This window comes from Callorhinchus milii, unplaced genomic scaffold (genome assembly GCF_018977255.1).
Source record: "Callorhinchus milii isolate IMCB2004 unplaced genomic scaffold, IMCB_Cmil_1.0 Scaffold4, whole genome shotgun sequence".
Classification (NCBI taxonomy): domain Eukaryota; kingdom Metazoa; phylum Chordata; class Chondrichthyes; order Chimaeriformes; family Callorhinchidae; genus Callorhinchus; species Callorhinchus milii.
In genome coordinates, this window is record NW_024704745.1 from 78,380,487 (window position 1) to 78,431,586 (window position 51,100).

Genomic DNA, 51,100 nt, shown 5'->3' on the forward strand with positions numbered 1-51,100 from the left:
CTTTTAGTGGTCACTTTCTTACTGGAGGTAAATTTCTTCACCCCTGTACACTATACATAGACACAATAGAATCAATATTGATTCCAATGGGAAGTATGCTGACCCTCTACACAACTCTGTATTAATTCTGTAAGGTCAGCATGAGTTGCCCGTTGTTGTAATTCGTGAACCAAACGGCGGACCCAACTCACTGAGCCAATTAACACTATGGTTACTATCATTTGGACAATAATGATAATGGGCATCCAACTGCTGTTCGTTGGGACTGGGTAACATTGATCCCGTGAACCTTAGGACATGGAGTGGGTGTTGGTGCAGCACATGTCACGATGATCCAGATTGCTAATGAGTACGACGCTTGCATCCTTGGTTCTACTTCTGTAAAGGAACAAGCATATTACATGTTACTTATACAGCTTTAACTGATTAATGTGGTGCCATCGGGCATTCTTTTTCCCTTTGGCGGTGTAATGTATCAGGTACACCGATGGGCTGGCTTTGTCCACAATAAAAAAGAGGCCTTTTTACTTCGGGCAAAAGTGGTGATCCTTTTTTCCCGAAGTCCAGGACCATCACCATGCTGCCCACATGATACTCCTCTGCTTTGACCTTTTTATCAAACCATTTCTTCATTGCTTTCCTTGGCTTCCCGATATTAGTCGCGACATACTGATTAGTTCGCTGGATACACTCTTTGATTTTCCGCGCCCAATTTTCCGCGAGGGCCCCCAATTGGATTGGTGTCAGATTAGGTAATATTACCTGCCCTGGGGTAACCATTCCCCTCTAGGCGGGGGGTTGCGCTGTAAACACACCAAGCATCGACTAGTGCGGACAACAATATCCTCCCCCATTCTTGGCCGCCTGGTTGTGTAAAATGAGTTGCAAAGTTAGATCAGCCGAGATGTTGCCCAGAGGCAGGGTGAGCATGGAACACGGCAAAAATTTCATCCGCCAGTGATGGGGGTGCGCAGACCACCGGTACTTTGTCGGGTGGTATATACATTAGGACAACTGGTGCGTTAGTGAGGACCGAAATACTGCGGTTTGGTGAGCCCAAGGGATGGGTTGAGGCAGAGGCTGTCCTGCTTTATGCCACTCCAATATGGTGGGGTATGGGACATGAGCAGTCTGTAACGCCACCAAATCGATAGCTGCGCACTGTTGTCACCTCGACGGCTGATCCCGTCAGGGTTGGTGGCTTCCATAAGTCTGCCAGTCGCACCTCTCATTTGGCCGCTCTGTCGGCTGCCTGGTTACCCATGGCGTGTGGGTCTGATGTTTTTGCCTGTTCCTTTACTTTACCCGAAAACAGTGGGGTGAAGCGTTCGGGTAACAGTTGCCACGGATGCCGTGTAAATCCTCACGTAGTAGGGTTTCGCCATCTGGTGTTTTAAAATTATTGGCATAATAAAAGGGAAGCATAGTGACGGTGCTCACCACGTACAGACCAAATGTTCGCCGGTTGATCCCGAGTCTGTGTGACTGCCTCGTAGAGTGCAGCCAGTTCCACATATTGCGCAGAGTGTGGGTGGCACTGGAACAACACCACCGGTTCAGAGTCCTTGATCACCACGAGCCCAGTATATGGTTTACCCTGGATATGGAAAGAGGATGCTTTGATGTATACGTCGAGTCCGTCGGGAAGCAGTTGGGGCTTCAGAGCCATTACCCACTCGACAGTTGGGTGCGTGGCAAGGGATACCGACCGGTGGGGCGGTCCGCATAGTTCAAAATGTGGGGCAGGAGCCTGGTGTGGTTTGACGCACAAGACGGCATTACATTGTTCAATTGCCGGTAGTTGATGGTCAAATGCCAACTGCCATCGCACTTTCGGACTGGCCATATCGGGGAATTTACTGTGAAGGACCCCTTTCCAAATCACTCCTTGTTCTAGGAGTGATTCAATGGTGGCGGCAACATACGGGTGGCTGCCTCGGGCAATTGGGTATTGCCTGCACTGTCGATGTGGTGGCCGTTAACGATTTCGGGAGTGGTCGATTTCCCGCAATCGTACTTATGTACGTCGAGGACCCAGGGCACTTGTTGAAAATTGCCTTGACCTGGTCATCTGGAAATATTACCAGGGGGTACTGCTCAAACCTCTTTATGGCATTTACCGCATGAGAAGCCCCGATAGTCACCGGGTATTCCTCTCCCCAGGGGGTACCCCATCCATAAACACTGATTTGCGTAGTCGACAGTGATTGAATAGGTTAGCAGTACATCAGATCCCAGGATACCCCGTCCGGTGGGCAGCTTCATGGCGACGTAACGGACAAGGGATCCTGTGGAAATGTCAGATCACAGTCGGTTAGATCTACTGCTTGTTGGGAGGTTCTGCTGAACCCGCTCAAAGAGCGACCTCTATTCACGGCATGCCGGAATTTAGTTGGGTCTTTAGGGCGTAGGATAGTAATTTCAGACCGTGTCAACCAGCATAAGTTGTGGGGGGCCTCTGTTCACCACTGGTTTGACAAAGGATCGATTACTAGCTACTGGCTCAAAAGGGATGGATTGTTGAGTTATCGGGGGGGGGCCGTGGTACGTCCCCTCCGACCATCTCACATTGTCCTTAGACGGCTGGGAGACTCGTGCTGCAGGGAGGGGTGGTGCTGAAGCTCTCGCTGCACTCAACATACTGTTCGAGCTCCCGTTATTCCCCGTTCTTCTGCCGATCATACCATCAATTTTCCCGATTGCAGTGCCCAAAAGATCCTCCAAGCGTGCGAACCTGAGGTGGGGGTTGGACAGTGGTTGTGGTAAGCTACTTTGAGGCGTAAGAGGAGCGATTTCCCCCGAGGCCGAATCCCTGAGGACAGTCCCGAGCCCAGTGACCATCCTGGCCACACACAAAACGACAGCTGCCCCGATTCTGTCAGTGGCCCTGCCTCCTGCGTAGCTAAACCGACAGTTGCCCGAACCTAGGTGTGGGGACCGCCACAAGTTTGGTCTGGGGCGCACACCCTTCCTTCCTAGCATCTGTGTCGGTGTTACCCATTCGACAGTTGTTCCACGCCTGAGTAACTATTCAAATTACATCCTCCCATTCTGCGTCCCCTGATACCGCCATTCCTAAAGTGGACCGAACTTTGGGGTGTAATTTTGTCAGGAATTCTTGCTTATACATTCATAAAGGATGTGGATGGTCTTCCGCTGGGGTGTAAGCCTATGACAAGCTGAATAATTCAAACAGTCATTTGTCAAACACCAAGGGGTGCTCTCTCAGATGTCGCTCTGCCTCATAAAAGTTTGTGTTCTATATTATCGATACCCAGGGCAGTTTCCATTCCATTTTTAAGCTGAGTATAAGAGGCATCGTTTGTGAACAGGTACTCTGGGAGGCATCCCTGTAATTCTGGCTCCAATGCCCCGAGTGCTTTAGATCTTTCTCATCCCGTTCAGGGTGGCGCTGAGCAAACAAGCTAACTTCCCGTCGAAAGGCTAATGGGTGTTTTCCTGATGGAATCCTGCCTAATGATGCTATCATTGCCTGACAGTCGCTTCCCTGTATCGGGGTGAGCTGACGGTGTGATGGATCACGTCCCCAGCTCATCCACAGCCAATAGATAATTGGGCAATAGTATGGTAAGAGATCTTGAACCAATAGATAATAAAAAAAGTAGAATTGTGGGATTGACAGTATTTTCCTTTAATTCCATATAATGTGTTCAGCTTTCATTATTTCCGATGACTTTTTCATTGTTCAACTACATTAGAGAATACAACCTTCATTATAGCTCCTTTTCCATTTACTAAGATCCTAAGCAAGTTAGGCTCCTTTCATCTATATTTAGCTCTAGAGCCTCTCAATTCTGTTCTTCACTTGGCCAATATCTACGAAAAAAGGTGAGGTGATATCCTAAGTAGTACACTCTGAAAATGTATGTAAATAACTCAACTTATTTCAAGCTTCGGTAAAACTGTGTTAACTTTTGTAAACAATTTCTCAATTTCTGATTTCACAGCCTTACAAACTATATTGACTTGATTCAATTGGTCAAACTAAGGAAGCAAAGCTTTGCAGAGTAAAAGTTTCAGATAATGAAGTGTAAAACATAGTTGCTCCTTCCAATAGCCCAGTAAATCCCAGTGTAAAGGTTCTTTTTGAGGAGGCGGAAAGATGGAGAAGCACAGATCCACAAAATTTCGCCTCTGGGCAATTAAGGAAAAGTCAGTCAGTATTTTCCTCAAGGATCGATGGATAGTAATTAGAAGGGAAAATAGCTCATTATGATCATGTAGGTATCTTAGGAAATGTATCAGAAGCATGAATTGGAGAGAACAAAACTATACCAACAAATTCAACATTGTCTCATTGAGACTACAAAATTCTCACTTGGCTGTTGGTATAACAGTAAGTAAATAATGGCTTAAGATGCAATCCAAACATATTATACATCTGCTTTCAATTTGCAATGTTGCTTTCAAACTTAAAATACAGCTGCAACATTCTCCATGGAAACATTTGCTCTATCGCAGAATCATTTGTTATATATAGCAAGAGAAATGTTGGTTTCTACAAATATGTAGAGTTGCTGATTTTTGGCCAATGTTCCTGGCTTTGACAGCTGCTGGCAGCAGATGTTAATACCGGTCACAGCACATTCTGCAATCAATAAAAGGGGTTCCTAGACAGGAGTAATATTCCTTTAGAATTCAATAGATATGCAGTGATTTTGAAATGCATGATTTTGTCCAGTCTTCATGATTGATCCCCTCAACTCTGTTCCATTCCTGCCATTAGAGATGATGCCAGCGACTCCACTGTGAAGTTAGAGGACAACTCTGATTAGTAACTAAAAACACAATTGGCCATTAAATTGAATACTTGATGTATCTAAGAGGAAGAAAAGTTGTCTGAGATTGACTTCAGTTAGAATTAGGGCAGCAAGTTTGTCACAGCGGAAAAATATCATGGATACTGTGACCTTTCTGCTGGACAAAACCCGCTGCCCGTACATTTCCCTCATTAACTCTCTACGACCCCATTGCCCCCACCCCCGCCCAGCTCTCCTGGCTCCCCATCCCTCAGAGGATCAAGTTCAAAATCCTCGTCCTCGCTTTCAAAGCCCTCCACAGCCTTGCCCCTTCCTATCTCTGTGACCTGATAACCCCATATCAACCTGTCGCTCCCTCCACTCAGCAGGTTCAGGCCTCTACCCTCCCTTACCCAACACCCCCACCGCTCAGGTCCAAATCCCTGACTGTCCACAGTGCCTTGGGATGTCCTCCCCAATATTATATAAAATAATTTTGGCAATTAACTTTGAGGGAGGCCAGCGTATACGCTTTAATTCAAGTGGAACATGGAGGAGGCTGGGCTGTGTGCACAGGTGCCAGCCTCTCAACAACACAAAATTACTTTTGTCTAGAGCCTTTCACTTCCCAAGGCACTGGACAATCAGTGTTTCGGACTTGTGCTAGGGGTTGGGATCAAGGGAGGGGACTGCGGGATGGAGTTCCAGAGGGTGGGGGCAGAGCGGCTGAAGGCCCACCCACCAATGGTGGAACGAGCGAGGCGGGGGATGTGAAGCAGGCCGGAGCCCACCAAACGGGAACACAGTTTAAACAGAGATAACAGATCTACGATCTGCTGATCTACGATTGAGGAGCAACCACCAGATATCAGGCAACTTGTTGCCAGCCTCACGTCATTCTGTGGTGCCAACATCCACCAGAGACAAACCATGAGATAGATATCAGTCCTTTCACACTTACCTCAGACTACTCCGGCTAACATCACAATGTATTGTGATATTATATTATTATTGTTGTAGATGAAAAATATAGCAACAATAATCCTTGCATTTGATATGGCACCTTATTAGGTCATCAATCAAGCAAGGTCAACCTGGGACATGCAAACAGTTCTCACAGATACGCACACATCCTAGACATTGATAATAATACTTGCATCTGATATAGCGCCTTATCACGTCATTGATATGTCTCAAAATGCTTCACAGAATGTATTATAAAGTGAATTGACTGTGTATTTTGTGGGCGAAACGCAAAAATTTTGAAACATTAGGAAATATTTGCAGGTATGAAGACCGTATAATTGAATTTCCATATCCGGACTTCTCCCAACATTTCCCCGTAAATCCTGGTCATTCATTAAATTTACCGTGACTGCTCCAAGAGTTGACAAAAATACCGTGACAAATCTGCAGCCCTAAATAATCTACAATTGGTGTGCAGTAGTCCATTTTGCCCATTTGTTAGCCTGACTCAAGTCAGTAGCTTTCTCGTCTCTGAGTCAGAAGGTTGTAGATTCAAGACTTACATCAGGCCTTTGAGCTCATATCTCTAGGTCGACACTCCAAGGCAATATTAGGGGTGCCGTCTATTGGATCAAACCAAGATACCGTCTGTCTGTTCGCATGACACTAAATCTTTCATCGCACGATTCAAAAAGAAGGGAATTTCTCCCAGTTTCCTGATAAACACTTCCTCAGATAAAATTAATTCTTCGCTTTATGGCTATCTGCTGGTTTGCCGACAAAATCAGTCACTACACTTTACAGTGAATCACATTAAGCACTTTGAAACATTGACACGGAAAGGCGCTATATCAAATGCAGGACAGACATTCGATCATTTGGGAGGAAGGGAGGGGCGGGTGGCAAGAAGGCAAAGTTAGATAGGCATTCTGAAATCGTGGTTAATTTACCTTTGGGCTACAACTGCTTTTCCTCAACATATTAAACAAACATTCTGCACCTGTTCCATGCTCTCTTACGTTTTTAGTGAACCCCATTTATTATTGAAAGGCGATATGCAGCCAGCCTTAGGCATTTTATGTTGAATCAAATGAGTATGAAAGTTCACCATCTACCCACATTTATCACAGACGAAAGCCAAACGTGCTGCATTACTCAGATGAGAACTGAAAAAAAAATGTATACTGCAATTTCCTTTTCAAGATTCGCATCAAACCATATCCTCTGGTGTTTCAGTTGCCTCAAATATATGTTGTTGAAGTTGTGGTACTTTCTAGCAGATTAAGTCCAGCGCTGTTATATATCAAATGCAAGGATTATTATTAATATTATAATTATAACACTACATTACAGCAGGAATTTGGTTATAACATGATTTCAGTGGACCAATGCCATTTACTGTGCATGTGGCCAGCCAGCCTGCTTCTTACGCTATAGCCAGCTAGCTTTCATTTTAAAATGGCAGATTTCTTGTTCCTTAGGAAAAAATGTTAGTGGCAATGTATTTTGTTGCACATGCTAGCTGTCCTGGGCAGCGAAACCACTTCATTATCGCACATGCGTTGGGATTTTACAGATCCCAATAACTGTCCCAATTTGTGGAGCCCTGTAGCTCAGTGGTTAGAGCACTCTCTTTGCAAGTGAGAGACCTGAGTTCAATTCCAGGCAGAGGGCGAAACCTTGGGCAAGTTTCCTTACTCCACACAGAGCCTAATAATAATCCCTCCAAAACCAAAAACAATAATAAATTGGTCATTTTCAATCTACGACTGTTTGTGGGACATTGCTGTGCGCAATTGGCTGCCGCGTTCGCCCACAAATATACAGTCAATTCACTTTACATTGTGTTCTGTGAAGTGCTTTGGGACATCCTCCCGACGTGAAAAGCGCTATATCAAATGCAAGGAATATTATTATAACTGCGGTATAACAAGGTTTATTATATATATAAAATTATTATTATTATATATACTATATGCAGCAAATCACTCGTGTGAAAAGCATATGTTCAAAGATAATTGAAAAACCTTCCCCAAACTACACTGAACTTTCAACAGATCTGTAAAGAAAGTTAGGATTTACTCACGATGAGGAAATGATCCTCTACAAACAGCTTTGTTTAGTACTGTTACCAGGAACATGTGGCAGTTTTTGAAGTCGGACTCCATCTTTTCAATGGACTCGATTCTAACAAATAAAAATAAAATTAGTTTAAAAAACTGAACTCTTCATCTGCTTTAAGATCACTCTTTTAGAGCAAAAAGATTCACAAATTATGGAAATTCTTAAATTAAGTTGTAATTTGCCAGTTTTTCTGCAATTCTTAAAAAGAATTTTTAAGTTCCCTTTGTTGGAAAGGGAACAGACATTTTGTAGACCGATGCGGAGGAGACAGTTGGTGGCGGAAGGTGGGGGGGCGAGGGAGAGGACTAACAAGGAGGGTGGGGATGTGGATCAAGGAGGAGAGGTTAGCCCCCATGGTCAGAGACTGCTAAGCCTTGCGGTGAGAATTGGGTATAGGGCAATCAAAGTGGCTGCTGTTGAACGGCTAGCGGTGACTCCCACGGTGGCCCCGAGGAGGATTCGCAGGCTGGAACAGAGGGAGGCAGTGGGTCGGCCTAGCAGGGATAGGAGTCGGGGAGGGCGGTGGGAGAGGAGGACCGGGCGGGAGTAAATGAGGGTAGGTTCAGGGATGGGGGCATTATGGGGAAGCATCTCAGGTCGGTGGCAGCAGGCAAAATGCGCACGTCGAGACTAAAAGCGAGTGGCGGGTGTGGAGGGTCAGCGAGGCATGGTTAGCCCACTGGTGAAGACCTTCCTATTCGAGCTTGCTTACAGCCACCCTCCGCTCCCCCCGGCTCGGCATCTTGCTCCGCCACTGTCAAGCGCTCTGGGACGCTACCCTGCATGAGGGGCGCTATATAAATGCAAGTTGTTGTTATTTCGCCACTGATAAGAATGCCATTGAAAATGTGTTCAACAGCATAATAAATGGATATAATTCACTGAAAGGTCTCCGATTTTTTTTTGTCAGCCTGACACATGCAGAAACCCATCACAAAGCTTCAGAGTATCCAAACCAGACAGTGTATGCAATCTACATATGGAAATTTACCCATGGATGGAATGTGAACTCTCCTGAAAAGGATGTACACTGTTTATCTAATTCCCAGAAGTATTAGGAGCAGACTGGCAAGTGTCTAGGCTTGGGGACTCCAGAGTGTTCTTGGGATAACTGCTGAAGTTTACAACAACTTATATGGCAGCCTTCATGAGGGTAGTGTCTCAGAGCACTTGGGTTTAATCAGCTAAAACCACAGAGTTTGCCACTGTGAGCACTGTCTGGCAAGTTTCTGCTTTGGTCACTTCCTTATAGAGCGAGCTCAGTCCAGATAATTGTCTGAAAAAGTACCAAGCTTTCAGTTTCTATTTTGGAGCACATCCCCCACACCCTGTGTTCCTGAGCTCAGTCATCCTCCCATGAAGAGAAAGACTAACCAGAAGCCAGAATCACCCAGACCACACTCAAACACGACACACCATCTAGAATGATCAGAACAGTGGGTTCACCATGGAGTGCTCCCTTTGACAACAACAACAAAATTACATTTATATAGCGCCTTTCACATTGGGAGGACACCCCAAGTCGCTGGACAGACAGAGTTACGGACCCAAGCTGAGGGTCGGGGTGGGGGAGGGCGGGGGGGGGGGGAAGCAGGGAGTTCGAAAGCACGGTCCAAGCGGAAGGTCTTGAGCTGGATCTTGAAGGTGGCGAGGGAGGGGGTGAGCCGGAGAGACGACAGGAGGAGTTCCAGGCTACTCAGGGAATGCATACATACTCTGGAGCACCTCTATCCCACCGCCTTGCCCTTTCGTATCCCATCTTCAGATCCCACCTGAAAACCTTCCTCTTCGACAGTGCCTACGTTCACCTTCCCATCCCCCCCACTCTGGCTCGGCGTCATGCTCTGCCACTGTCAACACTCTAGGGCACTATTCGGCGTGAAGTACGCTATATAACTGCAAGTTGTTGAGTAAACAAGATTTCCTCAAAAAATTAAATTTGATCATATTACAACAGTAATCAATACAATTTAAGACCAGACAAAAACAAACGTACTTTGAAACACCTAGTCCTGCTTGCCATCGATCCGCAAACATAAGGACCAAATTCAGAACTTTCATAATTGCTTCTTTCACAAAGCTGATCTGGAAAATAAATCGGAACATAAGACAATCGAGTACAACTATTCAAAGCAAAACACGTTGTTCTGAAAGGAGCACCAGAATACTTCTGACCGAAGGTCATTGACCTGTAATGTTAACTCACTTTCCACTCTCCATAGATGCTGCCTGACTTGCTTGAGTATTCCCAGCAACTGCTGTTATTACAGAACATTCTATTGTTCTAAATATTTATATTAATCTGTTCAATGATCACAGAAACGAGCTTCCAAAAATAGTCACACAGTCAAGTTTTCTTGTTGTCAATGTTTTCTCTCCTTATAGATGTGACCAGCAAACACTTCATGGTTTACACTAGAATTCCATTACACAATTAAGCAGAACTTCAAAACACATCGCTCGCTCACCTTTTCTCTGAGTAGACATCGATCATAGATTGTGGACAGATATCTGTAATGAATTTTTATTAATTGGTCCAAATCTTTGGCCTCCTCAATTTGATGCTGAAACTCCAAACCTGTGCTGTGTAATATCTGAAACACAAAAGCTCCAGTGAAATTCAGTTGTCAATTATAGCTATTCACCACCTACATCTTTAATTTAAAACTACAGCCGATATGTTGCTTTGAGCACGGCAGCAGTTCTCAGGTGCACAAAAGCAGTAAGATGCAGGTTCTGAGCCACTATTTCCCATTCAATAAGTTCACTATCTCTCCTATCAAAGGGTGAGAGGAGGGGAGAAGACCAGCTGAAGTGACTTGTGTATTTTGTGGCTGAAACATTTTCTCATGCACAACTGCATTTTTTCTACACCAAGAGTTCAGAGAGGTGTTTCCCTCTAGGACAGAGGTTCTCAAACTGCAGGGCCTCCCTAGGGAGGCACGGGCATGGACCAGGGGAGGTACCAGTTGCAAACAACAACAACTTGGATATATATAGCGCCCTCCACGCTGGATGGCGTTTCAGAGCGCTTTACAGTAACAGATCCCGGGACCGAGCCGGGGGTGGGGGGGGGAGGAAGGTGACCAAAGGCGCGGTCGAAAAGAAAGGTCTTCAGCGGAGGCCTGAAAATGGGAAGGGAGGGAGCAAGACGAAGAGAGTGAGGAAGGCAGTTCCAGAGCCTCGGGGCATAGTGGCTGAAGGCACAGCCGCCGAGGGGGGAGCGGAGACCTTGGGGGACGAGGAAGAGGCCAGATCTGGAGGAACGAAGGCAACGGGTACTGCACTGAGGAGAGAGGAGGTCAGAGAGGTCGGGGGTGCAGAGGAGTGCAGGGACTTGAATACGAGGGTGAGGATCTTGAAATCGATCCTCTCTGGGATAGGCAGCGAGTGCAGTCTGGCCAGGACTGGGGGGATCGGGGAGCGGAGTTTGGTGCAGGTGAGAATGCGGGCGGCAGAGTTTTGAATGATTTGGATTTTATAGATGGTAGTGGATAGGCGGCTGGCGAGGAGGGCATTGTTGTAGTCCAGCCGAGAGGTGACCAAGGCACAGACTAGGGTTTCAGCGGCTCTTGGGGAGAGGTATTGGCGGAGGCGGGCGATGCGTCGGAGGTGGAAGAAAGCGGTGCTGGTGAGGGACCGGATGTGGGGGTGACAGAACATCGGGGACTGGGGGTCGCAAAGAGAGGTGGAAAAATAGAGTTGGGTGTCATCTGCATACACGTGGAAGTGTACCCCATGTCTGCGGATGACATCAGAAAATGGATCCTTGGGATACCACACAGGTGACCGGGTGAGAGCGGGAGGAGAAGTCGTTTCTGCAGATGTAATGCTGACAGTTTGTGAGGTAGAACTCGAACCGGCGAGTGCGGTCCCACTGAGGTGGATGATGGAGGAAAGGCGGTGGAGGAGGATGGCGTGATCGACTGTGTTAAACACGGCAGAGAGGTCCAGGAGGACAAGGAGGCAGAGGGAGCCCTGATAGAGAGGATGTGGTTTGTGACTTTCACAAGCGCAGTCTCTGTACTGTGGGCGGAAACCGGACTGGAGGGGTTCGAAGAGGGAGTGGGAGGAGAGGTGTGCGCAAAGTTGGTTGGCAACAACGCATTCTAGAACTGTTAAGAGGAAGAGTAGGTTAGAAATAGGGTGGTAATGGCTGGGGTTTGAGGGATCCAGGAAGGGGGGTGATGACAGCAGTTCTGAGGGAGGCAGGGACTGATCCGGAGGAGAGGGACTGATTAATAATGTCAGCCAGTAGTGGGCAGAGGAGGGGGAGCTGGGTGACCAGTAAGTTGGTGGGTAGGGGTTCAAGGCAGCAGGTGGTGGATTTCATGGAGGCGATGGTGGGTGAGAGGGAGGAAGGGAGAGATGGGGAGGAAGGAGTGTAGAATGGGGGTGGTGGTAGGAGCAGATGAGGAGGAAGGTGAGGGGGACTTTCGGGTTGTGTTTAGCCTCCAAGATGACGTTGGAGTAAAAGGCCGTTTTTGTGTGCCAAAGAACGGCGGTAGCTGTGGAGATGCTCGACCTGCAGTTGGCGGTGAATTGTCCGGCCAGTTTTCCGCCATCTACGCTCGAGCAGACGGGTTTGGGTTTTTTGGCAGCAGAGATGGTTGTTGTACCAGGGGGGTCGGGTGGGTTTGGAGATGGTCCTGGATTTTAGGGGGAACGAGGGAGTTGAAGATGGAGAAGAGGAGATCATGGAGCAGATGGATGGCTGCTTCAGGATCTCTGCGGGTGGAAGGCCAATAGTCTTAGGTTTCGCGGGTCTGGCCTCAAGCCCCAGAAAAGCCACTTCCCCTACAATTCCCGTGACAATGCTTCTCTCGACAACCAAACCCCGCCACATTTCCTGTGAACCAAACACCGCAACAATGTCTCCCACAACCTACATATGGCATTCATACCCTTATTATATCCATAATGTTTTTCTTCTGAGCGTAGAAAGGCTCACTGTCACAAAGTTAGTCGATTAGATGATCAATTTTCCGAAGTAAAATCCCTTCAAAATAAATAAATAATAATATGGTCACTCAATCCATGACTGTTTGTGGGACACTGCTGTGTGCAATTGTCTGCCACGTTACACCCACAAAATATACACTCAATTGACTTCACAGTGTATTCTGCGGAAAGGATTATTATTATTTGAGGCCCCCAGCTCTACGGTGTAACTTTTTTCACAATGCAGCCAGGTGAGGCGAAGCTGTACAGTTTTCCTCAGCAACAACTGGGAGTGCTTTTAAAAAGAATTTACAAAGACATTCACACCCTAACAGTAAAATCAAGAACAGTTTATCCATCATTTATAAATTCTGTAATTCAACAAGTTTCTTGCAAAACAAGTCTCACCCTTGTCATTATGTAGTTGTGCAGGCTGTTCACAAAGTGCATTAGCTTCACTCGAAGAAGGAACATCCTATGAGTTTCCTGTTTAACAGGCACCTTCAGAGTTTCAAAGGACCAAATGGAATCCTTCTCAAACACAGCATCCGGGCTGGTTTGTGGTCTTTCAGAAGCTTTAACGGGCTCTTTAAGTAATTGTTGTTTTTTAAAAAAATAAAAATAGTAAACATTATGCAAAAATATGGCTATTACATCTAGACACCACACAAACTTTAAAGCAAAGTGCAAGCTGAAATGGCTACAAGATGATGGGCTTGGCAACAGAGTGTTGGAATCGAGTCAAATCGATTCGTAGGGCGAAACCTTGGGCAAGTTTCCTTACTCCACACACAGCCTAATAATAATCCCTCCAAAACCAATAATAAATTGGTCATTTTCAATCCACGGCTGTTTGTGGGACATTGCTGTGCGCAATTGGCTGTCGCGTTCGCCCACAAATATACAGTCAATTCACTTTACAGTGTGTTCTGTGAAGCGCTTTGGGACGTCCTCCCGACGTGAAAAGCGCTATATCAAATGCAAAGATTATTATTAAATCTCTTTGGCAGCCTCAGCAGTCTGGTTACTGAACCAGGCAGTCCACAAGCGAACCAGGACACTGCTGATGACAGACCAGCCAGCCTGATGCGTCAGCAGAATAGAGGGGAGGACCAGTGACTGGAAGCAAGAATTTTTCCCACTTGCAGGGGAGCAAGGCTGAACTGAAGAGTGCTTACATGCAATCTATGACTTTATAGCACTTCCAGTGTACACTCTGAGGCCCCATGCTTTTTTTCTTGCCAACCTGCACCTAATACTCTCCAGAATGTGAAGAGAGCATGCATTCCATTGCAGACACAGAGAAATTCCCGGGTGGCATACATATGTCTCAGTCTGTTTGGACACTCAAAGCATGCTCTGGGTTTCTCAAGTGACAGACTGTACAAAAGAAATTAAGTCCTTGAAATTTATATTTATGCCGTGAACTGAGTAATAAGAACTACGAAACTACTAATAAAACCAATGTTAGCATTATTTTTTAACCTATATCAAAACATGATCTCACCATCAAACCTCAGGACATCAAGACTGTACTTGGCCCATTTAATTTGCAACAGCAATATGAATACTTGGTTGTAAATCTTCTGACATTCTGAGCTGATCACAATATCAACAGGCCAAGGTACCTGGTAACAGGGAAAAAAGAAAAACAGTATAAAAAGTATCCCTGCCTGTAGTCAGTATAATATTTTTCCGTTGTTTTTCAAGTGTTAAAAACGCACCTTATAGCTTAATGTGAGGCCATCTAAAGAATGCACAGGCAGTCTCTTCTTCACCATATCGATATTTTCCAAGTATATGGATAATCTGGATTCAAAGCAAAATCCTTAATCAGAAAACATCCAGCAGCAGTAACTAAAAAAAAAGTCATTTACTGAATCAATGACAATCACATTTTTTAAAAACAGGAATTCAGTTCGCCAACCCGGTTTCTTGTCAATTGTACAAGGGTTATCTTGTTTCTAATGTTGTCAATGATACATCAGCACTTTTTGAACAAGACTTGGCTCACTTTAGTGGATTTAGCAAGGTTGTCAGTAGAGGAAGTACAAAGTCCTACAGGAAGCAAAATGAAGATTAAAAAGCACAACCAGGTCCTGAGCACGATTAGATCAACCATGCGGAAAGCCTAGTCATGCGAAAGATGCCTTATAAAAATAAGTTGTTGATTTGTTGTCTAAAGAAAATTTCTTAAGTCCATTTGTAAATTGCTCAATTTCTGACTAATTTGCATCACTCACTACCATTTCACACAATTTTCTATTGTTCGTCCGAATTTGGAGACGATATCAAATTAGCAGCATTGTCAATCGATGAACAACAGCATCCAGAAGAATAACTAGAATGGGATGACTAGAAATGTGTCAGAAGCAGTTTAATTGTATAGAAATTGTCACATTCAGAGATTTATTAAAGAAAGAGTAGAGTAACGGACAGTGTGATACATGTATTGAATGGAAATGTGCCCTATTGTGACAACCACCTTGAGGTTTCGGTGAGCGGGTTTTGAACACGTATCATCTTACCGCGTGCTGTCGTCAGGATAACGCTGTCCCACTGCCTCCTGTAACCGGACGTTCAGAAAGGACAAGTGCTGCCATGATTCTTTCTCTTTTAATTTGTCGAAGATAGCCACGTAAAAAAAGTACATTGTGTCTCCAGCCTCCAGCAGGAAAAAATTCCTCATGGCCTGAAGATGCTCCACCAGCCTGAGAGAAACATTTCATAAATTAGAATATAATGAGATTTACTATACCTTAGACCAATGTTGGCCAACCGGTAGCCCACAAGAATGCCAAGAAGTGGCCCGTCAAACATTCACTCTAGTTTAGGTGAGGAGTTTAATCAGCTAATACCGCTTAGATTGCCATTGAGAGCACCGTCCAACAAGCTTCCTGCCGAGTGTCTCGCTGAAACCACCCTAGGGAATCAGCGCAGAATGTGCTGGCAAAAGGCTGAGCAAAGTGGGTGGAAGAAGAGGAGTACGGGCAGGTCCGAGAGGTAAAGAGGTATTAGGGCTATGTGAATGTGATTATCTGCATGGTTTTGGTCCATTGACCAATATCTGGCCCACAAGCATGCATTTCACGTCTTCAGTGCTCCCATACCTATAATCAGTTTTCAGGATTTGCATGAGTTTCCCACAACACTCCAGGTAACGTTTCTCAATATGAGGATACAAGCAGGACCGAAGAGTCAGTTCAAATGTCTGGCAGGTCACAGACTCAGAGGACCGGTCCACATTAACATCGCCACTGTTGAATCTCTCGTAGAAGTCACTTTGCTCCATGTACAATCTGTGGGGAAACACAGTAAACCATCAACTCAGCATCAAATCCAGTACGATTACGTTGTTGAGCAATAGCACAGTATAATTACGAGAAAAAAATAACATTTGTTCACAAGTTATGAATTATTATTATTAATTATAATTGATTTTTTTTGTTGCTGTACACAATTGGCTGCTGCGTTTCGCCTACAAAATATACAATAGAAAATTACACATCGGGGAGGACATCCTAAGGCATATACATATACAGTCAATTCACTTTACAATATATCTTGTGAAGCGCTTTGAGACGTCTCAATAACGTGACAAGGCACTATATCAAATGCAAACGTTATTATTACTATTAGAAAAATTGAGGTGAAAATTTGTTCACAAGTGAGGATATGGGGAGACAAAACTTTACAGGGGAACACTGCAGTAAAATCCTCCCTTACATACCAATCACAAGTTTTACAATTTTAACTTGTTTTTCTTCACAATTATGAATTGAATATGCGATGAATACACTCCTTGGGGAAAGGAACATCACTTCTGAGGATTGGAGCATACTCCCACCTCTTGAATTTGCATTTTGTTTCTGAGGAATTACCTTGCAAAATTTATGGCTAACAAAGGGTCATAAACATCGTCGAGCTCAAGGTGTTGAGCCACAATAGACTGCAGCTTTATTAAGCTGTGTTTGGTGGCCTGCTGCTCTGGAACTTGATTTTCGGAGCACAGAGTCTCCTCCTCTCCGTACTGAAGGCGCGATTGGAGAGACTCCAGGAACAGTGTGTACAAGCTCTTTCTATCCGCGTCTGTATTCAGATCAGGGAAAATAAAGCAACAATTAACAAATGGCTCTTTTTTAAAAGAAAACTAATTCAACGTTTTAACACAGCATGACAGGACAATACTCAAGAATCCAAAAGCATTTTTTAATATTTTTTAAACAGAGGTTGGAATGTAGAATTCTCTACCAATAAACTGTTGTTGAGGCAAAATTCAAATATTTTATTAAGAGGAATTAGATGCTTGCAAAAGAGAAGGGTATGAATCAGATAGCGGGATACACTTAAGATCTATTTGTAGAAAACATCATTGTAGACTTGATAGGCAAATGGCCAGATTCTGTGTATTAATGATCCTAAGAATGCTTGCAAGAGATACATTTCAAACTGTGCAGCAAAATAAACCACCTCACCATCTAGTAACGTTCTCTATTGAGCACAGAAGACTGCGGGGTGATATTTGGATAATTTTTGCCCCTTATAAAAATTAAAAGAATTAACTAGCTCACTGACTCACCAATTTGTGCCTTGCCATCTTCGAATGAATAGTGTAAAATAGAATATTAACCTAACTCTACTATCTTATCTAACCCTATTTTCCTGCCCACATCCTCTGCTTTTCCACTCCTCATTCTTTGCTCACTCCATCCCACCATGAATGACTAAGCTATCCACGCTCTCCCCAAAATACTTTTGCCTTGCGTCTTCTCTCATTGCTCTCATAAGCTCAAAAAAAAACACATCTTTGGACGTGCCTTTAGTCAGAACCCTCAAACTCCTTTCCTCCTCCCTCAGTAATCCTCATTATTTATCTTATGTGAAAAGCACTAAATAAGTGAAAGTTGGAATCCCATAGCATAGTGGTTAGAGCCTCGACTCACAACCAAGAGGACCTGTGTTCGATTTCTGGGCGGGGCGCAACCTTAAGCTAGTTTCCTTACTCACACACCTCTGTTTGCCAAGCAGTTAGGTAAGGAACCCGGCTGTTAGTCAATTGGCGAATAGCTTTCTGGGGGTAATAAATCCTTCAAAAAAAACAAAATTGGTCACTCAATCCACGGATATTTGTAGGACACTGCTGTCCCCAATTGGCTGCCGCGTTTCTCCCACAAAATAGTCAACTCATTTTACAATATATCCTATGAGGCGCTTTGAGACTTCTCAAAGTCATGATAAGGCGCTATATCAAATGCAAGGATTATTATTATGTTTTTGTTGCATCTATTCTGATGCATCATATTATAACAATTACAACTTGCATTTGTATAGCGCCCTTCACGCAGGGCAGCATGAGCACTATATAAACCCAATAACCTAATTGCTTTACCTCGGTGGGAGGTTTGCTGGGGGAGACCCAGGTTGTTCTTGCTTTCCAGGTTCTGAAGCAGCTGCATGGACTTGCCGGCCATAATGATCTGCTTCAACACTGGCTTCAGAAAGGAGACCATTGTGTGCTGTTTGTTGGGGTTTGTTTGATCGATATCGGTGGCACTGCCGCTGGCACCATCACCACTGCTCTCATCATTCCCAGTCCTCTCCGACACGCTGTACAGTGTACACGTAGAATTCCAGAAATCCCGGTGGTTCACTGGTACATCCTGGTTTCTAGTTCACAAGACAACAATGTCGAACAGATAGTAACAGTAATAATAATCCTTGCATTTGTTATAGCGCATTATTCTGTCATCGATATGTCGCAAAGCAATTCACAGCATATACTGTAAAGTGGATTGACTGTATTTTGCAGCTATCAAAGTATCAAGATGACTTTTTTTATATACAGTGAAACATTATGCTCTCATTTTAGTTAGACACAAACATTTAGCTGAACCACAATGTGAATTTTACTCATTGTACCTCTTCCTGATGTCAGCTGCTAGCAACGTAAAACAAATTGTTTTTCGGTCCCTATTCCTTGTGATTTCCCTTGTGAAAATACAATCAGCATGTCCTGGAGTACTGAGGACCTCAACTGGCTCAGGAACTGGACTGCCATAGAGGGTGGGCTCAATTTTGACATTGTCAGATCAATTCCAAGTAGACCCTGCTTAACTCCTCGCACCCACCCACCCCCAGGATAGTCCCACCAGGAGAGAAACTTCATTCTCTTTTCAAATAGTGCCATGGAATCTTTAACGTCCACTGAACAGGCAGTTTAATGTCTCACCTGAAGGACAGCACCTCCAATAATGCAACGCACCTCCAGCACTGCATTGGAGTTTCAGGCATGTCTATGATTTTTAAATCCCCATGTGGGGCTTATACCCACAACCTTCTGACTCAAGAGGGAGAGTGCTATCTACTGAGCCAGGCTGACACACGTGCTTTTAATTAACATGCCCTTGTAACTGCTCACTTCCTAGCTTACATTTTTCACACTTTTTTTGTGAACGATAATTATAAATGGACTCTATCATGACAATGATACCTTTGGATAATGAACTCTTTTGCAGGGTCAAACAGGTTTCCGTGAGCGATCCATTCATCCACAATTTCTAAATATGGTCTTACTGTTTCTACCCACAAAGAAAAGAGAAGCGAAACCTGCAAAAAGAGTAAGAAACAAACCATGAAGTTCAAGAAAATACAAGGCTGTTCCATAATCCATATTAGCCCAGGCCTCTCATGGACAGCCTCTGGTGGTGAGAGAAAGAACTTGCATTTCTGCAGCACTTGCATTTCTGAAGGGTGTCGAGGTGAGGGGACCGAGCTGTGCGAGTGGACGCTACACGTTCACATTCTCCGGCCTTTGGATCTCCCTCCAGCCTGACTCCAGTTGTTGACTTCGCTCTAACTAGCCATGATTGGCTGCCGATCGCACACCCCCCCACCCTGGTGACGGGCTGCCGAGCCCCCCCCCCCCACCGGATAAGAATTAATAGGATAAAATGGGCCACAATGTCGAGTTTGTTATTATCGGAGGCATCATAATAACTAGGGGTCGTTAAGCAGAGGTCAGCCTGTACTATTACTTCACTGAGTTTTCTCTTCCTTCCTGCTTCAACTTTGCTTCTCATAGTTGAGATGAAAGAATACTCACTGTGTGCTCTGTGGCTTCTCCAACGCTGTCATACTCAATAATGGCTTTGTACAGTGTATTCAGCAGATGGGACGCCCTGATGACATCTGGAGTATCAGGCGGAACCTCTGCTACTCCTGTGCGAAAAACTCTGTGCAGCAGCTTTAGCTCAGACAGCCGTGGGGACAGTTTATCAAGCACTGCTGACAAGGTCACGGTCTCATCTTAAAAGAAAAAAGTACACATAATAAAGCCAGGATTGCCACGGATTAAATAATAATTCTTGTATTTGATATAGCACCTTTCACACTGGGAGGATGTCTCAAAGCCCTTCAAATTGTCGTGGCTCTATATTTTGTAGACGTACATGGCAGCCAATTTGCGTAAGCCAACAACCATGGCATGAGTGAACAATTTGTGGTGCTGTTGGCCAGTAGAATGGGATAAACTCGCTTCTCTTCACGAATAGCACTTCGAGGCGCCACCACGCGTGAAGAGCGCTATATAAATGTAAGTTGTTCTTGAATAGTAATGGGTATGTTTTACGTCCACTTCAACAGTCAGACAGACATTGATTTAAATCTCATACTATTTATGATGCCCAACAACTTAAAACTTTCCAATTACAACAACTAGGATGTTACGTTACCCTTCACGTAGGATAACATCTCGGAGCACTTTGCGGCCATGATCAGATACGGAGCAAGGGAGGAGGGGAAAGGTGACAATAGGTTTGGTGAAAAGGTAGATTTAAATTACCTTTATTTATCATGCATTTTTCAATGGTGGTTAGTTCTTGTTTGAAGTTGATGAAGTACTTATGCAGGGCCCACACAAACGACTGGTAAGTCCTAAAAGGGGGTTCAGTAAACTTTCTAGAACTGGGTACAGACCCAAACAGACAACTTTCAGAACTGTGGCCAATCTCCTCATCGATGAACTTCTGTAGTCGAAATACCACCTGGCCGTATGCTGCTATTTGCTCTAAGATAGCCTTCAAGCAAGTCTGAAAAAGATGGACCAGGGGAAAAAAATTCAATGTAACCAAGCATAATAAGCCTTGCATTTGATCTAGCGCCTTATCACGTCATTGAGATGTCTGAAACGCTTCACAGAATATATTGTGAAATAAATTGACTGTATTTTGGGGCGAAATAGGGCAGCCAGTTGCGCACAATGGTGAATCGCAAACAGTTGTGGATTGAATTATACATTTTATATATATAAAAAGATATGTACTGTAGTTATATATCTTTCAGTTATACATATTTACTCTGAAGCAAAAATTTTAATAACAGTCATTAGAGAGGTTCTGATAAAGAAGGCACATCGGCCCATTTGATCTCATCCTTCCAGAATACATATACTAATATATCTTCCAATTACAGCATCAAACATTTTTTTAAGCAATCCCTGAATCCTGCCCTCAATCATCCTTTCCTGCTAACCCATTCCAAACTAACACGGAAGTTAATAATTTTTCAAAATTCTCCACAATTTAAAATTTTATGATATGCTTAAGGCTAAGAACTTGAAGAATTGGATCCTCAGGGGTGTTCAAAATGCCTATGGTCACACCCACTCCCGCCGGCTCGGCATCATGCTCAACCACTGTCAAGCACCCTGGGACTCTATCCTGCTTGCGGTTACTATATAAAGGCAAGTTGTTGTTACTCTTAACACTACTTGCATTGATAATTTTCTGATTATTCAAGTACTCAAGATTTATTTCTGTTGGAAAGAAAACTATATTGTCACCAATATAGTAAGGACAGGAACATCCAAAGAGAAAGGAATGTCCAAAGACAGTGTCACATTAACATACACAATTTGTATCTTACCCTTACTTACATGAGTCAGATGAGTTACCATAATATTGTTTCTCACCGACACCTTTCCATCGTGCAACATATAAACGAAAAGCTTATCAACTCCTGAAAGCAACCTGCATAAGGAAAGTTGCTACATTAAAAAAAATCCAATAGTTTCATAAATCAAGTGGGAAACAGATTTTGTGTAACGCTATGCTTTTAGAAATCAGATTAATGATACTGCAAAATCCGCCAAATGTAATAATTAACTGGAACTTACCACAGGGTTTCTCGTATAACCTGGGCTTCAGTTACAAATATGCGATCCTCAGAATAATACAGAGGCTCAGTCTTGTATAGATGCTGCTCCCTGTAAACAGTAAAAAGTGATGGAAGTTTTTTTTAAAATCATCTAAAGTTCCTGTCCTGTTAGATTTTTGGGAAGTTTTCTCTGCAACGTAAAGTAACCTCTTTCTTCAATTTTCTCCCCTGATCCAGCGCAACAAAGCTGAAAGCGCACACATCCCAATGCTCCCAAACATCAATCAAGTTCCCCATCGAGAGTCTTCAATGCATGCCTGCTTCCTAAATTTGCTTTCTCTCTCCACTGCTCACTCACTGAGTAGCTGAAATTATTATAATAATTATAATAACAATAATCATTATATTTAACATTTTTGAAGTCAAGGGGACAACTGAAAGCATTTCACAGGATTTACAATAGAGTGTGATAAGCCTACATTAGATTAGGAACGTGATGTGCAGTAATGCCAGCACATCACCTCATTTAATGAACCATTATTAACCCATGGAATACTGTTGATAATAATAAAATAATAATCCTTGCATTTGATATAGCGCCTTAGCGTGTCTTCCAGACGTCTTAAAGAGTTTCACAGAATATATTGTAAAGTGAATTGACTATATTTTGTGGGCAATTGTGTGGGTGATGTGCATTTTTATGGCATCTGTAATGTTACTAAATACTTCACAGTGTGCAGTGACTGTTCTTCAGGTAAACTTTGTAGTCATTCAACACAGTAAAGTCTCATGAGCAGCCATGTGGATGCAGTATAACAGATAATATCTTCTTACCAGACGGCGGCTAAGTTGGAATGCAGGTGAAAGCTGTGACTAAATTGGGAAGCTTTGTTTGTCCAGTATTGGAGAACCACGTGCTGCTCCAGCCATGCACGTGCTTCTGGCTCACCAACTAAATACAGAAAGAAACTCTTCAATACTGTTCTTAAAGCATCATTTAGATTCCAGTCAGTTTTTAAAAATTCTATTTTAAACATCCAAGCTACAGAAATTCCACAGAAGGCTCCCCACAATAACATAACATGAAGGAGCAGTAGGCTCATTTGACCCTTCGAGCCTGCCCTGCCATTCAATCATGACTGATCTTCTAATCTAACTCCAGCTAATAACCTGACCCTGCCTTATCCCATATCCTTAATCCCTTTTGCAATAAGAAATCTATCTATCTCAGTCTTGAATATGTTCAAGACTAACAGATAAAAGCATCACACTATGCAGATCCAAATCTGTGCTGAGTTAGCTGATCTATATTGGCTCTGGAGGGGATGCAGCTCAAATTCACCAGAATGATACCAGGGCTTAAAGGGTTAAATGGTAAGGACAGGTTGCATAAACTTGGTCTCTATTACTTTTGAGTTTAGAAGGTCGAGGGGTGATCTGATTCAGGTTTTTAAAATAATAAAGGGATTCGATAGTAAGTACAGATAAACTATTTTGTCTGGTTGGGAAATCCAGAACAAGGGACATAATCTTAAAATTAGAGACAGGCCACTTTGGAGTGAAATCAGAGGCAGTTTTTCACCTAAAGGGCAGTGGAAATCTGGAATTTTCTCTCAAAAGGCTATGGATGCTGGATCCATTCACATTTTCAAGAATGAGGTGGATAGATATTTGTTCAGTTAGGGTATCCAGGAATACAGGGATACAATATAGAATAGCAAAACGGGCTTGAGGGGCTGAATGGTCTACTCCTGTTTCTATCTGTACTCTTGAGCGCTATGTTAGACATATTTATGATGTGCATTTCTCCATGAACTCAAGGTAGCTCGGCTTCAAACATAGATCTTTCCAAAAATACAAACCTTTCCAGGATACTTGAGTGACTGCTTTCTTGAGTTGTGCTTGTTCTTCCTGCGGCGTTCGGTCCACCTGGATACCAGAATCTTCTCTACTCAAAGATTCTTGGAGATCCTCTTCACTTTCGTCTTCTGACCATTCCTAAGAATATAGACATATATATATATAGAAAAAATATACATATACAGTGCAATCCTACAAAAAAAACTGTCAGAAACTGGCTTGAAAAAAATACTCAGAAGCTTAACCCGCAAATACTTCATGTTCTTAGCCTTAAGACTATTATCTTGAAATGTAAGATTGTACAGAGGTTTGGAAAATTCTTAAAATCAGTCTTAATTTGCAAAACTGCTTTCTGCAATTTTTTAAAAGAAGAACCAGCTTCCTCAAGTTCCTGCACACCACCCACTTTCAGTTCATCGGGTCACCATTAATGTCACTCCCTGCTTTGTTGTGCCTGTGCAAACAGCAGGAAATGACATTGGTCTCAACCTGATGTTCTGGCAGTTAGTCATTTTAGCTTCCGAGACTAAAAAAAGGCCAATGTCCAGGTCATCGGGACGTCTGTGAAAGCAGGCAAGTTCTCCGCCACATTTTAAAAGTTCCACCTCAGGTTTGGCATTATAGCAAGTGTCAAATGGAAAATAAAGGGAGAGCAAAAGCAAGTTCTCATGCACCCTCTTAGTCTGAGAATGACAATGGGAAAGTCTTGTATGATGTTTTACAGACAACAAAAAATTACATTTCTATATGGCCTTTCACATCAGGAGGACGTCCCAAAGCGCTGAACAACACAACAAACAGCACAACACTAGGTCATACCTCGTGAGCTGCCTGGCCACCTGAGAATAGCGGGGCAGAGACACAGACAAGAAATGAAGAGAGAAGATAACAAAAGGCTACTCACTGGAGTGTCTGGGAAAGGCCCCATGTCAATTTCTTCACCTTCCATCAAGTACTTGCCCCAGTCAAAATCATCTTCTTTTACTGCAGACAGACAGCACAACAGTTGGTCATACCTGTAAGAAATCTATTTACTGAATCAATCCGCTTCCATTATTGATCCCTGGTCTTGTATTTCTCGAGTTATGCTGTGCAGAAATGTTTACATTGGCTGACACATACCACCTGTGCAATAGTGATCATGATCAATCAAACGTGAATGGGAGTAGGTGGAAGAAGTGGGTGCTTAATGTGAACTACAGTACTGGTGTTCATGCTTGAATGTGTCCATCACCCAACAGTCATTAATTCTCCAGTGTCTATCACAGTGAGTTTGAAACCAGTATCCAGACCTAATGAGGACTCCTATACCTGCTGCTTCAGTGAAACCACTCACTCGAGGTTCTCCATCAAGGTTCACACCCAAAGATACTGGAAGCCAATCAGAAAGCACATATATTTCTATAAGCTGTAGATTTATAACTGAAAAAGGACCAGAAAGTTATAGAAAGACCACATTGCAGTAGTGCAGTACTAAGCTACATTGTCAGAGGTGCCATGAGACATTAAAACCAAGGTCTCTCCTCAGTGGTTGTGTAGATGAGAAAATTTCACAATACTATCGGAAAAGAGAAGCATCTCCCAGTCCCACAACAATCTCCAGATAAAACTCACCATGGTTACTCTGTGCAATCTCACTGTGTGAGAAATGGCTGCCCATCATTTCAGTTGATAGAAAATACTGTAAAGCTTTCAGACGTGGTCAATGTATTAAGCTGCTATAAAAACACAAGTTCTTTATGCTAAAATAGAACGTTTTGACCCTTACACCATTTCCATGCACATATAGAGCTTTCAGTAATTTGGCTCTGACACTCAAACATGGCAATGTGTCACACACAGCTGACAGCTGGCGTTGCTGTAATGCCAATGGACGTAATTGTTAGTCACTGGAGTGACAAATTTAACACCGTGGTTCTAATTGTTAGTTCACATGTATAACGTCACCTGGTGGCTCAATGCTGAAATTCAACTATAAGGAAGAAGTCTAAAATACAAAGGGCAAAAGAGAGAAACAAAAAAATCCGAAAGAGTTCAAACACATGAAGTAAAAGCAAGAAAATAGCATTGAAAATAACATGGGGTGGTGAAGAGTCATTATATTGTTAGAAGAAGTTGTAATAAAGAGGAAAAAAATCAGTAACTGACAATGGAGACAATTTCCTTTACAACAAAGAAGTCAATGGTCTCGGTGTATATTTCATCCCTGCTTGCAATCCCAGAGAGAACACCAATAATAAATACTGTACATATTCAAGGATTGGACAGGGGACAGAAAGAAATGTTTTGACGTCAGCCAAGACTCACATTAAAAAAAACTCACTTCCGAGTCATCAGGTCACTGCCGACCACATGTCCTGCGCCCAGGAAACGATGTCAGCAGCGATGAATGTCCTGGAAGTCGGCCATTTTAGTGCGATCCGGCACAGGAAGCGAGCAGGCCAACTGAGTGCAGGAAACGTGATCCACATTCTAACATCCAAATACTCGCTATAAAGCATGTTGTAACAGTACCGCCCAATCCGTTTAACAGGCTTTTATGCTCAGGTGAAACTAAAATAGGAGCCAAATTTCAGTAACAGAACATAAAGAGTAGTAAAACCCTGGTCTGCAAAACTCTATCAAGTATGACTGCAGGAATGACACATGGACTCACCTTCTTCCTTCAGCCTAGGCTTCTCTGTGTACTGAGAGTTGGACGGTGAATCGGAAAGAGCAAGCAAGACGGAAAGTATAGCATAGTGTGCCGTGGTCTGCAAGAAAGAGATCACTTCAATCCTAGTGATACAGGGAACCATCTTCTGAGATCACATTTGATATGTGCACATTATAATAATAATCCATGCATTTGATTATAGCGCCTTATCACGCTCTGAAACGCTACCCTGCGTGGAGAGCGCTATATAAAAGTCCAAGTTGTTGTTATCACGTTATTGAGACGTCTCAAAGTGCTTCACAGAATGTACTATAAAGTGGATTGACTGTATATTTTGGGAGAAATGCGGCAGCCAATTGCAAACAGCAGTGTCCCAAAAACAGTTGTAAAACAGTGAGCAACATTTTTTTTAAGGAATTATTACAACCAGAAAGTAATCCACCAATTGACTAACAACCAGGTTTCTGCTCATTGCTAGGTAAACAGAGGCGAGTGGAGTAAGGAAATTTGCCTACGGTTTCGCCCCGCCCAGGGAAGCAAACCCAGGTCCTCTCTCTTGTGAGGTGAACGCTCTAACCACTACACTATAGGACTCCACTATTCTATTTCAAATAGGCACTTGCCATGTAGTCTACTTAAATAATCCTGAATCCAACAAGAACTTATTCTAAACTTAAACCCTTGGGACATCGTCCCGACGTGAAAGGTGCTATACAAATGTAATCTTGTTGTTGTTCATCATACAATCCAGCACTCAATAGCTAGAATAAAAAATACTATATTCTCATGGTTTGAGAGAATACTGTATTCTCATGGTCTTGTTTAGGTTATAAAGCAAGATATAGCTAAGTGGTGGGTTCTCTTCTGAAATGGAGGTGTTGAAGCACATTGCTGGGCAGTTTTGCATAGAACTGATCAATACTGTCACAGGACATCTGAAATGTGAACGTGCTCATTTCACTAGTAATAACATCCATTGCTTAAGACTGTCATAGGTGTGCCTTAATTACGAGACGAAACATCAGTTAAGAATTCTCACACCATTTTGCTAAGCAGGGTACTTGTGTGGATTCATGCAAGGACAGGATTGGACTTGCTTATGGACGAAAAAAAAGGCACTTCTAACATATTGATGAATTTTGTGCTAGTTGAGGTCATGGATGACAAACAGAAGAGAGACATGGAGCAGGTTCTTAAATGTAATTTTGGTAACAATGTGCTGACAGTCACACCAATTCCCTTGAAGAATACCTCACTAAATATTCTCTGCACTTCAGAAGTATTGTACTTAACATTCAATGCATCCAATTTCTTACTGTCTTCAAATATTATCAAAGCAGCCGAAGTACAATGAGGGTGAGTGTCACATCACATACCTTTGTTCCTTCAACAATCTCTAGAGGTGAATTTAGAAATTCCTCAGTGAGTCTTCTCCAGCTTGCAGCTTTAGGCAGGTCAGAATGAATCGTCAGCTTTTCATGAATGCTGAGAAGTTAAGAGTTGGATCAGGTAACTGAGCGTCACGATAAAAGCAAACAATGTGTAAATGTCTGCATTAAATGAGTAAAAAGCCTCACCCATCGATCGCCCGTCGTATCTTGTGGCTGTCCACATCCAGAAATCGATGGAACCTGTAAATAGGTTCACACAATACATTCAGACACTCAGAGGCACATCAGTCAAACAGGATAGCGAGGCTACAACAAGCTGCAAATGCCAGCAAATGGCAATGAACCTCATTCAGAATCACAGAACCTAAAAGGCTAACCATTTGAGTAAGCCACAGTCCAGGCCAACACTCCAGCACAATACCTGGAAAGAGTTCCATTGACAGAGGGAGGTACTGTCTTTCAGGTGAGAGACTAAACTGGGGTACTGCCTACCAGGCCTCAGGTAAATGTTAAATATGATTTATATAAATATGGGAAGGACGTTTCCTGATGTTTTTGGCCAACAATCAACCAGATAAAATGAATCATTCACTTTGAGACTGGTGTGGATACTTGCTGGTGGCAACAATTTACACTTACATAGCGTCTTTCACAACAACACCTTGCGTTTATACAGCACCCTTTAACTGAGTATCTTCTTTGAGCGCATGAAGTAGGGAAAAAGTCTCAACTGCGTGGGAGCATGAGCTGCAAGAAATAGTGGTAGGACCTGCACTTGCTAAAGGAGCAGTCTACATGCTTGCCAGACTAAGTTTACAATGGTAAATTGCACAGTTTTAGCTGGTTAGTTATCCTAATGCAACATTCTGGGATCCCCCCAAGCCTCAACTCTTGCAAACCTGCACCTAATGCTATACTCTCCAAAGGATAAGAGAACAGGGTACGTCTCCTTTTGGGGGGAGGGGGGAAAGAAAAAAAAAGTGGGTATTCCTTTCTGGATATAGCAAAATCTCAAATGAATATGTGGAACTCTCAGTAATAATCATACAATTCTTGCAGTCTCTCACAAACAACCATGACAAACAAGTGAGACACCTGAGTTCAATTCCACACAGAGCCTAATAATAATCCCTCCAAAACCAAAAACAATAATAAATTGGTCATTTTCAATCTATGACTGTTTGTGGGACATTGCTGTGCGCAATTGGCTGCCGCGTTCGCCCACAAATATACAGTCAATTCACTTTACAGTGTGTTCTGTGAAGCGCTTTGGGATGTCCTCCCGACGTGAAAAGCGCTATATGAAATGCAAGGATTATTATTATTCCTATTTTCAGGTCTCTGCTGAAGACCTTTCTTTTCGACTGCACATCTGGTCACCTTCCTCCCCCTCCCCGCGGCTCGGCCCCGGGATCCGTTACTGTGAAGCGCTCTGAGACGCCGTCGTTGTTGGAGACGAGAGTAAACTCTGTTTACCAAGCAGTAGGAACCCAGTAGTTAGTCGACTGGTGAATCGCTTTTCCGCGGGGGGGGGGGGGGGGAGAATAATCCCTTCAAAAAAATAATTTTTTTGCTTCAGTCCGAGACTGTTGGTGGGGGCACTGACCGGCCCGTGCGCAATGGGCTACACTTTTACAGCGTATGTCGTGAAGCGCTTCGAGGTGTCTCGATGACGTGACTCGAGGCACTGTGTCAAATGCAAAGATTATTATTGTTAGTTGTTATTATCATTTATATGGCACCCCCTCACAGCAGGGATAGCGCCCCAGAGCGCTTGGCCTCACATGGAGACTCCCAAATAGCCAGATGAACGGCGGCCGCTGGTGTCAGGACAACCCCCCCCACAGACAGCACCCCCCCCCCACAACAGCAACCCCCCCCCCCCACACACAGACCCCCACACACAGAGCCCCCCACACACAGACCCCCCCCACAAACAACCCCCCACACACAGACCCCCCCACACACACACAGACCCCCTCCCACAGACCCCCACACACAGACCCCCCCCCCCACACACAGACCCCCCCCACAACACAGACCCCCCCCCACACACACAGACCCCCCCCCCACACACAGACCCCCCCACACACAGACCCCCCCGCACACAGCCCCACCACACACACAGCCCCCACCCCCCGGGTCGGGTACCTGACCTGATGTTGGAGCAGGTGAACTGCAGCGCCATTTGGAAGTTCGCCGCCGCCTCTTCTGCTGCCTCCTCCTCCTCCTCCTCCTCCTTCATCATCATCTTCTTCTTCATCATCATCTCCTCCTCCTCCTCCTCCGCGGGGAACGGACCGACGCAGCGTATCAACCGCTTCAGATCCTTCTCGAATTTATTCCAAGTCGCCATTTTACGTGTGTTGTGTGGGTGAGGGGTGGGGAATGCGCGTGTGTGTCCGTGTCTCTGTGTGTGTGGGGGTGGGGGGTGTGTGTGTCTCTGTGTGTGTGTGGGGGTGTGTGTGTGTGTGTCTCTCCCTCACACACTTCACCTCACGCACCGCGAGGCGGCGGAGACGACGCTCTGGTAACGGACGCCCTGCTGCAGGGCGCGCATGCGCGGGCGGGCGGGAGGGCGGGGCGGTCGCCGGAAGTAAGCAAGCAAGCAAGCGCGTGCGCAGGCGCTTGCTTCCGGCGGCCGTCCGCTCGCTCTTTTGCGCATGCGCGCGCGCTTCCCCCTTTCCCCCACCGCGCGCGTGGTGGTTGGTGCGGGGCGCGGGGTGGGGGGGGCAGGGAAACAGCCCAATTGGGCGGTTTTTAATGTATGCTGTGCGCGTGAAAACGCCCGATTGGGCGGGGCAAACCGCCCAATATACCTACAAACACACAGCAAATCCTGGGAAGCGCTTTAAGACGTGATGACGACGATGGTAATAATAATAATAATAGTAACAATAACCATAATAATAATCCTGGCATTTGACACAGCGCCTGATCACGTCTCCGAGACGTCTCAAAGCGCTTCACAGAATACACTGTAAAGTGTAGTGACTGTGTATTTTGTGGGCGAAACACGGCAGCCAATTGCGCACATCAGCGTCTCACAAACAGCCGTTATAGGAGACAATGTATAATATTGGGCTACTTTTGAGTTTGTGTTGGTGGACTTTGGGCTACAGACAGTGGAGTGACTGTGTGTTTTGTGGGCAAACGCAGTAGCCAATTTGTCCGCGCTTTCACAACAACAACAACAAGATTACACTTGTATAGCCCCTTTCATGTTGGGAGGACGTCCCAAGGCGCTGGACCGTGTACAGCATTTCAGACCCGAGCTGGGGTCAGGGCGGAGAAGGGAGTAACCAATTGCGTGGTCAAAGAGGAGGGTTTTGAGGTGGGACTTGAAGGAGGCTAAGGAGGGGTTGAGGCAGAGTGATTGGGGGATGGAGTTCCAGAGGTTGGGGGCAGAGTGGCTGAAGGCTCTCCCGCCAATGGTGGGGCGGGTGGGTTGGGGGACGTGGAGCAACCAGAGCCGGTTGAGTGGAGGGACCGGGCGGGTTGGTAGGGGTTTAGGAGGTCGCAGAGGTAGGGTGGGGTAAGGCCATGGAGGGCTTTGTAGGTGAGGACCAGGATTTTGATTTGGATCCTCTGAAGGATAGGGAGCCAATGGAGTCGGGCAAGGACGGGGGCGATGGGGTCACAGAGTTTTGTGCGGGAGAGGACACGGGCTGCAGAGTTCTGGATTATCTGCAGCGTGTGGAGGGAGGAGTTGGGAAGGCCGACACGCAGAGAGTTTGCATAGTCGAGCCTGGAGGTGATGAAGGCATGAACCAGAGTTTCAGCGCCTGAGGGGTGAGGTAGTGGCGGAGTCGGGCGATGTTACGGAGGTGAGGGAAGGCAGAGCGGGTCATGGCTTGGATGTGGGGAAGAAATGACAGTTGAGGGTCGAACAAGACCCCCAGGTTCCTGACTGGCTGATGAGTTGAAGTGTGCAACCATGGAGGTTGATATTTCCAGAGCCTGAGGTGCGGAGGCGCTGGCGCGAGCCGATCAGGAGGGATTCAGTCTTTAACATCTCATTTGAAGGACAGCATGTCTGACAGCGCAGTGCTCCGAGCCCACATTGTATCAGGAGCGTCAGCCGAGGAGGCTAAGTGCATTGTCCCCAAAACCCACAACCTAGGAGTGAGCCAGTCTGATGTCTGTGTAGGTTAAACCGTGGAAGGAAAAACAACGACCACTTGCAATTTCGCAGCGCCCATCACATAACCCCACAGAGATGAAATGACCAGTTCTGCCTTCCCTCACCTGGGCAATGTTGCCCGCCTCTGCCATTGCCTCTCCCCTCAGGCCATCAAAACCCTCATCCATGCTTTCATTAAATCCAGGCTTCACTATGCTAACTCCCTGCGCACCAGACTTCCCAACAATTCCCGCCACAAACTACAGATTATTCAGGACTCTGCAGCTCGTGTCATCTCCCGCTCCATGGACTGATCACCCCATCCTCGCCCGGCTTCACTGGCTCCCCATCCCTCAGAGGCTAGAGTTTAACATCCTCATCTTTAAAGCCCTCCACAATCTTTCTCCTCCCTACCTCTGTGACTTACTAACACCTTACTAATCTTCCTTCCCTTCCCTCCCCTCACCCTGACCATTCCCCCCCCCCAATGCTCGGGTCCTGACCCAACTGTACAGCGCCTTGGGACGTCCTCCTGACGTGAGAGGCGCTCTATAAATGGAATCTTGTTGTTGTTCCCGCTCCCTCCACTCGGCAGGCACTGCTTCATGTCCCCTCCCCTGCCTGCTCCACCATCAGCAATCAGTCTTTCTGCCCTCTCCCTCTGGAACTCCATCCTCACCCCCTCCACTGCCTCCTTCAAGGCCCCTCTCAGCACCTTCCTCTTTGACCACGCCTTTGGTCTCCCTCCCGCGTCCCCCCCCCCCACCCACTCCACGCGCCCTCTTGACTTCAAGCCCCAACTCAGGTGCAAACCCTTGACTGTCCAGCGCCTTGGGATGTTCTCCCAACGTGAAATGCACTATATGAATACAATTTGCTGGTGTTGTTGTGGTGGTGGTATCTCAGAGCGCTTGTGCAATGGATGAAATCTTTTCTGTTCAATGTTTGGAGCCTAAAGTCACTGCTCAAACCAGCTTAAGTGCCACCACTAGAGGGAAACACGGAATCAGCAATGATAAACACCAATAAAAGATTTGAAGTTTAAGACATGATTTTGTGGGAAGAAAGTGCAGAATGAGAAATTAGTATTCAATGTGTTCCTTCAACTGACAACAGTATACGGAATCTACTCTATCGTGAGTGATTTTGGCTACCTTCCTACCTTCTCCCCCGCACCCTGTCCTCAGCTCCCCTCACAACGCAGCCTCCCATAAATCGTGTGAAGCACTTTGAGATGTGCTCCCGACATTAAAGGGACTATCTAAAAAGTTGTTGATGTTATATCTGTTCCATTTTATTTCCTGGACTTTTCTGCCCGACCCTTCAAAGGTAACGTGAGAAAAATCCCTTATTATTATTACGTGCTTCAATATCCTCGCTCTTGACTGACTGCATTCGTCAACAAACAAGCCAATGCCAGAATCCCAACAGATCTGGAATTGTGTCCTTTAATTATTGTCTGTTGTGAGTAGAATTGCAACTCCACCTTTCAATTTTCTGTTCTGTTCGCTGCTCATGGCAGACCAGCCATCCTGGCACAGTGCTGAGACTTGGAGGGAAACCAATCGCTGGGTCGGGGTTTTTCCCACTTAGCTCCTGGTAACCCTGCAAGTCAAAGCCCTAATGGATAGGATCGCCCCATCTGACAAGCAGTTGGAATCTGGCACGACAGTGCTTACAGTTGCAAGCTGTGCTTTTTTGGTTGGTTAAACTTGAACACCAACGCTTGGGCCCCAAGCCTTGGCCCTTGCCAACCCTGGGCCTTATTCAAAACTATTGAAAAAGAGAAGGGATTTTCTCTCTCCCGGTGTCCTGGCCAACAATCGCCCCCAAATAAAATTGGGTCACGGCTGTTTGCGGGACACTGCTGCGTGCAATTGGCTGCCGCGTTTCGCCCACAAGATACACAGTCACTTCACGTTATAGTGCATCCTGTGAAGCGCCTTGAGATGTCCCAATGACGAGATAAGGAGCGATATCAAATGCAACAATTATTATTAGTAGTATTGAACCTCTGAAATGAGGTAACTCCTGAGTGAGTGAGTGCATTCCATTTTTTGGCGTGAAGTTCCACTTGCAGGTGGCATACATGTAACTTGGAGTTTGAAGCATGGTGATAGGTTTTCACATGTTTCAGATACCCACTGACCAAAACACATTCTGCTCTCCAACGAAAGCAAGCTCAGCTCTGTGAGATTTTGTACCCTCTGCAACACATAGACGGGCTGTCCCCAAAGAAATATTCTAAATGTGACATCGCCATGTAAAAACAATCTGAAATGATGCATCACAGTGTGTGATCAAGTCAAACCAGTTGAGGAACACAGAAGTACAACTGAAGGAACTTTCAAAATATCCACATTATTCTGTGAAACAACCATAAAATGTTACCCCCGTTTATCCCCCAGATAAAATTGGTCATTCACTTCATATCTGTTTGTGGGACCTTGTGCAATTGACTGCCGCGTTCACCTACACTAAAGTAATAATAAAGTGATAATATTCCTCGTATTTGATATAGCACCTTATCCCGTTTCTGAAACGACTCAAAACGCTTCACAAAATGTACTCTAAAGTGTATACTTTGTGGGTGAAACTCGGCAGCCAATTGCACACAGCAGTGTCCCGCAAACAGTCTTGGATTCAATGACCAAATTATTTATTTTTTTTAGAAGGGATTATTACCCCTGGAAAAGCCATCCGCCAATCGACTAACAACCGGGTTCCTACTTACTGCTCGATGAACAGAGGAGTGTGGAGTAAGGAAACTTGCCCAACGTTTCAACCTGTCCGGGAATCAAACCCAGGTCCTCTCACTTGCGGGGCGAGTGCTCTAACCACTGAGCTACAGGCCTCCTTTGAAGTAAATCAATGTGAAGCATGTGCAAGACAGTAAAGACGGGATAAGGTGGCACATCAGATGTAAACATTATTATTGTTACTATTATTACTTGACATCAATTTTTATGGTGAACTTGAAAATGCAAAACTGTGAAATCGAAAAGTAATTTTTTGGAACAAACAAAATAAAACCCAGGACAAAAATTTATCCTTAAATCTTCAATCCAAGAAACCTCCCGATACCCAACTTAAACAAAAACAATTGCAATTGAAGCAAAAAGAGAGGAAAAATCTGTCAATTGCTCTCCTTGAATAGGAGAGTTGCTGTACAATTGCTGTACAATTGCTGTACAATTGCTGTACAATTGCTGAAATGCTGTATGCTGTCCAGCGCTTTGGGGCATCCTCCCGACGTGAAAGGCACTATACGAATGTAATCTTGTTGTTGTTGTCGTCGTTGAAATCGGAGCCTGGGCTCTGAACTCAAAATACCCTGGAAGTGTGTTCATTTTCAGTGATGCTGCCCAGTGCTGAGAATGGTAATACCTCTCATTGAGCCTAATCCTCTGATTATACAATGCGTAGGAGGGCACTCGAGTTCATACCGAGGCTCCAGGTTACAAATAACCTACGCTCCAAGGCACTTAAAGCCCAAACTGGTTCATTCAAAGCTGCTCGAGAAGCAAAAGCTTTAATTTCAATGCTTCGCTAATAGATAAGTAATAATTCGGTCACTCGCCCACAAAATATACAGTTAATTCACTTTGCAGTATATTCTGCGAAGCGCTTTGGACGTCTCAACAACGTGAGGCGCTATATCAAATGCAAGGATTATTATTATTATTATTATGTACTTTGACCTCAGTGTCTTCATGGATTCTGTACCATACCACCATTGACTTGCTGGGAAGGTCAGTCTGTACACCTCACTCCAGGAATTACTAAATTTGCCTTTTGATTTCGCAGAAAAGGAATTCAACACTTGGAACCTAGAATGAATGAATGAATGAATGGTGTCAGCCTGGCTCAGCTGGATTTACTGTAAAGTGTAGTGACTGTGCAGGCAAACATGGCATTCTCCCTTATAAATGAAATCTGTTGCTGTTGTCGTTGCGTCCTGTCCAACAATTCAGCAGATAAAATTGCCTGTTTGTGGGACGTTTATGTACACAAATTGGCTGCTGCACTCACCTACAAATACACAGTTACTACAGTAACTCCAGCGAAGAGCTTTTTCTTTCAGTCAGCCGGATGTCTGACAAATACAAAAGCTCATCAACATGCTTAAAATATCCAAACCAGATTCTAGAGTTTCACATGTAACATACATACTGGGAACTCTCAGTCTATTACAAATGCACATTTCTTTTCACATTATGAGTTGTGAGAAACTCTGAGACATATGAACGTGATAACACGATGATAAAATTGATCATTTACTTCAAGGTTGGTGTGCGGAGAACATTGCTGCGTACGAATCGACTGCCGTGTTTGACCACAAAATATACAGTCACTACACTTTACAATAAAATGCTGTGAAGTAAATCGTCACTCCGCTGTGTTAATAATAATAATCCTTGCATTTGATATAGCGCCTCATCACGTCTTCGAAACGTCTCAAAGTATTTCACAGAATATACTGTAAAGTGTATTTTGTGGGCGAAACGAGGCAGGCAATCTTTGCATTTGATAGAGTACTTAAAGTAAATGGTCTCTACACCGTGTTGAAGTAAATCATCTCTACACAGTGTTAAAGTGCCATATCAAATGCAATTATTATTATTATCTAATGTTTTTCCATCAGTCCCTTGTTCCAATGGATCATCTTTCGCTTTGACAAGTACTGAACCCGTGTTATTTTAGGCTACAGACCATTTGCAGTATTGGTGCACTTACTATGCTGATAAGTTAACTTACTGTCTATGTTACCCTGACAACAAGTGCTATTGGATCACACGCTCTGGCTTTGCGTGTTGCTTTACTGTGGGTGTGTGTATGTGTATTTTTTTTCTGTCTCTTGCACAAAAACTCTGCAAAAACCACTTCCTTCCAAGCACAGCAGGGTGTCGATACACGATTGGTATTTCCAGACAAGCTTGAGTTTGCAGAGGACATCAGAGGCTTAACAATGTAATATGTGTCTGGGGTTCGCTTTTATACTCAACTTACTGTCGGCAGCTCTGCTGCGTTGTGTTTGTTCGCGTGACAGCCAGCCTTAGGTAAGCGTGTTTGCATTTGTGCACTTAGTAGTTGCTTGGAATCAAAAGAGAAAAGTGTGTGCACACGTGTGTGTGTGTGTGTGCGCGCGTGTGTGTGCGTGTCGGGGGAAGGAAACTGAGATCTTGAGATCTTGAAAACAGGGCGATAAAAAATAACTCATTGGAGAGAAAGAAAGAGTGAGAAAATAACAGATACTACTACAACTACTAATAATAATCCTTGCACTTGATATAGTGCCTTAGATGTCTCAAAGCGCTTCACAGAATACACTGTAATGCATTGACTGTGTACTTTGTGGGTGAAAATCGGTAGCCGATTGCGCACAGCAGTGTCCTGCAAGCAGTTGTGATTGAGTAACCAAATCCTTATTTTTATTTTTTTGAAGGGTTTATTACTCCCAGAAAAGCGATCCGCCAATCGACTAACAACTGGGTTCCTGCTCACTGCTGGGTAAACAGAGGCGTGTGAAGTAAGGAAACTTGCTTTAGGTTTCGTCCCGGCCAGGAATCAAACCCGGGTCCTCTCACTTGCGAGACGAGCGCGTGCTAACCACTGAGCTACAGGATTCCACAGATGAGATGAAGAAATTTCAAAAGAAGTATCTGATGGTCATCCTGATCTACTCAATGTTTTTGTTGATCTATTCTTACCTACTGGATTGTACAAGGAAGCCTGGGACTCTGGAGGAGCAGGTGGTGGGCAGAGATTGCCAAGCTAGTTCAGCGCCCTTGGGCTGGGAGGAGAAGGAAGTTGAGGTCCAGTTGGATAGAGAGGACGACGGGAACCGGTTGCCAAGGAAGCAGCACATTTACCTGCATGCTACCTGGAGAACCGGCTCATCCTTCGTTGGCGAACTCTTCAATCAACATCCCAAGGTCATTAAATCCCTTCATGCACTCGTACCTCCCAACCTATTTGCTCACCCCCAACTCCACCACCCACTGCCTCCGCTCGGCTGGCTCCGGGCTCCTTTCCCATCCGCTCCACCACTGTCAGTCGTGCTTTCAGAGCCCTGAAACTCTCTCCTTAATCCCTCTGCCTTTCCCCCTCACTCCCCACCCTCGAATCCCACTTAAAGACCTGGCTTTTTGATGGTGCTTACAGTCACCTTCCCCTCCCTCTCTGTCTGGCTCGAGGTCAGACTCCGCTACTGTCAAGTGCTCCGGGACACTACCCTGCTTGAAGGGCGGTCTTTATATATATATATATAAGGTGTTGTTGTTGTTGTAGGTCTTCTACCTTTACGAGCCAATGTGGCTGATGTGGCAGGAGCTGTTCCCAGGAAACGCCAAGAGTTTGCAAGGAGCGGTCAGGGACATGCTGCGCTCCCTCTATCTCTGCGACTTCTCAGTACTCAAGCTCTACACCTCCTCCTCCATGGGGGACGTGAAGCTGACCACCCACTCTGTCTTCGGCTGGAAGAACAACAAAGTCATCTGCTCCGCCCCGCTCTGCCACGCCTACACCAAGGATCATGTGGAGTTGGTCAACGGGGAGAAGTGTGGGAAGCAATGCCCGCCCAGGGACATTAAGGAGCTGGAGAGGGAGTGCAGGAAGTATGATGTGATCGTTATCAAGGACGTCAGGGTGTTGGACCTCAAGGTGTTGCTGCCTCTGATGCAAGATCCCTCCTTGAACTTCAAAGTCATCCAGCTCATGCGAGACCCCAGGGCTGTGCACAACTCCAGGATGAAATCCAAACAGTCATTGGTGAAGGAGAGCATCCAAGTATTGAAAAGCAAGAAGAGATCAGAGAAATACAAGAGTCTCTGGGCGCCTGGCAAGTCTCACCGAGTGGACACCTATGTGTCCAGTGCCCTGGAGGTCATCTGCGAGAGTTGGAGCAAGGATTTGGCTTTGGTCAGGGACTCGCCATCCTGGGTTCGGAGCAGATATGTGATGGTCCGCTATGAGGATCTGGTGCTGAAACCACGGGATACCTTGAGGGCATTGTATGGTTTTGCCAACATAACGGTTTCACCGGCCACTGAGATGTACGTGCTGAACATGACCAAAGGCGAAGGATATTCCTCGGAAAAGCCGTTCTTGATCTCTTCCAGAGATGCAAAGGAAGCCATCAGGGCTTGGAGGAACGGGCTGAGCCTTTGGCAGATACAACAGGTGGAACAAAGCTGTCAGGAGGCTATGAAAGTACTGGGTTACCAACCAAACAACATAGACAACACCTAAACATCTGTCAACACCCAATATTCCTTGATTATTGGACCAAGGTAAAAGATATGTGTGTATATTGTGATAATAATTGGAATAATTCCACTGTTCCAATTCAATAACACCAAAATATCTGGTTGTGAATGTTATTAAACTAGCTGGTAACAGATCTAAAAGGGAGTTCAGGAAGACCTTCTTTACAAAAAGGGTGGTGAGAATGTGGAGCTCACTGTCAGAAACTATGGATAAAACAGAAAACATCAATGTATTTAAGAGAAAATGCTGCATCAGAGAAGAGAATTGAGGAGTAGAGGAGAGGGGAGTATAAACTCCAACATGGACTAGTTGGGCCAAGTGGTCTGTTTCTGTATTGTTGCATTATATATGTTTGTATGTGATACTCAACTTAACCACACAGTGATGTCCCTCAGGGCTGATATAGGAAAGAGAGGGCGTACAAGATGAAACTCCTAATTGGTTTCGACAAAGTGCCTTAGCTCCAACCTCAGATACACATACAAGCCACAGTTGTCTGAGACTTGAGCACTCTGAGAAGCTGCATTGCTATATAAATACAAATTGTTGTTGTTGTCGAATGAGACCATGGGGATTTGATAAAAGGTGTGTAGTTTTATGGTTGCTATCTTCTGTTTGCAATTTTCTGCAGCCTACCCTAGGTCGAGCTTAAACCCCATTGAAGTAAAAGCACTGAAACAGCCACATCAGTGGATCATCATTTCCTATATCAATGTATCACTTCATATTCCACATCGTTGTGGCTTCTCTCTTAATGAGATTGCCAACAGACTGTTGTGATGAACAGTAGGTAGGCAGTTTGGTGTCATGGCCTGTGCTCGTTGGGAACTTGCATGCCACAGAGGTTGAATAACACAACAAATTACATTTATATTAGCGCCTTCCATGTTGGGGTACATCCTAAAGCGCTGAGCAATGTGAGGTTAGCACCCAAGCTGTTGGTAAGTGGACCTGATACCTAGATTTGAAGGAGGCGAGGAGAGGGAGTAAGGCAGAGGGATTCAGGGATGGCGTTTCAGAGGGTGGGGGCAGACAAACTGAAGGCACGACCGCCAATGGTGGAACGGGCAAGGCGGGGGACATGGAGCAGGCCAGTGCTGGCTGAGATTCAATACATGCTTGAGCTCACCTTTTTCAAAGTTGCTTTGTTTTTGCTTTAATGCATTATACGTGAGAACGCGCGACTCATATCTGAAATGTTCAGTCCCTGCCAAGCATGTTCGCTCAAATGCCTGTGTCCAAGACTTTGCATCTGATTCTTTTAAGAGTTGGCCTCCTCTACCCAGACAGTCCAACCCACAAACTATTTCAAATAAAAACGGAAATGGCCGGGAACACACAGCAGGTCAGGCTGGAGAAAGGAAAGCGAGGTAACTTTTCAGGCCAATGAACTTTCTTTGAAGTGCTGACTTTCCTCTCCCCATAGATGCTATCTGACCTACTGTGTGTTCTCAGCAACTTCTGGTTTTATTTTAGATTTCCAACAGCGCTGTATTTTGCCACATAACTATTTCTGTTGTTTGACATCAGCGGTTTCAGCGACAGACATTTCCTGTAGGCTCTGTGTATCAGAACCCAGACAGATCAGTTTCAACGCTCGTTTGCTAATACAATAAAGCTCACATAAGTGGTATCTGTTGGGACCACACATTGAATATGACTTGTGCACAGTATGAGTTATGTGAAACATAAATACTGTGATAGGAAATTCAACGGTATTTGGGCAGATGTACGATTTAAGAGATTAAACGATTTATGCAGATCAGACCTCCACGAATTTTACTGTATCGATCACCATTTCTCTTTAATTTTGTGTTTTGCTCTGAACTGGTAGGTTGTAACACACAGAAGCTTAGGACAAATTAGACTGTACAACTTTTGTCAAACCCGCAAGTTCTCAATCAGGAACCGAGCATTGCAGAAGACTTTCCGGAATTAAATACAAGAACGAATCTCATAACATGTTACTCTGGTGCCGTTAAATGATGTGGTTTAAAGAGGCAATGACCTAAATTGGGTTGGGGAAAATTCTTCAATTCGGTCTTAATTTGGAAGCTGGACTTTTTAAGAATTGCCGAATGACGGTTTCCAGATTAAGTGAATTTAAGATTTGTCCACAGTTCTGCACCATCAGTGGAGTCCTGTAGCTTAGTGGTTAAAGCACTCGCCTTGCAAGCGAGAGGACCTGAGTTTGATTCCTGGGCAGGACACAACGTTAGGCAAGTTTCTTCACTCCACACGCCTCTGTTTACCCAGCAGTAAGTAGGAACCCGGTTGTTACACGATTGTCAGATCGCTTTCCAGGTGTGAAATCCTTTGAAAAAAAAATGTTTAAATAATAATTTGGTCACTCAATCTACGGCTGTTTGTGGGACACTGCTGTGAGCAATTGGCTGGCCACACAAAAAAAAGATAGTCAATTCAGTTTACAGTATATTCTGTGAAGTGCTTTGAGACGTCTCAAAGTCGTGATCAGGCGCGACATCAAGTGCAAGGGTTATTATTATCATAATTTTTAAAAAATGGCTTTAACAGGCTGAGACTGAGTAGGGTTTGGAGTCACAAGTGATCTCTTAAATGCATTAAATGTTTTGGGCTCTCAAGACCCTTCTCATCAACCCATTTCAGCTGTTGATGGCTCTATGTGCAAAAGAATTCCTGGTATCTGTTCTTAAAGCGCTCTTCACTTATTATACCGTGAGTGACAACCTTCTCGGTCTTTTTCAGGTCTTTTTTGTCAAGTTCTATTCCATCAGCTGAGCACATATTGTCACGTGATTTTTATGGTTCAGTCATGGTCTCGAGTGCAAGTTAATGCTCTGAGATTAAAACTTTGCAAGAATTCAAAGTTCTTGCAAAGAACTTTGAAGCACACGAAGCACTTCAAAGGTCTTTGAAGAAGCACACAATTAGAGTTTCAACAACATATATTTATTATAATTGTTTTAACGTGTGTATATGAGTGTGTGTTTCTATTCATGTGGCTAATTATAACAATCTTTGCATTTGATACAGCGCCTTATCACGTCTTCAAATCGTCTCAAAGCACTTCACAGAACATAATGTAATGACTTCACAGAACATAATGTAATGACTCTATATATTCGAGTTGGTGGTTGGGATCAGGAGGGGTGGAGGGCAGGGAGGGGAGGGGTAGAAGGGTGACCAAGGCACGGCAAAGAGGAGGGCCTTGAGACGGGTCTTGAAGGAGACTAGAGAGTTGGCGAGACGGAGGGACTATGGGATGGAGTTCCAGAGGGTCGGGGCAGAGAGGCTGAAGGTGGGGCGGACGAGGCAGGGGACGTGAAGCAGGCTGGAGCCCGCTGAGCGGTGGGAGTGGACAGGTTGGTAGAGGGTTAGGAGGTCACAGCAGTAGGAAGGCAGGAGCCAGGTGATGAAGGGCTTTGAAGATGAAGACCAAGATCTTGAACTGTATCCTCTGAGTGATTGGGAGCCAGTGGAACCGGACGAGGATGGGTGTGATAGGGTCATGGAGCCTGGTGAGGGAGCGGACATGGGCTGCAGAGTTCTGATCTGCAGCCTGTGGAGGGAGGAGATGGGGAGGCCGACAAGCAGGGTCCCTATAAATACTAAAAGAAAGGGGAACCTACAAATACTTGGGGTTGGCTTAATTGGTCGTAAAGAAAATGTCTGGGTTCCTAAATCATTGAGGACATGAACCGGGTTCATGAACACGGTTAGTTAAAGCCATTCTGCTCCAACGTTGAGTCAGATTAGTTCTGTAAAGTAGGTAGTTAGGGCCTTGGAAATCCTTTAGATATTACACCGCATGCTTTTAGCAGCATTGGCATCTGATGGCAAAACGTGCATTAGCAATGTCTGCCATTCCCCACCCACCCAACTTTATGGCCCACCTACCTACTATCTTGCAGATTTCCGAGGACAAGCTCCCAAACGTGGGCCTGCAAAGACAGAGCCTATTGTCAGCCAGTCTGTAGCACAGAGGGCTATGGGCCACTTGCGGCTCTACCCCAAGCAATAATAATGGTTGCATTTGGTATAGCGCCTAATCACATCTTCATAAATTGCTTGTTACAAACGAACAGATGGATATTTCTCATTTGTTGGAAGTTGACGTTCACAGAAATTAAAATATTATCCTTAAATTGCAGAATGGCATTTGAAATTGATGTGTATATAAATCTGGATAGTGTAACATGGGTTTTGCTATCTGAAAAAAAAATCAGTGTCTTGTCCTCACTATTGCCTGTTCATGTATCAGTGTGCATGTTTCTGCATGTGTTTGTTTTAATGTGTGTCTATGAGTGTGTGTGTGTCTATTCATGTGTCTAATAATAATAATCCTTGCATTTGATAAAGCGCCATATCACGTCTTTGAGACGTCTTAAAGCACTTCACAGATTATACTGTAAAATGAATTGACTGTATATTTTGAGGGTGAGACGCAGCAGCCAATTGCACACAGCAGTGTCCCACAAACAGCCGTGGATTGAGTGACCAAATTATTTTTATTTATTTTTGAATGAGTTTATCCATACCTCCGCATGTTTCAAGATCCTCTCACTCGTTTTCAAATCCCTTCATGCCCTCGCACCTCCCTACCTCTCCAGCCTGCTTACCTCCAACTCCACTGCTGCCTTCCTTACCTCCTGCTGTCTCCGCTCGGCTGGCTCTGGCCTCCGGTTTGTCCCCCGTGACCTCCGTTCCACCATCGGTGGCCGTGCCTTCAGCCACTACGCCCCGAAGCTCTGGAATTCTCTCCCTCAATCCTTCCGCCTTGCCCCCTCCCTCCCCACCTTCAAACTTTTCTTTTCGATCGTGCTTATGGTCACCTCCCACCTCCCTCTCCCCCTGGCTCGGAGTCGGACTCTCTACTGTCACATGCTCTGGGACATTACCCTGCGTGAGGGGCACTATATAAAAACATAAGAACATAAGAAATGCTAGACAAAAAATGACCAAGGTCCATCTAGTTCGCCTTCCACCTTCCAGGTGGTCACATGCACATATGTCTCAAACTCCCTATGTACTATAATCCCATAATGTTATTTCCCTAAATGAAAAATATCTAATTTGTGTTTGAAAGAATCAACATTTCCTGCTTCAACCATCTCCCTCGGGAGCCTTTTCCACAGGTTCACTCCCTGAAATAGTGTTTGCGGAGTTGCAAGTTGTTGTTTACATATCTCTGTGTGTCTGTGTGATGGTATATCTGTGTCTTTGTAATTCTATGGGGATGTACCTGTTTGTGTGTGTTTAGTTATCTGTGTCTGTGTATTACTGTATGTAAAATATGTTAGTGTGCTTAGTTTACGCTTGGGACATCCTCCCAACGTAAAAGACGCTTTACAAATGTAATTCTGTTGTTGTGTATATTTGTGTCTGTGTTTATGCATCAGTGTTTGTGTATGAGCTGTGTGTCCCAGTCTTTAATATCAGTCTGTGCAACTTCACAGATCTTCACGTGTGAAACCACAAAATGGTGGAGAAATCAAGACAGTAACATCAGACAAGAGTACTAAATGAACAAAAAACACACATGTGTGAATGGGACAGGAGTTGGTTTATCCAAATTTATAAACAAGATCCTGACTGCGCTCTGGACATATTCCAGGCTCACCTCTTCCTCAAGAATTGCTGTCCATCTGTACCATCAGTGCAAACAGCACCATTGCTGAACAACAAGAACAACAACAACAACTTGCACTTATATAGTGCCCTCCATGCTGGGCAGCGTCTCAGAGCACTAACAGGATTCCAAGCACGATGCAGGTGACCACAGGGGCGTTGATCACCCCAATCAGCTGAGCTTCGCAAATCAAGGACGTAACATTTGTCGTTTGTTGTTGTATAACATTTAATGATCACACTTTTGAAATTATAATGAAAAATACTTGAAGCCCACACTTTACTGAAAGTTATCTCGGGCCAAGTATTGTATAGTATACGAATTGTCGGTCTTGTTGAAATATATCGGCTTGAAGTATCTTTCATTGTTTGCGAATGAATGACAATATCTCACGATAATATCTAGGAAGGTTAACTAACATATTACCAAGAAGATAATTATATTATTTACCAAAGCGGTGGGATGGAAGGTCGGGCTGGGATGTACATGACCTTAAAAACATTACGTATGTCGTTAATCCAGGTACAATTCTATTTCTGCCTTTGAGTGGTCCCAGAATTAATCTGCATTTATCAAGAAAAATAATAAAATATTGAGATAACCGATCCCTACCGGAAAAAAACACTCTCAGGGGTGTCTCGCTCTCTCTCGCTCGATGTCGGGGGGTGGGAGGAGGTGCACTATTTACATTTGCTTTCACTTCGTTCCCACCCTTCAGGGAAAAAAAAACGTCCACATCACAGAGGGTTTGCTAACAGGACCAGCTCATACCTGGCACACAGTCGGTGAGCTCCAACCAGCAAACAGTCACAGAAATTCCTCCTGAATTCAACCCACAAACCAAATCCCTCATTACCCCTGGGGTTCCTTACGTTACAGTGGAAACTTTAATGTTAACAGTCAGCCGAGAGTTACTCTCTAGGGAGGGAGGGAGAGAGAGATTCACAGTAAAACAACAAGGGCAACAATCCGGGCAATTCAACAGAACAGTGAGAGCCTTTCGACTAAAAACTAAGACAACGCAAGATCAGGCTCCACAAAGTTCAACAGAAAATAAAACATTTCTCTGAAATTTCGTCAGGCCCCACCACCCGCATTCACCTGCGACCGTCTGTCTCCCTCCGAAACCAAACACAGGACAACGTGGAGATTAGAAACAGCGAATGGAACATTTCTTTGGAACCACATCAGTCCCACCAGTCGGCTGATGCGTAAACTCTACGGTTATATCGCTCCGGTTTCGCAGGTTCCGAGTTCTTCTGTTCACACCACAACAAACAAAAAGCGAAGTGCAAAAAGAAAGAGCAAAAAGCCACGTTTCTCTCACAAAATACACAGTCAAGTCACTTCACGGTACATCCTGTAAAGCGGTTTGAGACTACCCCTGTTTACCATTATAATATTGAAAATACGTTTAACGTTGAGTCACGGATGAGCATCACATCCCCTCCCCCAGGAACCGTATCCCACCCCAAGCTCCCAAATTGTCTGTCTACACTGACGGTCACTACACGGGGCAGCGATTCTCGGTGAAGCAACGTGGGGACGATGGGAATGAAGAGGAACAACGAACAGTGGGAGCAGTTTATTGTTGAGTTCAGTGCCGAGTGTCGGAATTAACCGAGACTGGAACTCGCCCCCATTTCTTCTTCCCCCTCCATGGAAGCCCTGCGGCCACCCAATCGGGCACCAAAGTGATGAGCCGCGCTCACACAACTTTGGCACAAGTTACTACACTAGGCCAGGCTACACACAGTCACTACACTAGGCCAGGCTACACACAGTCACTACACTAGGCCAGGCTACACACAGTCACTGCACTAGGCCAGGCTACACACAGTCACTACACTAGGCCAGGCAACACACAGTCACTACACTAGGCCAGGCTACACACAGTCACTGCACTAGGCCAGGTAACACACAGTCACTGCACTAGGCCAGGCAACACACAGTCACTGCACTAGGCAACACACAGTCACTAAACTAGGCCAGGCTACACACAGTCACTACAGTAGGCCAGGCAACACACAGTCACTACACTAGTCCAGGCTACACACAGTCACTACACTAGGCCAGGCAACACACAGTCACAACACACAGTCACTACACTAGGCCAGGCAACACACAGTCACTGCACTAGGCAACACACAGTCACTAAACTAGGCCAGGCTACACACAGTCACTACAGTAGGCCAGGCAACACACAGTCACTACACTAGTCCAGGCTACACACAGTCACTACACTAGGCCAGGCAACACACAGTCACTGCACTAGGCCAGGCTACACACAGTCACTGCACTAGGCAACACACAGTCACTAAACTAGGCCAGGCTACACACAGTCACTACAGTAGGCCAGGCAACACACAGTCACTACACTAGTCCAGGCTACACACAGTCACTACACTAGGCCAGGCTACACACAGTTACAACAACAACAACAACAAGATTCCATTTATAGAGCGCCTTTCACGTCAGGAGGACGTCCCAAGGCGCTGCACAGTTGGGTCATGACCCGAGCAGGGGGGAAATGGTCAGGGTGAGGGGAGGGAAGGGAGTTACTATGCTAGGCTCCTGTGGGTAGTGTAACACACACACACACAGTCACTACATTGGCTCCTGTGAGCAATATAATACACAGTCACTACTCTAGGCTCCTGTGGGCAGTGTAACACACACAGTCACTACACTAGGCCAGGCTACACACGGTTACTATGCTAGGCTCCTGTGCTAGGCTCCCAGTCACTACACTGGACTCCTGTAGGCAGTGTAACACGCACAGTCACTACATTAGTTGGAGGTGAGTGCGTATCGTTTACACGTTCACTTTTCAGCCTCAAACTTTTCGTTTTTAAATGTTTTTACAATTTTTAAGTGTTTTTTTTGTTGCAGTTTAAATGCGTTGAAAGTAAAACGTGTGAGTGCGTTACACGCAGACCCTGATGTCCGCGCGCTACAGGGAGTCTGGCTCAGGGTCAGACTCCGCCACTGTCAAGCACTCCGGGACCCTACCCCACGTGAAGGACCCCATATAAATGCAAGTAGTTGCTGTTGTTGTTGTAGGTCGACCCGGTAGTAACGGTCTTGGTGTGCATTCACACGAGAATCTTGCGCTCGCTGCGTCGTGCCTTTTACGCACTCTCTGGGCTCCCCCCCAGCCTCGGCTCTTGCCAACCTGCGCCTAATGCTTCCTGGAATTCGGTAACCAGGATGCGTCCCTCCAGGGAGCGAGAGAGAGAGAGAGAGAGAGAGCGCAATCCATTCCAACAGTCTATCTCCGGGATTCCCATGTGCAGGTGGGAGGCCTGGAGTTCTCATCTTGGTTTGGATGCTCTTAAGCAACGGGGATGGGTTTCCGCGTGTGTCAGACGCCCGGTCGACCCCCCCAAAAAAAAAACATTTGCTTAGCCTCAGCGTAGGAAATGGTTTCAGCTCACTTCTCTTCTTCCTAAGCTCAGTGTGCCGAAATGTTATTCGCTTAAGCGCGTCCTAATTTGTTCTCTGTCTTGGTGGTTTACCTTCTGAGGAATTATCTCGTTAAACGGTTCTTTTTCTTCCCCCCAAGTATTTGTCTATTAAACCGCGACCCAGTTTCTTGCTTTTTATTTATCGACTTTAAGCATGTTGGTGGGTTTCCGTGCGAGTCGGACACCCAAAAATTTATCTCCTTCAGCCATCACACACGGTTCGATGGCCTACCATCTCCGTTACAATGTACCTCCTTATTTGTTATACCCCCTATACAGTGTCTTGCATTTATCTCTATGCTGTCTACCCCTTGCACCATTTTGACTAAACCCTCACGACAATTAGCTCTAATTATTAGACCAGCTTGGAAGGTGAGGAGAAAATTTTTCACGCAGCGAGTTGTTCGGATCTGGAATGCGCTGCTTCAATGGGCGGTGGAAGCCGAGTCAATAGCAACTTTCAAGAGAGAAGTAGATAGATATTTGGGGAGGACAAGTTTGCAGGGCTATGGGGAGAGAGCGGGGGAGTGGGATTGATTTGGATAACTCTTTTAGAGAGCCAGAACGGACACGATGGGCCAAATGGCCTCCTTCTGTGCTGTATAATTCTATGATTCTCCAGTCTCCCAGAGACATCTCAGAGAGGACCTCATAGAGGTGTACAGGACGACATTTCAAATGAGATTCACTAAGTAAACCCACAACAATACTTTGGGATGTACCAAGATAACAGAACAAAGGGACATAGGTTTAGAGTTGGCAAGAGCAATTTCAGGACATTTCTCTTAACCCAGTTCCAGTAAATGTAACTGCAGCAGGTTGCCAGAAAGGGTGATTGAGGCCAGGATACTGGACTTATTTAAACGCAGCTTGATGCAATCCCATAGCGTAGTATTTAGAGCATTTGGCTCGCAAGCAAGAGAACAAAGGTTCGAATCCTGGGCGGGGCAAAACCTTAGGTAAGTTTCCTTACTCAACAGGTCTCTGTTTACCAGTAGAAACCCAGTTGTTAGTCGATTGGTGGGTTGCTTATCGGGGATAATAATCCCTGAAAAAAAAAGGTCATTCAATCCACGATTGTTCGTGGGACGCTGTTGTGCTCAATTGGCTGCCGCTTTTTACTCACAACATGCACAGTCAATCCACTTTACAATATCATCTGTGAAGCGCTTTGAAGCCTCTCAACGATATGATCCGGTGCCATATCAAATGCAAGGATTATTATCATTATTATTCACGACCCTCCAGCTTCCTTCTCTTCAGGTAACATGTTCCGCGCAGTCATGATTTTCAGAACGCATCACGCAACACTTGTAAGATAATTTAAGCACTTTCGCAAACTTGGAATCAGGAACAATACAGTCACATTCAAAGCGGGGCGGGACAGCGGATCTGATTTCCGTAACCAGATTGGTTTCTGATACCTGACCATGCGACTTGAGGGATCTTTTATGGTCCTTGGTTCTCATGGCCTAATCTGTCTTTCATTAACAAAGCCCCTATTTGTCACCGTCCACTGAAACCCCTTTCAGATATCCCCTTTGTCACCGGAGTAAGTAAAGTAACAAGAAATGAACAGTAACGAGAGTTACAATCACTTGTTGGAGGAATAACTGCAACCGCAATGTTCCCCAAGTTTTAAAAACCAACAAGGACTTCTTATAAACTGACATTTTGGGTTAAATTTGATATCCTGATTGAAAACCTATGGTAATAATATAATAATAATCCTTGCCCTTGATATATAACGTCTTATCATGTTCCCTCACAAAATACCCAGTCAATCCGCTTTACAGTATATTCTATGAAGCGCTTTGAGATGTCTCAATGACGTGGTAAACTGCTATATCAAGTGCAAGCATTATTATTTATTATTCATACGTTCCTGGAGCAGAGATTTTACGTACTCATGTTAGCCCAGCAGGGAATCTGAAAACACATCCAAGCACAGTCAACAGTGTGCATGGGGCACGTGATCGGGCATTCAATATGTCCTTAAGACGACATAACTTACTTTGTGCACTGTTTGAGTAAGTGTCTCTCAACGTTACATTGAGGCGAGTTAGGCAAGCGAAACCTTAGGTAAGTTTCCTTACTCCGCACCCCTCTGCTTACCACACAGTAAGTTGGTTTTCCAGGGCTAATAATCCCCTAAAAAAAATTAAAGATTAATTTGGTCCCTCAATCCACAACGGTTTGTGAGGCAACGCTGTGAGTAATTGGCTGCCAAGTTTCGTCCACAAATTATACAGTGAATCCATTTTACAGCATATCCTGTGAAGCGCTTTGAGACGTCTCAACAACGTGATCAGGCGCTATATCAAATGCAAGGATTATTATTCCTAAGTGTTGAGAGCAGACGTGAGCCTTCCACTTTGATGTTTGTATGGATGCAGCTTCTTACCCCTCTCCTTGTATTGAAGTTGAGACGGTAATAATATTTAAAGGTGGAAACCCGAGAAACCAACCAAACCAACTGGATAAACCTCTTAATAATAATATTAATAATAATCCTTGCATTCGATATGGCGCTTTTCACGTCTTCTCGACGTCTCAAAGCACTTCACTGAATAGAGTGTAAAGTGAATTGACTGTATATTTGTGGGCGAACGCGGCAGCCGATTGCTCACAGCAGTGTCCCACAAACAGTCGTGGATTGAAAATGACCAATTTATTATTGTTTTGGAGGGATTATTATTAGGCTCTGTGTGGGGTAAGGAAACTTGCCCAATGTTTCGCCCTCTGCCTGGAATTGAACCCAGGTGTTTCGCTTGCAAGA

At 44.8% G+C, this 51,100-nt stretch overlaps 2 protein-coding genes across 3 annotated transcripts; one reads left to right on the top strand and one right to left on the bottom strand.

Moving 5' to 3' along the window:
• Positions 1-3,702: 3,702 nt before the first annotated feature.
• On the bottom strand, positions 3,703-30,251 carry tubgcp5 (tubulin, gamma complex associated protein 5). 2 transcript variants are annotated; one of them, XM_042334311.1, is made up of 24 exons: positions 30,008-30,251; positions 28,038-28,091; positions 27,837-27,945; positions 26,461-26,557; positions 25,116-25,175; positions 24,709-24,788; positions 23,807-23,942; positions 22,779-22,896; positions 21,964-22,053; positions 21,724-21,817; positions 20,632-20,878; positions 19,894-20,096; positions 19,282-19,397; positions 18,181-18,458; positions 16,673-16,880; positions 15,902-16,090; positions 15,320-15,502; positions 14,516-14,600; positions 14,299-14,419; positions 13,200-13,378; positions 10,319-10,444; positions 9,847-9,935; positions 7,813-7,913; positions 3,703-4,767 (listed from the first exon to the last, which is right to left on the bottom strand). In XM_042334311.1, exons 1-24 carry the CDS (start codon positions 30,205-30,207, stop codon positions 4,721-4,723), a joined length of 3,210 nt encoding a protein of 1,069 aa, XP_042190245.1. In that variant the 5' UTR covers positions 30,208-30,251; the 3' UTR covers positions 3,703-4,720. The 2 variants fall into 2 exon arrangements, with proteins under 2 accessions (XP_042190245.1, XP_007889288.2); XM_007891097.2 differs by lacking the exon at positions 25,116-25,175.
• A 7,318-nt stretch (positions 30,252-37,569) lies between these two features.
• On the top strand, positions 37,570-45,211 carry chst7 (carbohydrate (N-acetylglucosamine 6-O) sulfotransferase 7). The gene is made up of 3 exons (XM_007891096.2): positions 37,570-37,910; positions 38,266-39,266; positions 44,682-45,211. Exons 1-2 carry the CDS (start codon positions 37,614-37,616, stop codon positions 39,223-39,225), a joined length of 1,257 nt encoding a protein of 418 aa, XP_007889287.2. The 5' UTR covers positions 37,570-37,613; the 3' UTR covers positions 39,226-39,266; positions 44,682-45,211.
• The last annotated feature ends 5,889 nt before the right edge of the window (positions 45,212-51,100 follow it).

Excerpts from the sequence above, each read along its gene's own strand:
- chst7 (XM_007891096.2), top strand. The coding sequence starts at position 37,614 with ATGAAGAAATTTCAAAAGAAGTATCTGATGGTCATCCTGATCTACTCA. Across the intron at positions 37,911-38,265 it reads TCTTCAATCAACATCCCAAG|GTCTTCTACCTTTACGAGCC; the intron begins GTCATTAAATCC and ends TTGTTGTTGTAG.
- tubgcp5 (XM_042334311.1), bottom strand. The coding sequence starts at position 30,207 with ATGGCGACTTGGAATAAATTCGAGAAGGATCTGAAGCGGTTGATACGC. Across the intron at positions 23,943-24,708 it reads GGCCTTTCCCAGACACTCCA|GAATGGTCAGAAGACGAAAG; the intron begins GTGAGTAGCCTT and ends CTATATTCTTAG. Across the intron at positions 10,445-13,199 it reads ACAACTACATAATGACAAGG|ATATTACACAGCACAGGTTT; the intron begins GTGAGACTTGTT and ends TTTGTGTTTCAG.